The 72,089-nt window shown below is 41.7% G+C and overlaps 2 protein-coding genes and 4 long non-coding RNA genes across 9 annotated transcripts; 4 read left to right on the plus strand and 2 right to left on the minus strand.

Moving 5' to 3' along the window:
• The first annotated feature begins 613 nt into the window (after positions 1 to 613).
• Positions 614 to 45,492, plus strand: LOC127324056 (uncharacterized). 4 transcript variants are annotated; one of them, XR_011747434.1, is made up of 6 exons: positions 614 to 1,081; positions 43,684 to 43,847; positions 44,009 to 44,243; positions 44,317 to 44,402; positions 44,519 to 44,599; positions 44,986 to 45,492. It is a non-coding gene; the product is annotated as an uncharacterized lncRNA (long non-coding RNA). The 4 variants fall into 4 exon arrangements; XR_011747433.1 differs by lacking the exon at positions 614 to 1,081 and adding an exon at positions 42,722 to 42,823; XR_011747432.1 differs by lacking the exon at positions 614 to 1,081 and having other exon boundaries at positions 43,450 to 43,847; positions 44,986 to 45,490.
• LOC127324058 (uncharacterized) lies at positions 1,091 to 5,606 on the plus strand. The gene is made up of 5 exons (XR_007866093.2): positions 1,091 to 2,018; positions 2,216 to 3,244; positions 3,800 to 3,869; positions 5,127 to 5,249; positions 5,364 to 5,606. It is a non-coding gene; the product is annotated as an uncharacterized lncRNA (long non-coding RNA).
• LOC127324060 (uncharacterized) lies at positions 33,390 to 35,412 on the plus strand. Its single transcript, XR_007866096.2, has 2 exons — positions 33,390 to 33,690; positions 35,345 to 35,412. It is a non-coding gene; the product is annotated as an uncharacterized lncRNA (long non-coding RNA).
• On the minus strand, positions 33,890 to 35,340 carry LOC127324055 (uncharacterized). The gene is made up of 5 exons (XM_051352154.2): positions 35,046 to 35,340; positions 34,673 to 34,720; positions 34,362 to 34,577; positions 34,208 to 34,285; positions 33,890 to 34,137 (listed from the first exon to the last, which is right to left on the minus strand). The coding sequence occupies exons 2-5, from the start codon at positions 34,716 to 34,718 to the stop codon at positions 33,923 to 33,925; spliced, it is 555 nt and encodes a 184-aa protein (XP_051208114.1). The 5' UTR covers positions 34,719 to 34,720; positions 35,046 to 35,340; the 3' UTR covers positions 33,890 to 33,922.
• LOC127324053 (uncharacterized) lies at positions 42,548 to 43,187 on the minus strand. Its single transcript, XR_011747435.1, has 3 exons — positions 43,053 to 43,187; positions 42,716 to 42,946; positions 42,548 to 42,632 (listed from the first exon to the last, which is right to left on the minus strand). It is a non-coding gene; the product is annotated as an uncharacterized lncRNA (long non-coding RNA).
• Positions 45,493 to 46,106: 614 nt separating the features above from the next.
• On the plus strand, positions 46,107 to 54,694 carry LOC127324064 (UDP-sugar pyrophosphorylase). The gene is made up of 17 exons (XM_051352158.2): positions 46,107 to 46,366; positions 46,872 to 46,976; positions 47,197 to 47,313; positions 47,507 to 47,647; positions 48,298 to 48,394; positions 50,346 to 50,473; positions 50,572 to 50,643; positions 50,758 to 50,822; positions 51,005 to 51,065; positions 51,150 to 51,267; positions 51,548 to 51,672; positions 52,012 to 52,088; positions 52,554 to 52,659; positions 53,276 to 53,335; positions 53,731 to 53,811; positions 53,895 to 54,134; positions 54,219 to 54,694. The coding sequence occupies exons 1-17, from the start codon at positions 46,232 to 46,234 to the stop codon at positions 54,384 to 54,386; spliced, it is 1,896 nt and encodes a 631-aa protein (XP_051208118.1). The 5' UTR covers positions 46,107 to 46,231; the 3' UTR covers positions 54,387 to 54,694.
• Positions 54,695 to 72,089: the final 17,395 nt, after the last annotated feature.

Genomic DNA, 72,089 nt, shown 5'->3' on the forward strand with positions numbered 1-72,089 from the left:
TTCGATGTTTTGATGTTTTTAGGAGGTCCATCCACAATGACACAATCAGTAGGATCAAATGTTTGTTCTTCATCATCTTTCAAGTCTCGATTCCTTATATTATCATCATTCAAATGTGAATCCACCAAAATTACGGCTAATTTGTTTCTAAAATCGGTCATATTAACCTATTAATCAAGCAGTAACTAAAGTTAGTTTTCAAGTAATAATAATACAATATGGAATAAGTATCGCGATATGGAGCAAATATACCTGTTCAGGAATGTCGGATAAAATATCCCCGTGAAATATTCCATGAAATTTAACATCCATAGACCACACGATGACCTGCAAGATTACATATTTTTGATGACACAAAGTTTAATATATATTCAACAAGGACAATCATTTGTTGCAAAAAAATATTCAAAATCATCAATCGTAAAAGAAAATGTGAGGAGGCTATGACTGGGAAAAGGGCTGTCCACGACCGAAGGCTGACAAGCTCGAGACAAACGCGGGCGACTCCGATGTCGGCGCCACGCAACTCTCCTTGCCCACGGCCCACGGTCACTGTCCTTCGACGCTGAACAAATCCTACTTCAAGTATATTAAAAAAAAAGGAAAAAGAAGATCCCCCACTCACTCTCTTCCCTCCTGCTCCATGACCGGCCAAATCCCAGTACTCGCCGGCGACCAAATCCCCCCCGCTCCATGACCGGAAATCATGCGCCTCTGTCCCTCCTCCCTGCGTCAGCCGGTTCCAGCTTTCCCCCCTCTCCTTCTTTTGACCGACGCCTCCAAATCGGCCTCCAGCTGACGCGAACCCCCTCCATGGCTGGACCGATGTTGGCGCCGCCACGGTGCCGACACGCCACCGTTCCAAGCAAGATCGGCGGCTCGCGCTTCGCCTCCATGGCTGGTCCTGCCACTGCCGCCACGACCACCCTCTTTCCCTCCACTCGCTAGCCAGTGCTAGGCTCCGAGCCGCCGACGGAGAGGGAGGCGCGGCCGCGGCCACCACACGCGGGCTGGATGGGTCCGCACCGAACGGCCTCCTCCTCTCACGGGACACCTGCGAGGGTTGCCCTTGCAGCTCCAAGTACGTCATGCTCCTGGTCCATTCCCACCTCGCCCGCCCACTCCCCCTGTCTCATTTCTGCTTGATTCATTGATGTCCAATGCCACTGCCCCGCACCTTGAATTCTAAGCGCCATATGCTAGCTATCAAGTTTGATAAAATCGAGGAAGAGATGATATGTGCATGTAATTTGCTTATCTTTCCTATTGGTATAGCCCTTTTCAGCTAGTGTAGCTTGGGAATTGGTACAAGTATTATCCAGAGACAAGTTTGGTTCAGAATTTCAGACTACCCAAGTACAAAATGATACTTCGTTGCCAATTTTCAAATCACATACTGTATTCGGAGATCGTTAGTTTTACTTTCTCAGTTTGATTATGTGCAATACTACTACTTACATTCACTTAGGATAGCCTTAAAATTTTATAATATGATCAGCTTCGGGATGAGGCAATTTGTTTGTTCAATGGACTTCTGTTGATGTGTTTCTTTTGCGAGCATGACAAAGTGGTTAGTGCAGTGGATGATCTTCTATCACTGGTAGTTGATAATAATCTGGGGCACTACTTTGCCGCCACACAAGATTCTGATCTTCCTAATGTGCTATGTGTGCTTGTGTATTATGTATGGTCCAGTTCAGATTATATTAAAGTACATGAACGGTTCATTCTTTAATTTATGGTAATTTCACTGTAACTCTTTATTGTGGAATGAATATTGTAGGGGCATGAGCCAAAACTGATTGTGCTCAAGACTGGACCTGATGTTTGGTCGCTGTTGTTTTAACTCTTGTGCATAGGAACTAAATTAGAGACTTGGGGTTTTAATGGTGTTGATGTCATAAGGAAAAGTAAACAACAGGTGCGCTCAAGATTGAACTGTCAAGATCAGAGTATGATGCTTCCTATCAGACTTTGGGTGTTGGCTTCAACCAAAATTCCTATTCAGAAGTAGGCATGTAAGCCTACCTACCTTGTATCCTCTAAATAATTAGTATGTTTATAACTCTGCTCCATTGCAATTCAAATTACATATTTGATATTGAGGTTTCACTTAACGGTTCAAGATACTGTTAGAAATAATTCAGATTTCTTATTCTTATGAAACTCTAAAGAAGTTTAATGATGTTAGTAATTTTTTATCTATCTTATGTAGGAAAATCTCTTTTGAAGTACGAATAGGACAAAATCTCTCTCAGAATGCAATCGGACCAGATAGCTGGTGACAGTTACACCAAGCTTCTTGCATATGTGTATAACTTGCCAAATCAGGATTCCAAATCCTGAGTTGTCATGCACATAAATATTTCTGAAGATCGAAGCAACAAATCCTCTTGAATGATATGTATTCTTTCCCTATTACTTACTGGTGTTTTAACACAAAGTAATCATTATGTATAATTATACACATCATTGTCCCTGTAGAAAAAAATACATAGATAACCAATGTACATATTTATTTCTACATGATAGAACAGTATGTACTCATCATCAGATATGTATTGAGTTGTTGCATTGTAGCTAGCTTGGAATTAAAGTGATGGTATGGAAGTTATTTTGCCTATAACATGAAATGAAGTGTTATAAAGTTTCAAATTATATAAAATTACCTACTGCATTGAGGCAAATATGATTCAATAGATCATAGCTATGAAAAAACTAAACCTGGGTCCTTATCTAAATCCGATAATTTGTTTTCCTCTTGGAGAGAATGGACTTGGTAATATGTGGCCATTACGATTTAATTTTTTTAGGGAACTCGGGTATTTATGTTCTGGGATTCATGTGAAGAAATATAGGGTTTATGCACAGATTTAAATTCAAGTGGGAAACCTAAATATGTTGATTAAGATTAGCATATAGGTAAGTTAAACTATAGACTTGACATATGTACAGTAATCTTATTTGTACATCTCAAACAGGTTGGAAAGAGTACTAATGGCAGTTTGAAACAAACAAGATGTGCGGCTGCCATTTGTAGTTAAGGAACTACTTGGTCGTCTAAAATCCCTAGCATGAGCGCCGTGCTAGGCATTACAGAAAGGAGGTGCAAATTTCCAGCGCCATCGCATCAGCGCCTTACTTGGCACTGCAACAAGGAGGTGAGGATGTCCAGTGGCCGGCGACATGTGGGAAGGCCCATGGAAGCATCAGCCAGTATTGTCTGGTGCCCAATGATACATAGGTGATATCATCTCTGTTTTTTCCAATTGTGAATTCCTATCTAGAATGTTTTGCTTCTGACTTACAATTAGTAATAGTAAATGGATAATGAAAATGAATTTTATATCAATCGCAGTACAACCATTAATATGCTCTCCATTGCTTCTAAAGAATAAATAAAATTGACATGCCCTTATTGCATTCGGTATTTGCTTTTGAAGCTTCCAAAATGCTGAGAGGGTGTCACTATCGGCATGGTAATGCGGCCACAGGTCACGATTTCTAGCTCCATGGATGAGAGTAGGCAGTCCTAGGGATGGGATGGTAGCAACGTCGGCAGACAAAACAACCAACGTCTCTTTTTATGGATGCATAAGTAGCACACATGGTGGAATATGCAATATGGTGTTGAAAAAAAAACCGTTAACACTATGGCTTAGAACTCTTTTAGGATAGTATCACAAAGAACATGCAATGTGCTTTGGGGAGAATGGACATAGCAATTAAACTGCTTTTGTTCCTGCCATCTTATTTATATTTAAACACACTCCTCGTTTTTGATTGTTTGTTATTGTAGGTAAACATGATGGATGAGTAGTATGCTACTGATGAAGATGATTAAGTACGATGTCATCTACTGTCAGTTGGTAAGTGCATATGCACACTTTATTCTTTCTTACATGCGGACACATGATTCTTTGTAATGAGAATTAATGGGGCATATAAAAAAACAAACTTTTGATTGCGTTGAGTTCAGAGGTATACCCATCTGTTTGCAGACTTCTCGTAATACACTCTTCCCTTGGCCATGTTGTCACATTTAGGTCCGGCCATTTATCAGCTTTTAATTCGATGCTAAGCGATGCATATTTCAATAAATTTTGCAGTCCTTCCAGCTGTTGCACGAATAAAAGACAATATTAACATCACAACCAAAAAATACCGAAGGATAACAGAAAAGCATCTTATCAAAAGATAGGGTTGTGGGACTAATTGCTAACCATAGCAGCGAGGTCTTTGCGGCCCATTCCTCTGCCGAGCGAGTCGAGCACTTGGATTCTTCGTTTTCTGGTATTTATAACTGCTACGTACCAATGCATGTTGTTACTGTTCACTGGAATGTGTATCTGAAACTTTTTAGTTAGTTTAGTTCCGATATAGACAAACATTCGTCCTCCATACAATTTACTTGAGATGTAAGAAACTGAAACTAACCATATCATATTTCAAATAAGTGCTGACTCGGTCTAATAACCATGTTGGTGCTTCATCAAGCCCCTGACAGCTAAAACTCTTTATCGTCTTAGAGACGCATGCATTCTCTAAGAACACACTTCCACCTGACCTCACTTGTAGATGCTCTGTACCACGTATGCAATTTATGTACGCGTTTATTATCTACATTTCAAAAGCATACAATGGTTATAGGAGATATTAGAACTCATAATAAAATAGCAAATCCTTGTGACAAAACTATATATGCTTACTTCATCGCCAATGAATTCACCGGGAGTTAAAAGTGACAGTAATTCGGCCTTTTTAAGATATCCATCATCAATGCTCACTAAATATCTCTTGTCGCTTGGTTCGTTTCTGATTTTGTCAATCACAGACCAATCATCGCCGGTGCAGGCATAATCTGTCACAATGGAAGTAATAACATGTATTAGTAATGAAGATAATAAATATAGCAAAAGCAGGGTAGAGAAGGTTTTGTTATGTGCCTTCTGGAGAAACCACATAGTCTTGTGTCTTCTTAGGCTTGTTATGCCGTCGCATATGCTTCTCTATCTGCATGGGCGATGCAAACTCGTTCTCTATAGTTCCTGGCCCTTCCGTGCCGGATGTTGTTGCTAAGTGCTTGTCCTGAGCTGACAGCAGTTGTTGACTTGCTTTGTTGACAGATAATTCCTGGGAACAACATAAACAAAACTGAAACCAGGAAAAGGGTGTCGGATAATTACTGTGGAGATTTGGAATTATTGGGGAATTTTTAGGACCAAGAAACTCACATTTGTCAATTCGGAGTAAGTAGCCTCTTTGCCGGTTTTATTTTCTAGCTTGTTGGTCTCAGATTTGGTCAGCCCCTCTTCAATTTGCATATCTGTTTGGCCCTCTCTAAATATTTCTTCTTCTTCAAGTTCAAGATTCTCAGGTTTCGAAGTTGGTAATGCTTGCTCCTTTGCTCCATCGTTGATGGTTTCCTGTACATGCACACAAAACTCTTACATTAGTGGAGAACCAGGACTACTAAACAACCGAAGAGTGAAAAATCTTCCAGACATATAATGCCTTTTCTTGTATTGCCTTTTTTGACTCGGGGTTTGTATCATTGTATTTGGTTATCACTTCTTCCGTCTTCATATTATCTGTGTCCTCACCCATTGATCCCATGTCGATGTTTTCCTGAAAACCAAGCATATAGAACTTTTAATTACGAAACCTTGCAAAGTATTTAATTACGAAGCCTTGCAAACTATGAAGTTACAGAGATATATATCATTACCGCACTGATAGCATGGACAATAGCACCGAATCTGGGTGGAGATTGATCCGCAGAGGACATCGGGGATGTCGCCCCAGACATTGAGAATGATGCAACACGGCCAGATTCGTAGGGCGAGTGGACAATCTTGAGGTGGAGGAGGCCGGCGAGGTGGAGGAGACTGTGGATGCGGCGATTGTGGTAGGGAAGAGTATCGTGGTGATGGCTTCTGGCGGTTGCTGTAGAGTTGTAGTTGCCCACGTTGGTGGGAGTCTGGAGTCCCTTATCGATCGAGGTGGAGGTGGAGGAGAGTGGGGATGCGGCAATGGCTACAGCCAGATCGTGAGGCAACTGGGTTTTTTTTCCTCCTAGGGAATCGTACTTGTATAACAAACTGTCCATATCTCTAGCGTACACTATTTTTATTGCTCTATCCGGCTGATTTATCTCTGGCCCCTCGTTTTTATTTTTGCCTTTTTTTATACCCCACGGTAGTTGTAGACATTGCCTTTCTTATTTGCCTTTTCTTATACCCCATGTACACAAATGCCGTTATAATATATTAAATGATTAAATTGGGAATTCTACTTTTTTAGTTTATTGATCTCTCGGTTCCACATATATATTTATTTTTTTCCAAGGTTTTTGTAACACCCCAAATTTCAAAACAAAGATAAAATAAATTTCCTTTTTCCAAAAATGAGAACCAACAAAAACTTTTCTTAAATAGAGTGCTATGCATAGTGCTCATACCTATTACTTGTGTTTTTGCCATTATGAGTGTTATTATGCTTATGTGATAAACCCTAAAACCCTAAAGTGATCAAGTGAAGATCACAAACCAAATAAAATCAAAGAGAAAGAAATTAAATAAGAAAAACCCTAAACCCTAACCTTCTCAAAAATCATGTGGATCTATTTTGAGAAACCTAAAATAAAGAAAAAAGACATATATGGGCATGTAGCCCTAATGTGTAAATTTGGAAATCTATCTTTCTTACTTTTCTAAGTGGTGGTGAACCATTGCAAAACTTATTAAAACCTAAGCCTCATCCCTCTTGTCATCAATCTTGGAAAAATAAAATAAAAAGAAAAGATCTTAAGAAAAAGGCATATGCAAGCCTATGACTACTTTTTGGAAAATGATGAGCTTTGCTTTGTCTACCTTGAGTAGATGAATTGAAATACCTCAACACACTCAACAAAGCACCTATCAACCAATTCAAGTGAGAAACAAATTAAAATCCAACATATGCATAGAGGCATATGTGGCACTTAGCCAAATTATCAAATCTTGACCTAGCCACTTCCATTACCTCAAAATGGTTTGAACCTTTCACCTAACTCAATCTAACACCAAATAAACCTCACTCTTGTCAAAATGAAGCAAAGAAAAATCTCTACTACTTAAAAAGGACGAAGTTGTTCTGTTTCCTCCGGTCCAAACTTTCGTCAAGCATATTTTTTTAGACTGTTTTACCCTCCACCAAATCGCATAATACATACAGATACCGTACCGATTCATCTCTGTATCACAAGTGGCTGGTTTCGTCCCCATCGCATCCCAAATTCCCAATCCCCTCGATCCAATCTCGCTATTCCTATGCCATCGCCTACGCCTGCCTAGCACAAACCCCGCCGCCGCTGTTCCCCACCTACACCTTGCATATCTCCCGCCGCCAGGGTGCAGGCCGCCGCCGTTGTTCCCCACCTCCGCCTTGCATATCTCCCGCCTCGAGGGGCAGGCCGCCGCCGATGTTCCCCACCTCGCTTGCGTGCATCTTCCGACCTGCCATTGCGGCAACGATGAGGAGGAGGATGGAGACGAGGCGGCAACGTCCGTCCCTCCAGTGCTATCTGGCGCAGACGAGGGCAGCCTCCACCGCATGTCCCCGCCTCTCCATCTTCCCCGTCGACGGTGAGAGCTTTAGGATAGACATACACCGCTCCCTCCAGACGTGCCAGGCGACCCCCTCCTCATAGGGTTTCAACCATCTTGGTCTCTCACCTTTTTCTATTTGCAGGCACCACACCGAAATTTGATTTTGGGTTTCAACTTCGCTGGTGTGTTGTGATTTATGGATCCTAAGAGGTGCTTCAAGATCTGTGTTGCGGCTGTCAGGTTTCTTACGTGCGAGTTCATCCTCTTTTTTTCCTGTTCTCCAGTCAAATAGTGTTCAGATCCATTTTTTCATTTTTGAACTTGTGAAAATGTCATGACTGAATTACTCCGGTGTTCTTGTTACAGAGAGAGAAGTTGAGAAACTTTTATTGAGAACGTGCAGCCTGTCCATGAGCCTTTTGCAAGGCAGGCTGGGAGTGTCATGCCCTGCGTTGATTCACTTATATGCAGAATAAAGCCGAACGAGGAGGAGAAGGTATGCCATAATTTACAAAAGCCACTATTATATGCCACCATAAATATGCTGTGTTGAGGTATTGCATTTTAATTTCTCTCATTGAATGAAATGTTGCTCGTGTGAATCATCTGCTATCACTGTATCTGCCTTACTTTTGTACTGATATGACTGTAGATGGGTAACATGTCACATTGAGCTATTGCAGTTTGTGATATTCTAGATAAGATGGTGCCAGGGTAACAATATATTTGTTATTTCTTATGATGGTCTGTAGAAATTCTTTCCTTGCTTTAAAAAATAGGTCTGCATTGCTAACTGTCACACATTGTTTTTACCAGGATTTGGAGGCTTGGTTTTTTGGTGAAGCAGGAGATACTAAATTATTGAAGGCTCCACCCCGTCCCTATGAATAAATTTGTTGATATTTGGTATATATTCTCGAGTAATGGAGCTGGGTAAGGGACGGATGAAAGGGGCAATGATGCCGCCACTAGCTCGCTGTGTGGCCAAGAAGGACTGTGCACTTCGGCGCTTGCCAATGCTGCCGGCCATAGGCATCGCTGGTGGACTGAATCTATCCGTCTGAGTTCATCCTCTTTTTTATGTTTTGCATTCAAATAGTGTTCAGATCCCTGTTTCGTCAAGATGGTACCAGTGAGTAATCCTTTCTTGGTCAACAAAGGTGTCCATGGTGAGAATTTATATAAGGTTGGAGCTATGAGTGCCACGAGGCCCAGACGTCTCTAAATGAGCTGCACATGAGGTGCAGACATCTCTGAATGACCTGCAGATGGAGGTGCGGCCCATACATCTCTGAATGCAGCAAACTAAGTTGCCAATTCAAAATAATGGTGCTAGCCTATCTGCTTGTTTAGGCTTGTTGATTGCAGCATTTTCTGAAACTTTTGTTGGTCATGCAGCATTTGCAATGGAAGGGCAAGTGAAAATAAAGAGCTGTTCATGCCAACTGCTGAAAGATTTGAGTGAGAAATTTAAGAAAATTCAGCCTGAAGCCTTGGTTTGTTTTTTAACTACACAAGCACCTCCTCGTCCTCCTCCCCTCCGCCAGATATCTCCCCGGTGCAGTCGACTGTGATTATAGGGCGGGGCTATAGGAAGAGGTCGTGCGACTCGAGCTTGCAGTGGCTTACGAAGCGGCGGCCGGAGGCAGTGCCATGGTGCGAGATGGTGGCGACTAGCGACCGGCGTGCACCAGGGCCACGATTCGGCGACCAGGTCAGCTCACCGTAGCAGCAACCGGCGGCGGCCAGGACAGGGCGGCTTGGGGTGGCGGCCGCATCTCGCGTCGCAGGGATGGTAAGTCCTTTGGTTTATGCACTTGCCTTGACGTGCAACGGTCAAATTTTGGTCCACCTATCACTCAAGGTTTACTCCAACGTGTATGTAGTCCATCTGTCTTATTTGTGAACCCTTGATAATGCAATAATTAGTTGTGCTATAGTTGATAAAAATTCATGCGGGGAAAGTAAGTAACTATGTTAACTTTGCATTCAGAATATCAAGTGCATATTTAATGGAAATTGAAGACATTGGAAGATCTTGTTTTAGCGGCAGAGGATGGAGTATCTGAGAATATAGACAGTGAATTTTATTTGGAAAATATTTCTACTGATGCTGAGTTGCAGGAAAGAAAGTGCCTGTTTTGCTCACAAAATATTACCACAGGTACAATTATCCCTCCTCCAAAAGTGAATTACTTGGCTACCATTTATTGATCTCCGCCCTCCTCCCTCATGCTACATTGTAGCTTCAATGCTGTCAGCAGTATGGTGGAGCCTTGCGGGGTGGGGGAGTAGACAATGGTGGAGATCAGAGGGCGTGAGCTCACTGTGGTCGCCCAGATTTCAACAGCTTCGACAGATAGAGAAGGTAATCAATTCGTCACAGTTTACTTATTGTTTGCTCCTCCTCCGGTAACCTACACATGAGATAGCACAACCAAAAAAGACCCTTCCCATCCGATGAACGGTATCCTCCTCCACGACACCTCTCGCCCACAGCACACACAGCGCCTCTCCACCATCCACTAGGATTTCTTATCTTTCTATTCTTGGTTTCTTTTCTTTAGCTGGCAGAAATTGGACTGCTAAGTGATGGTTGTTTAGATCAAATTCTTTTGTTTGCATATAATGTCCGTTGTCAATGTGTAGTTGCTGCCAATTGAATGTATGAACACTAAATTTGACTACAACAGTTTCTGCTTTCTTTGTATGCAGGGTTTCAAAATTTTGACTACTTGATTCGCTGCAAGCACGATGCAGTATGTGGATTTTTACCTCAGGTACATCTTCCTTTCTCATAGAGTTAAGTCTAATCAATACAACTCAGAAGCAAAAAAAAGCAATTAGTTGCACCTCTAAATTATGAATCTCTGTTTGCTCGTCATTGCTTACACATTACCTGTATTATTTGCACAGAACATAAATATTAGGTATCAGTTAATCAACAAGAAAGCCTCTTACATGCTCTTTATAATATATGTTTGCCGGTCTATCAATAAGAAAGAGTAAGAATATGCCAGAAATATGTTCCAGTTATGTAAGGATATGTAGTGGTTTCTAAATTCAAGCATACATGGGAAATAGTCGTTGTGGAGGGGGCATAGCATCACAGAAGCATCGGCGAGGTACACGGTGGGTATGGAGATCACAATTGGGCTTGTCAGCTACCTGGAAGCCTAAATTTGTAAGGATGTTCAGAAGATATCAACAAACACAGTAGAATGGATCGGAATTACATGGTTCAATTCATTTGAAGCAAAATACAGACTGCAGCATTCATACTGAAGTTCAGAAGAGCTACGATGACATGGTATAGGTCTAGCTGTTATTAGACTCATTATTGTAAAATACAAATATATACATCTTGTGGCTGAATTAGGATGGCTAGCTGTAGAACATCGAGCTATGCAGTATATTGTTGCTTAAAGCATATGAATATGCAGAAAGACTGAGCACCACTGAAAATAGAGATTGTGGCCTAGCCAAGGGTACATCTTGTTGCATCGGTGGTGGAGCAGAGCATATCCATGTCAAAACCAAGTTTGTAGTATTATGAATCTACTTTGAGTGTCATAATTTATAGATGTTCCTTGTGCTTGAAACGGAAATTATACATTATTTGTAAGTAGACTTTTCCTAAGCATGCATTTTTCCTTGCCCTTGTTTACACCTCAACTTGAAAATACTGTCATTTGCTCCAGTTTGGGCATGCCTACATCCGGCAGCTTACACCAAAAACCAATAAGAATGTGCATTGAACTAATTTATGTTGTGCTGATTTAGTGATTTTGCAAAGTTTCGCTAATTATTTTTCTATCAAACATGTGCTTTAAAATATTGCATCGTTACAGGGTGTTCTCTATTGGTTGGCTGCTAGAATTTTGAATTTTCATGGCATGCAAGATGATGTGTTGCTGTTCACATCATTAGCCTTCTTGTCTACGTGTGATCTAAAATTTGTTCAGGGAAGTAATGAAAAGTAAATCTGACTATAACACAAATAGTCCATCGGTCAGATATATATGTAAATCATATTCCATACTATTCATTTTACTACATTGTTATTCATTCTTCAATACTTTCTCGGGTTATTACATGCTAAAAAGTTTAAACACAACGAGATGAGTCGTTCACCTTCTGGAGCTATTGAATGATAAAAACATCACTGCGGTATGTGTTCAGTATAAATGCAATTTGTATATAATCCAGGTTGGCAGATGGGTATGTGGTAATGCTATCAAAATTGGTTCTTGCTTGCTCGACAAACTGTTGGTGGATATGAGAAGGGGAAAAATAATTCCTTAAACATGGGAGGCCAAATAAGCAAAGCGTTTACATTCAAATCATTTTAACCAAATGCCACCTCTAATTTTTTGTGCTCAGTGGCAACGCGTGCTTAAGATGTTCCAATATTCAGATGCATTGTGTTTATGTACTCAATAGAAAGGAATGACAACATAAACGAAGTTTACTATGAATATCATAGTTTTGTTTGGACTAATCAGAAAATAACCATTCTTCCATTTATACATGTGTTTGCAGCACTCACGTTTTGTGAGACAATAATACATAAAAAGGTTATTCAGTTGATAGTTAAGATAACCCAAAACATAGGTGCGGGACTTACCGTGGAATGCTCAAGAAGAAGACCTGCAATTTGAAACCACACATAGGCACAACAATATTGCCTTGTTATTGCGTTTATGTTGTAGTAAATTATGATATCCCTGATTTATTTTGAACTTTCGTAGTAAACTATAAATTATATATATATGCATTGAGAAATGAAATTTTAATACCCGTAGCAACGCACGGGCATTTGTACTATAAAAGAATAAAAGTTGGAAATTCACAAAACCCTCACATATGGCTTATGCCATTTTTATAAATTTTGACCCTAGACCAAATTGGTCTTCACCATTAGTTGAACAATGTTACTAAACACTTATTACAACTTTTGGAATCAAAGAAACACAATTCAAATCAATTCCAAACTCAAATTTTGATCACATGTGATAATGGTCAAATCTGCCATTTTTAGTCTGATCATTATTTTGAGCCCTTGCAATTCAAATTTTTCAAACTAAACTTTGCCAACTCTTTGCACCTCATCCAAGACAACATCAAGGTGAACACTTTTTGTAAAGATCACCATGCCAAATTCCTCATAGATCAAATGCTATGCTCATCCAAAGTTGGAACATTTTATCTTATTCAACAATCTCACACTTAGCAATTTTTGCAATATTTTTAATTGGAAATTTCCACCACCACCTCTCATCTTCTCTGGTCATTTAGGACTTAACCAAACACACACAATTCAAGTCTTGCAACCATTTTGAACTCACTTAAATTTGGACAAATTTGCAAATTCCCAATTATGGCACTATTTGACACTATGTCAAATAGTGATCTACACTACCCTAACCTGCCCCAAATCCCTCCACATTGCTCCCTTGACTTCTCTCACCCTAGCCCATGCATAGTAACCCTAAGAGGGGGGCCAAAACCATCATGGCCATGGCCATGCCGGCCATGCCACACTTGGCACCCTCCCCTCTCTTCTTCTTCCTCCATGACCCTGGCCATGGTGCCTAAAACCTCCACCTCACCTCTCTATTGCATCCTAGACCAGCCCTTGTCAAGGAGGATGACATTCGCCGGAATCCGCGCGCCCAAATCTGCCGAGCATGCCGCTCGCGTCGCACAGCGTGCACGCCACGGCGAGCTCTGGCCACGTGCAACCCCAACGAGCCACGCCTTCCCCGGACCCCATTCCTCCGCCATCAGCTTCGCCGTAGCAGCGCCAACCTGTGTGACACGCGCCCGTGCTCTCCCGCCGCTTGTCGCCGACGACCAGCTCGCTGGATTCCCGTGATCTTGCCGCCAGCACCTCGCCTCTCGCGCGCGTACCAGACCGTCCCCCACCTCGCCCTCTAGCTCGATAGCACCACATGGACGCCGCCTACCTTGCGCCCACCTCGCCGACCCTATTCCTTCGCCGGAGCCGCCGCTATGCTGTCGCCTTCGCCGCCCACCTCACGGCCACCTTGCGCGCTATAAAAGGAGTCATCCCCGCGCCTGCATCTCCACACCAAACCTGCTCGCCTCCTTCTCCTCGATCTCTTCGACCCATTTCCCCTCTCCAATTCTCACCGGAGCTCGCCAATTGCTCCGTCGATCGCCGGAACCCGACGCAGAAGCCGCCGTCGATTGACGCCTCCCCGAGCGACGCCACTGGTACTAGCGCACTCCTCACCGTCGACAACACCGTCCTACACCGTCGCTGACCCTCGCCGGAGCTCCAGCTCGCCGCCGACCCCCTACCTCCGCCGCGGCAGCAAGCCCTTCTCCTCGACGGAGACGACGCGCCTCGACCGCACGATCTGCATCTAATCCAACCGCCCACATTCATCTGTACCGCTTCGGTAAGATAGAGTCGCTGACGCGCAGGCCCCATTGTCAGGCCCGCAGCGCTAGTTGGGCTGCCCCCTGGCTTTTCAAATCTTTCGGCCCGTTTAATTTCCCGCCGGCCCAATTTTCAAATCCTGTTAAATAAATTGGGTATAAATTTAAATACTGAACCTGTTTTAGAAATTGAATAGTTTCAAATCTACCCAACCAAATTTGATGAATTTTATGTTGTTGGAAAGCTAGAGAAAATATCTATCCAATTCCATTGGTCCCACCTCAAGATAAGTTGTAGAATTAATCTGATAAAAAGAATAAGGCAGGGACTTTTTCATATTCAAATAATTATTAAAAATCAACCAAAATAGATGTTAAGTTAATTCCAACTCCAATAGCTCACATTTGACTTACACTAATTGTTTATGCAAGAAAATGGTGTGGTCACTTTGCATGATCATGCCCTAGTTTAATTAAAGGACAATATGGCTAGTTTATTCAAGTGATATTGTCCAAAACTATTATGCAAATTATATGAAGTGCTTCACTTCATTTAAATCTTTTCCCAAATACTTTCATATGAAGTATTGACCCCTGGTCAAATACTCTCAAATGAAATGCTTGGTGAATTTAAATCATAATAGGCATTATTAAATGGTATGAGGTATCCTACCTCATTTAAATCAATTCCTCAAATAATGATGATGAATGGTTGACTTATGTCAACATGATTTCATGTATAATTGTTTGAGGAAATTAAATCTTAAGAAGATTCAATGAGAGGAAATTATTTCTCAAAAACTATATGGAAACTATCATTTACATATATAAGGAGAGAAGTTATTCTCTAACACTAAGTAAGAAACCCTAGATTAATTTTAAGTAGTAATGTTAAGTAATGATGCTAGATCATTTGGAGTGAGCCATTAAGGCTAATTAGGGCTACTTAAGTATTTTTTGGTGATTGTATCCTCGTATTCGTGTATAGACGCTAGTACCGGAGAATACCAGGAAGAGGAAGGATTCTACCCAGAAGAAGAAGAGCACTTTGACCACCTCAACCACCAAGGCAAGCTAACACCAATGCAAGCTAATATTCTTGCAAAGTGCAAAGCCCCTTTGGGGCAAGGCACCACGAATCTTACATTTTCTTACCATAAGCCTATCCCAAGTTTATACATTACAAGTTTTACTTGTTGTTTTTCAAGAGTTACTTTTATAGTTAACTTTGGTCAAAGTAAAGGAAGTTTACTAGAGTAGTAAAGTTAGGCTCAATCTAGCAAAGCAAGGTAGCACCCCTCATGGTTTAGAGCTAGTGCTAATGAATTAAAATTTGACTACTCTAGATGGGAACAATGTGACTGGAATTGAAATTTGAAACCTTGGAATGATGAAGCATTCCATTGAATGATTTTTGAAGGTGAATATGACCAAGAGAAGATAGCGATTTTTGATAAACATGATATTGGTTTGAATGCTATACCTTTCCAATAGTAAGTACCCCCACAATACCTGATTATGGGTAGGGCTTAACTGGAAGTTTATGCATCTTAATATGGGTTCCCTCTAAACACACATCATAGGGGTTATGCTTGAGGCTGCCTCCGTTGTTGAGAAAAGATGTGAATTGAGGTGAATTGTACGGCCAAGCCCTGTGCAGTTCCCAGGTTGACAGTTGGTCTTCACTGGGAGGCCAAGCTCATGGGGAGAGGTGCTCATACTAGGATTTGTAAGTGAAAGGTTATGGTTGATGATCCGCGTACTGTGTTACGATGATTAGGGGTAATCCCGACGGATGAAATCAAATGTTGTGGCACAAGTGTGCAACCTCTGCAGAGTGTAAATCTATTCGAATAGCCGCGTCCACGGTTACGGACGGTTGGAAAGGCCATATAGTTGCCGATGTCAAATATTTGAAATGTTGGTGAAATGAATTGTGAAATTGTGAATTGAATTGAAATCACCACTTGAATGGTGGGAATGACACCAATGTTCCCACTTGAGTTAGTTAGCACTTGAATAAGCTTTTCTCAAATACTTGTGAACTAAAATTGGCTTTATGCAAATAAACTAGAGCTTAGCAAACCTTACTAGAATGTCTAGCACTTACATTAGTATTAGTTTGCGAGTACTTGAAGTACTCACGGCTTTGTCCCTGGCTATTCAAATGGCCAGAGTATGAAGATGAATAAGGAGATGACCAGCAGGACGCCTACGACAACTAGAAGTCTTCCGACGTCAAGCGTTGGCCTGTGGACTAAAGAGTCCTTGTATCTTACGCTTCCGCTATGAACTTGTGTTTGTTCGTTGATCAATAGATCAACTATTCGTGTAATATGGATGATGTGATTCCTCTTGTAAGACATTATGGTTTGTAATGAATGATGACTGTGATACGTAACTATTATGCGTCGCAACAACAATATTCCTGGGATTGCGATGTATGACATAATAGGCATTCGGACTTAAAAATCCGGGTGTTGACAAGTTGGTATCAGAGCCATTGTTTGACCTTAGGAGACCCTAGTTAGAATGGACGTCTGCAAAACTTAGTTTCAAAATCAAGAAAGTGAATATTTGTGAAAAACTTATTCTCACTCTTATCCTTGAGATCTTTTTCAAAATGAGAATTTCAGGCTCTACTTTTTCCTTGAAGAATTACATAAAACTTTACACACTTGACCACTTCTTTAACTTACTCATCCTAATTGCTCACAGATGGAGTACAAATGGGAGTTCTATCAGCTCGGTCACGGAGGAAACCTGATGTTCGAGAAAGACTTGAAGCAACTAGTGGACTATCTAGGACGCCCGTATCCCGAGTTCTTTGGAACACCCCTCAACAATCACTCCGGAGGACCACCTCGGTGGGAAGTTTCTGCAGACCTACTGATGACCCACAAGTATAGGGGATCGCAACAGTCTTCGAGGGAAGTAAAACCCAATTTATTGATTCGACACAAGGGGAGACAAAGAACACTTGGAAGCCTTAACAGCGGAGTTGTCAATTCAGCTGCACCTGGAAACAGACTTGCTCGCAAGGGTTTATCGAGTAACAGTTTTATAGCAATAGCAGTAGTGAAATAACAGCAGCAGAGTAACAAAGACAACAGTAGTGATTTTAGTAAACAGCAGGATTAAAATACTGTAGGCACGGGGACGGATGAACGGGCGTTGCATGGATGAGAGAAACTCATGTAACAATCATAGCAGGGCATTTGCAGATAATAATAAAACGGTGTCCAAGTACCAAGCAATCAATAGGCATGTGTTCCATATATAGTCGTGCGTGCTCGCAATGAGAAACTTGCACAACATCTTTTGTCCTACCAGCCGGTGGCAGCCGGGCCTCAAGGGAAACTACTGGATATTAAGGTACTCCTTTTAATAAAGTACCGGAGCAAAGCATTAACACTCCGTGAACACATGTGATCCTCACATCGCTACCATTCCCTCCGGTTGTCCCGATTTACTGTCACTTCGGGGCCATCGGTTCCGGGACAAAGCGACATGTGTATACAACTTATAGGTAAGACCATAAACAATGAATATCATGATGAAACAATAACATGTTCAGATCTGAGATCATGGCACTCGGGCCCTAGTGACAAGCATTAAGCATAACAAGTTGCAACAATATCATCAAAGTACCAATTACGGACACTAGGCACTATGCCCTAACAATCTTATGCTATTACATGACCAATCTCATCCAATCCCTACCATCCCCTTCGGCCTACAGCGGGGGAATTACTCACACATGGATGGGGGAAACATGGCTGGTTGATGTAGAGGCGTTGGCGGTGATGGCGGTGATGATCTCCTCCAATTCCCCGTCCGGCGGAGTGCCGGAAACGGAGACTTCGGCTCCGCGACGGAGTTTCGCGATGTGGCGGCGTTACGGAGGGTTTCCCCGCGACTTCGACTCCTCTTCTGGCGTTTTTAGGTCGAGGCGAATAAGTAGTCCGAAGGAGGGCGTCGGAGGCCGGCCGAGGGGGCCACACCACAGGGCCGCGCGGGCCCCCCCTGGGCCGCGCCGCCCCATGGTGTGGGGCCCTCGGGCCTCCACTTCAATTGCCCTTACGCTCCGTTAGTTTCCTGGGAAAATAGGGCCTTCGCATAAATTCCGAGGTTTTTCCCGAAAGTTGGATTTACTGCACAAAAACGAGACACCAGAGCAGTTCTGCTGAAAACAGCGTTAGTCCGTGTTAGTTGCATCCAAAATACACAAATTAGAGGCAAAACAATAGCAAAAGTGTTCGGGAAAGTAGATACGTTTTGGACGTATCAACTCCCCCCAAGCTTAGCTTATTGCTTGTCCTCAAGCAATTCAGTTAACAACTGAGCGATAAAAGAACTTTCACGAACACATTTGCTCATATGATGTATATATTCTCATGCAATAGCTAATACTTAAGCAGTTCATAATGAGATACATGCAAATAAGATCATCTAACAGCTATGTCAATCATGGAGAGGTACCAACAATTAATAAGAAGCATCATGAATCATGTATATAAGCAGAATTGTAATGTTCATAAGAGAGCATGATAAAGTGGTATCTCGCTTGCCTGTATTTGGTTGGCAAAACATAAATGCCCGGGCACCTCTGGAGTTCATAGAAAGACTAGAAGTAGTGATTGTCAAAAGATAAATGCATCAAAGTTATACCACAATCAATCATATTTTGAGACAAGCATATTGTACTAAGAATGACAGTTGTGCTCTCAAAATAGTGCTCAAAGAAATAATGGAGACACAACATAAAAGTAAAAGATTGACCCTTCGCAGAGGGAAGCAGGGATTAACATGCGCTAGAGCTTTTCATTTTTATAAAGACAGGAGTAAAATTATTTTGAGAGGTGTTTGTTGTTGTCAACGAATGGTAATGGGTACACTAACTACCTTGCCAACCGGACTTTCAAGAGCGGCTCCCATGAATTATTGCATATTTATTTGGCACTCCTTCCAACCTTTCTTTCACAAACCATGGCTAACCGAATCCTCGGGTGCCTGCCAACAATCTCATACCATGAAGGAGTGCCCTTTTATTTTAGTTTTATTATGATGATGACACTCCCCCCAACCTTTGCTTACACAAGCCATGGCTAACCGAATCCTTCGGGTGCCGTCCAACAATCACAAACCATGGAGGAGTGTCTATTTAAGTTAATTAATTTGGGACTGGGAATCCCATTGCCAGCTCTTTTTGCAAAATTATTGGATAAGCGGATGTGCCACTAGTCCATATGAGAGTCCGTCAAAAGTAAATGACAAGGTTGAAAGCTAAACACCACATACTTCCTCATGAGCTATGAAACATAAACACAAATTGAGAAGCATTTTGAAGGTTTTAAAGGTAGCGCACGAGAATTTACTTGGAATGGTTTGAAATGCCATGCATAGGTATTTATGGTGGACACTCTGGAATAACTTGGTTTTCATGTGTTTGGAAGCACGAGCAGCGTTCCCGCTCAGTACAAGTGAAGGCTAGCAATAGACTAGGGAGCGACAAATCAAGAGAGCGATAGCTTGTCATAATCATGCTTGCGGCAAAATAAATTAACGGAGGCATAAAAGTGATACAAGAACTCTGAAGCAATATAGATCATCGAGGCTTAATTGACTTTTGTTCAGTCATATGCATGCGTGAGCATGTGCCAAGTCGATATAAATGAATTATTCAGAGGAGGATACCACAATGCCATACTTACTTATGAATAAAACAATGCAAACAAACATACATGACATGCTACTCATATTAATAGATTGGAGCTAAACATGAGAGATCATAAACTACTAGACTTTCTCAAATAACATATACCTCACATGAACCAACTAAGCATGCTCACATGGATGAGTATATGTACAAAAATGAAAACAAGTAGAGTTCATACCAGCCTCTCACCACAATCAGGTTGTCGTAGATCGTCATTATTGCCTTTTCACTTGTGCAGCTTGGATAATATGAAATGAAAACCACGCTCCAGCCACCGAAGACCATTGAACTCATAAAGAACTTTACAAACCAGAGAAGAACAGCAAATATTTTTGGTGTTTTCAAATTGCAAATAAGAACAAGAGGAAACAAACAAACAAAGCAAAATCTTTTTGGGTTTTCTTATAGCAAATTAGCAATAGCAAATAAAATGAAACAAATGCAAGAAACCAAAGCAAACAAATGGTGAAGAGAAACAACAGAAATATTTTTGGTCTTTTTGTGTTTTGGGAAGGAAAACAAAGCAAAACAAGAAATAGCAAACTAAAAGAAACACAGAAAAGCGAGATGGCAGAAATCTGCCAAAACCTGACAGCAGTACAGAAATCTATTTTTACAAAAATCTTACGTTGCTCAGATCGAAAAGTGTTCAACTAATGAAAGTTAGATAACAACCTGGGGAACCTGCACAAAAATTTGCAGCTTAAAATGACGCTCTGGCTATTTTTTACGATTTTTACAGTAACGTTCCAGAATCTGTTTTCAGGCAGCATTTCCCCAAATATCATCCTCCTCTCATTAGAAAACCACTCAAACGAACAAAACAAGTATGTACAAGTATCCAGCAACCATAATATGCAAAGAATGAGTGATGCCGGTATACCTCCCCCCAAGCTTAGGCTTTTGTCCTAAGTGGAGTTTAATCCCATCGATCCCATGAAGTAGTGTCTCCGTAATATGAAGATGGGTCGTATTCCGGGTATGTGCTAGAAGAAGCACCCGGATATGTGACGGTGTGGTCGTAGGAGGTCCCGACGTCCTCGGAGTCATGTTGCTGGTGGAAGTCTTTTATCTTCAAATGTTCATCCACCTCCTCCTTAGTGCACGACCATGACTGCCTGTCAATACTCAACAAACCAGGTTGGGGAAAAGGAATTTCCTTCTCATCCCCGTCAGAAAACAACATTCTATAGACCATATTATCTAAAGTAGAATCAGTAGTAACAAAATGATGACTCTTCATAGCAGTAATATCGAGTCTCCTAGGGGCCAATGGCACATCATTAGGATCAATAGGAAGATTAAGAAAAGTTAAAACACGCAGCGCAATAGTTCCTCCAAAAATAGGCCCCCTGGTAGTCAGGCGGCGAGCAATAAGAGCACCAAGGTGATAAGATGTATGACCAGTAAGTGCAATATTCAGGAAAGCAAGATGGTAGCTAGAGATATTACTAGTGTTCTCCCTACCAAGAATGCTAGTAGCAATGTAGTATGCAAAATATTTAATGGCGGGGAGTTGAATGTTCCTTATCTTGCCCCGCTGAATGGTGCGACAATCATCGTCGGTGATTCCACGGTAGAGCTCCAGCAAGTCCCGGGGGTTGTCATCAATCCTACTTGCTGTACCTACAGGGGCAATATCCAGGGCACAACAAAAATCCTTCAATGGCATAGTCACAGTATTACCATAAATCCTGAACGCAACTGTTGGCTCATAGTGTTTGTTGTTGAACTGGAAACTCTCGACGAAGATTTTGGTGAGCAAGTAGTATTGCTCCCTTTCATCGCCCATATAAGTGGTTAACCCTGCCCTGTTAACAAGGGTTAAGAAATCCTCCAGTATCCCTGCATTCCTTAGAAAATCATAACATGGAAAAGTAGAAGCATTAGGGGGACCGTTGTCCTCTTCAGGCGCGAAACTAGGCGCGAGGATGTCTTCATTGTATGATTGCCTAATCCGGGTGGCGGCCCTAGAAGGCCTCCCGGTGCTGGTTGTCCCCTTCTTGAACAACTCCCCAAAGCTAAACTTCTTCATAGCTTCTCTGAAATTTTCAACAAATGACATAAAAATTTGGTTTGGTGACATATAATTGAGGGAAACTACCATAGGAACTTGCTAGAGTACTAATCATGCATCAAAACTAGTTTCTACCACTCAGAACAAGCATGCAAGCTCACTAAACATGTTACCTACAGCAGCAAAATATTCAAGATATACTCAACCAAACGAAATTCTACTTGGATGGGTGGAGGAGTCACATACCGAAGAGCAAATGTGCCAAATTTCAGACAGAAATCTGGGCTGAGCAAAGAGATCGAAAAATCTGGAGCTCTGGAGCAAAAACGCGAGTGAGAGGAACTTGGTGTCGATTTTTTCGGGAGAGAGAAGAGTCTGGGAGGAAGAGATGGCAAAGTGGGGCAGAGGGGGACCCACACCACATGGTGGCGCGGCCACCTCCTTGGCCGCGCCGCCCTGTGGTCTGGCGCCCTCTGGTGCCCCACAGGTCATCCTCTGGTGCTCCCAGGTGCCTCGTGGAAAAATAGGACCAACGGTATAATTTTTGTGAATTTTTGAAAACTTTGAAAAACGCACATTTCTGGGTATTTAGTTTATTATTACTGGCCAGGAAATTTTTTTTTTGAAATCTTCGAATAACTCAAGAACTTTGCAAATTAAAAATGCTACAGCAACTAGAGCAAGTGGAGGAAGAAAGAGATGTTGTTTACCGCCTCTATGCATATAAAAAGTATTTGTTAACAAGGTTGATCAGGTCTTGCCACCAAATAAATTTTACATAGCATAAGAAGAAATAAACCTCAAATCAATCATGTTACCTTGAATTGTATTGATATGGATCCAATCACGAGAGTTTGATATTCTTCCTTAGGCTCATATATAGGACAATCAATAGTTCCCACTTTGATAGTTCTCACATTAGAAATAGTATTAACTCCACACGCTTTCTCGATCCTCTTGGGGAAATAAACGGTATGTTCCCTATCATCAACATTGAAAGTAACCTTTCCTTTGTTGCAATCAATAACAGCCCCTGCGGTGTTAAGAAAAGGTCTCCCAAGAATAATAGACATATTATCATCTTCAGGCATTTCCAACACAACAAAATCAGTTAATATCAAGCAGTTAGTAGTAACTTGAACAGGAACATTCTCACATATACCAACAGGAATAGCAGTAGATTTATCAGCCATTTGCAAAGATATATCAGTAGGTATCAACTTATCTAAGTAAAGTCTCTTGTAAAGAGAAAAAGGCATAACACTAACACCGGCTCCCAAGTCACATAGAGCAGTTTTAACATAATTATTCTTGATAGAACAAGGAATAGTAGGTATACAGGTCGCCCAACTTCTTTGGAATTTTGCCATTGAAAGAGTAATTAGCAAGCATAGTGGAAATTTCCTCATTGGGGATTTTCCTTTTGTTAGTAACAATATCTTTCATATACTTTGAATAAGGAGGCAATTTAATCGCATCAGTCAAAGGGATTTGCAAGAATAAAGGTTTCATCCAATCGCAAAATTTATTATAGTGTTCTTCTTCCTTTGATTTTAGTTTCTTAGCAGGAAAAGGCATTTGCTTTTGCACCCAAGGTTCTCTTTCATTACCATGTTTCTCAGCAATAAAGTCTTCTTTAGTGTACTTTTTATTTTTAGCATGCTTTTCGTGTTCTTCTTCAACCTCTTCTTTATCGAGTATCATTCTTAACATTATCATTATCATTATCATGTTCATTACCACTTTCAGTTTCAGCATCAGAAATAGAAATACTATTAGGATCATTAACAGATTCAGAGGATTCTACAACATTTTTATGTTTCTTCTTCTTTTTCTTCCTAGAATGAGCACTAGGTTCAATGCGTTGAGAATCTTGTTCAATTCTTTTGGGATGCCCTTCAGGATATAGAGGATCCTGGGTAGAGACACCACCTCTAGTTGTTACTTCATAAGCATGTTTCTCTTTAGAATTATTCCCTAACAAGTCATTTTGCACTTTAGTGAGTTGATCAATTTGAGTTTGAATCATTTGAAAATGTTTAACAAGCATCTTAACATCATTGGAGGTTCTCTCCACAATATCATGCAATTCACTAATAGCTTGAGAATTTTCCATTAAATGATTCTCTACTCTCATATTAAAATTTTCTTGCTTAACAATATAATTATCAAACTCATCTAAGCATTGTGCAGGAGGCTTTGAATACGGAATATCCTCCCTAGTAAAGCGTTGAAGGGAATTTACCTCAATCATGGATGAAGGGGGAATTATCTCACATATATCTTCAATAGGAGGTAGATTCTTCACATCTTCAGATTTAATACCTTTCTCCTTGAGAGACTTCTTGGCTTCCCTCATATCTTCATCATTCAATTCAATTAAACCCCTCTTCTTCAATATTGGAGTTGGAGTCGGTTCAGGCGTAATCCAATCATCATGATTCCGGCTTATTTTAGCCAATAATTCTTCAGCGTCGTCTGGAGTTCTTTTCCTGAAAACACAACCAGCACAACTATCCAGGTATGCCCTAGACTCAATGGTTAGTCCACTATAAAATATATCAAGTAAATCATGCTTTTCCAGATCATGCTCAGGTCGAGCTCTAATAAGAGAGCAGAATCTCGACCAAGCCTCAGGCAATTTCTCTTCGTCTCCCTGATTAAAATTATAAATTCTCTGCAAAGCAATATGTTGAGCACTAGCAGGAAAGTATTTGCGGAAGAAAACATCAAGCAATTCTTTCGGACTTCTAATAGAATTAGGTGGCAAATTATTATACCAAGTTTTAGCGTCATCCTTTAATGAGAATGGAAATATTTTAGCAACAAAGTAAGTACGCATCTTAACATCATCAGAAAACAAGCTACTAAGAGTAGATAACTCAGTCATGTGTTCAACGGCACTTTCTTTTTCAGTACCACAAAAGGGTGTTTTCTCAACAATAGCTATATGAGATAGATCAAGAGAAAAATCATAATCTTTATCCCTAATGTTTATAGGAGATGTGGCAAACTTAGGATCAGGAGACAGTTTATATCTAACGGCATGTTACGCAAGCAACTTTTTAATTTTTCTTACATCAGTAGTAGCATTGCATTTTTCAATAAAATCATCATTAAGCTCCACATAATCTTCCTCGGGATCATCACTAAAATAACCAAGTTCGGGTGAACTAACGGTGTAGTAGCATTAGGAGTTTCAGTATTTTCAATTTGTCTAGACCTAGCAATTGTAGCATCTAGAAAAGATCCCAATGAACCACTATCATCAAGCACAGCAGAAACATTATCAATATTATGAGAGTGTTCAGATTCAGCAGATGTACCCGCATGCGAAGCATGTGGCGGTGAAACAAGTTTATCAATCACAGATGGTGAATCAAGAGCAGCAGAGGTATTCAGAATTGTACCTTTTCTTGTAGTGGATGGTAATATGGCGATCTTAGTATCGCGAGGTTTACCCATGATGGAGAATTTGCAGCGAACAATAATAATCCAAGTGAACTTCCAAATAAAGCTATGCTCCCCGGCAACGGCGCCAGAAAATAGTCTTGATGACCCACAAGTATAGGGGATCGCAACAGTCTTCGAGGGAAGTAAAACCCAATTTATTGATTCGACACCTGGGGAGACAAAGAACACTTGGAAGCCTTAACGGCGGAGTTGTCAATTCAGCTGCACACTGAAACAGACTTGCTCGCAAGGGTTTATCGATAGTAACAGTTTTATAGCAATAGCGATGAGTGAAATAACAAAGACGTGAGTAACAAAGACAACGGTAGTGATTTTAGTAAACAGCAGGATTAAAATCGTAGGCACGGGGACGGATGAACGGGCGTTGCATGGATGAGAGAAACTCATGTAACAATCATAGCAGGGCATTTGCAGATAATAATAAAACGGTGTCCAAGTACCAAGCAATCAATAGGCATGTGTTCCATATATAGTCGTGCGTGCTCGCAATGAGAAACTTGCACAACATCTTTTGTCCTACCAGCCGGTGGCAGCCGGGCCTCAAGGGAAACCTCTTTTGGATATTAAGGTACTCCTTTTAATAAAGTACCGGAGCAAAGCATTAACACTCCGTGAACACATGTGATCCTCACATCGCTACCATTCCCTCCGGTTGTCCCGATTTCTGTCACTTCGGGGCCATCGGTTCCGGACAGCGACATGTGTATACAACTTATAGGTAAGACCATAAACAATGAATATCATGATGAAACAATAACATGTTCAGATCTGAGATCATGGCACTCGGGCCCTAGTGACAAGCATTAAGCATAACAAGTTGCAACAATATCATCAAAGTACCAATTACGGACACTAGGCACTATGCCCTAACAATCTTATGCTATTACATGACCAATCTCATCCAATCCCTACCATCCCCTTCGGCCTACAGCGGGGGAATTACTCACACATGGATGGGGGAAACATGGCTGGTTGATGTAGAGGCGTTGGCGGTGATGGCGGTGATGATCTCCTCCAATTCCCCGTCCCGGCGGAGTGCCAGAACGGAGACTTCTGGCTCCCGCGACGGAGTTTCGCGATGTGGCGGCGTTCTGGAGGGTTTCTGGCGACTTCGACTCCTCTTCTGGCGTTTTTAGGTCGAGGCGAATAAGTAGTCCGAAGGAGGGCATCGGAGGCCGGCCGAGGGGGCCACACCACAGGGCCGCGCGGGCCCCCCCTGGGCCGCGCCGCCCCATGGTGTGGGGCCCTCGGGCCTCCACTTCAATTGCCCTTCTGGCTCCGTTAGTTTCCTGGGAAAATAGGGCCTTCTGCATAAATTCCGAGGTTTTTCCCGAAAGTTGGATTTCTGCACAAAAACGAGACACCAGAGCAGTTCTGCTGAAAACAGCGTTAGTCCGTGTTAGTTGCATCCAAAATACACAAATTAGAGGCAAAACAATAGCAAAAGTGTTCGGGAAAGTAGATACGTTTTGGACGTATCACCTACGAAGAAAGCTTGGAGCCCCAATATGGGAAACCATATGGTTTTCTATAACGGGAAACACCTGGAAGGAAGGACTAGTCAGCGCGATGTAGGAAGCAATTTCCCGTCTGTGTGGACAAAATGAGAACAAGATCAAGAATACTCGTTTCATCTACTACCCAAGACATGACCCCATGGGAAGACCGATAACCATGCCCCCGCACACGGAGTTGAACCACTATGTAGCACACCTCGACTTCATGCTGTACAAGACCCGCAAATAGTTGGACAACGCCCTCGCCTCTCGCCAAGCCCATTACCCGTGACAACGAAGACTCCACCCCAAAGAGTAGTATCACTCCAGCACTTAAGTAGGTGTGAGTTGTATCAGGGTCCCCTTGTATCGTAGAGCGAATGAATGGTTCTTCAAACCAACGGTGTGCTAGATTTGTACTGTGTGATGATTGGTATGAATGAAAAAAGTGTTGTTGGTTTACCCCTCAACACTACTCAAGTTTTCAAGTTTTGAACTTTGTGAACTTTAATTCAAACAAACCGTAGAAATTTCCCTCTTATCTTATCATCCACTCCGATGTTCAGATGGCCCCACCAACTCGCAACGCCACCCAAGACGCCATGCTGCAGATGCTAGAGATGATGATGGCCGACCGAGAAGCCGAGAGAGCTGAACGCCAAGCCAACATTGCTGCACTGCAACAGCTCGCTCAGAACAACAACGGCCATGGAAACCACGACCACCCTGGGTCAAAACTGAAGAACTTTCAGAACACCAACCCACCTATCTTCAACAAGACCGAAGAGCCCCTCGATGCCGATGACTGGCTCCAGACGATGGAGAATAACTTGGAAGTAGCTGGAGAGGAAGCCAATGAGAAGGTCTTGTTTGCAACCCACTATCTTGCCGGACCAGCCCGCGCTTGGTGGACAGGCACTCGTGCCATGAACGGAGGTCAGTTCATGACTTGGGAGGATTTCAAGCTCAAGTTTAGCAAGTACCATGTGCCCCAAGGACTGATCAAGATGATGAGAGACGAGTTCCGCGAACTCAAGCAAGGCAGAATGTCCGTGGTAGAATACCGCGACAGATTCCTTACTCTGTCAAGGTACGCCCCGGACGAGACCGACACCAATGAGAAGCGGAAGGAAAGATTTCTGAACGGACTCCACGACGAGATGCAGACTGTACTGGTCAACATTCCCTTTGCTGACCTAGAAGCCCTGGTGGACTCCGCCATTCAGATGGAAGGGAAGCTTCACCAAGCCAACAAGAACCGCAAACGCCGGATGATGAACCAACATGGGTCCAGCAATACCCAGAAGTACCGCAACAACTCATCTGGAGGATATACTCCAAAATACAACAAGCCCCCTGCCCAGAATTACCGCCCAAACTACACCAACAACCATGGAGGACCCCCGAAGCCCGTAGGCAACAACAACAACAACAATCACATCAGCAACACCAACCCCAACAACAACAACAACGGGAACAACAACAACAACAACAACAACACTGGCCCTAGGACCGGAAGCAACGCCATCCCCGTCACCAACAAGGACAAGGCCACCATCACTTGTTATGAGTGTGGAGTGGTTGGGCATTACTCCAATGAGTGCCCCAAGAGACTTGCCAAGATTGCCGGCAACACCGCTGCACCTGCTCAGAACCAACGCCGCTTTGCCGCAAGAAAGAACCAGAACAACAACGGCCGCTTCTACAACATGACTGCCACAGAAGCTCAAGAAGCACCTCAGAACATGCCAAGTATGTCTTCCTGTTAAATCATATCGCCCAATCTCTCTTAGGAACCTAACTTTTCTTAAAATCTCGGGACGAGATTTGTTTAAGGGGGAAGGGTTTGTAACACCCCAAATTTCAAAACAAAGATAAAATAAATTTCCTTTTTCCAAAAATGAGAACCAACAAAAACTTTTCTTAAATAGAGTGCTATGCATAGTGCTCATACCTATTACTTGTGTTTTTGCCATGATGAGTGTTATTATGCTTATGTGATAAACCCTAAAACCCTAAAGTGATCAAATGAAGATCACAAACCAAATAAAATCAAAGAGAAAGAAATCAAATAAGAAAAACCCTAAACCCTAACCTTCTCAAAAATCATGTGGATCTATTTTGAGAAACCTAAAATAAAGAAAAAGACATATATGGGCATGTAGCCCTAATGTGTAAATTTGGAACTCTATCTTTCTTACTTTGCTAAGTGGTGGTGAACCATTGCAAAACTTATTAAAACCTAAGCCTCATCCCTCTTGTCATCAATCTTGTAAAAATAAAATAAAAAGAAAAGATCTTAAGAAAAAGGCATATGCTAGCCTATGACTACTTTTTGGAAAATGATGAGCTTTGCTTTGTCTACCTTGATTAGATGAATTGAAATACCTCAACACACTCAACAAAGCACCTATCAACCAATTCAAGTGAGAAACAAATTAAAATCCAACATATGCATAGAGGCATATGTGGCACTTAGCCAAATTATCAAATCTTGACCTAGCCACTTCCATTACCTCAAAATGGTTTGAACCTTTCATCTAACTCAATCTAACACCAAATAAACCTCACTCTTGTCAAAATGAAGCAAAGAAAAATAAAAGAATAAAAGTTGGAAATTCACAAAACCCTCACATATGGCTTATGCCATTTTTATAAATTTTGACCCTAGACCAAATTGGTCTTCACCATTAATTGAACAATGTTACTAAACACTTATTACAACTTTTGGAATCAAAGGAACACAATTCAAATCAATTCCAAACTCAAATTTTGATCACATGTGATAATGGTCAAATCTGCCATTTTTAGTCTGATCACTACTTTGAGCCCTTGCAATTCAAATTTTTCAAACTAAACTTTGCCAACTCTTTGCACCTCATCCAAGACAACATCAAGGTGAACACTTTTTGTAAAGATCACCATGCCAAATTCCTCATAGATCAAATGCTATGCTCATCCAAAGTTGGAACATTTTATCTTATTCAACAATCTCACACTTAGCAATTTTTGCAATATTTTGAATTGGAAATTTCCACCACCACCTCTCATCTTCTCTGGTCATTTAGGACTTAACCAAACACACACAATTCAATTCTTTCAACCATTTTGAACTCACTTAAATTTGGACAAATTTGCAAATTCCCAATTATGGCACTATTTGACACTATGTCAAATAGTGATCTACACTACCCTAACCTGCCCCAAATCCCTCCACATTGCTCCCTTGACTTCTCTCACCCTAGCCCATGCATAGTAACCCTAAGAGGGGGGCCAAAACCATCATGGCCATGGCCATGCCGGCCATGCCACACTTGGCACCCTCCCCTCTCTTCTTCTTCCTCCCTGACCCTGGCCATGGTGCCTAAAACCTCCACCTCACCTCTCTACTGCATCCTAGACCAGCCCTTGTCGAGGAGGACGACGACATTCGCCGGAATCCGCGCGCCCAAATCTGCCGAGCATGCCGCTCGCGTCGCACAGCGTGCACACCACGGCGAGCTCTGGCCACGTGCAACCCCGACGAGCCACGCCTTCCCCGGACCCCATTCCTCCACCATCAGCTTCGCCGTAGCAGCGCCAACCCGTGTGACACACGCCCGTGCTCTCGCGCCGCTTGTCGCCGACGACCAGCTCGCCGGTTTCCCGTGATCTTGCCGCCAGCACCTCGCCTCTCGCGCGCGTACCAGACCGTCCCCCACCTCGCCCTCTAGCTCGATAGCACCACATGGACGCCGCCTACCTTGCGCCCACCTCGCCGACCCTATTCCTTTGCCGGAGCCGCCGCTATGCTGTCGCCTTCGCCGCCCACCTCACGGCCACCTTGCGCGCTATAAAAGGAGTCATCCCCGCGCCTGCATCTGCACACCAAACCTGCTCGCCTCCTTCTCCTCGATCTCTTCGACCCATTTCCCCTCTCCAATTCTCACTGGAGCTCGCCAATTGCTCCATCGATCGCCGGAACCCGACGCAGAAGCCGCCATCGATTGACGCCTCCCCGAGCGACGCCACTGGTACCAGCGCACTCCTCATCGTCGACAACGCCATCCTGCACCGTCGCTGACCCTCGCCGGAGCTCCAGCTCGCCGCCGACCCCCTACCTCCGCCGCGGCAGCAAGCCCTTCTCCTCGACGGAGACGACGCGCCTCGACCACACGATCTGCATCTAATCCAACCGCCCACGTTCATCTGTACCGCTTCGGTAAGATAGAGTCGCTGACGGGCGGGCCCCATTGTCAGCTGGCCCGCAGCGCTAGTTGGGCTGCCCCCTGGCTTTTCAAATCTTTCGGCCCGTTTAATTTCCCGCCGGCCCAATTTTCAAATCCTGTTAAATAAATTGGGTATAAATTTAAATACTGAACCTGTTTTAGAAATTGAATAGTTTCAAATCTATCCAACCAAATTTGATGAATTTTATGTTGTTGGAAAGCTAGAGAAAAGATATACCAATGCCATTGGTCCCACCTCAAGATAAGTTGTAGAATTAATCTGATAAAAAGAATAAGGCAGGGACTTTTTCATATTCAAATAATTATTAAAAATCAACCAAAATAGATGTTAAGTTAATTCCAACTCCAATAGCTCACATTTGACTTACACTAATTGTTTATGCAAGAAAATGATGTGGTCACTTTGCATGATCATGCCCTAGTTTAATTAAAAGACAATATGGCTAGTTTATTCAAGTGATATTGTCCAAAACTATTATGCAAATTATATGAAGTGCTTCACTTCATTTAAATCTTGTCCCAAATACTTTCATACGAAGTATTGACCCCTGGTCAAATACTCTCAAATGAAATGCTCGGTGAATTTAAATCATAATAGGCATTATTAAATGGTATGAGGTATCCTACCTCATTTAAATCAATTCCTCAAATAATGATGATGAATGGTTGACTTATGTCAACATGATTTCATGTATAATTGTTTGAGGAAATTAAATCTTAAGAAGATTCAATGAGAGGAAATTATTTCTCAAAAACTATATGGAAACTATCATTTACATATATAAGGAGAGAAGTTATTCTCTAACACTAAGTAAGAAACCCTAGATTAATTTTAAGTAGCAATGTTAAGTAATGATGCTAGATCATTTGGAGTGAGCCATTAAGGCTAATTAGGGCTACTTAAGTATTGTTTGGTGATTGTATCCTCGTATTCGTGTATAGACGCTAGTACCGGAGAATACAAGGAAGAGGAAGGATTCTACCCAGAAGAAGAAGAGCACTTTGACCACCTCAACCACCAAGGCAAGCTAACACCAATGCAAGCTAATATTCTTGCAAAGTGCAAAGCCCCTTTGGGGCAAGGCACCATGAATCTTACCTTTTCTTACCATAAGCCTATCCCAAGTTTATACATTACAAGTTTTACTTGTTGTTTTCCAAGAGTTACTTTTATAGTTAACTTTGGTCAAAGTAAAGGAAGTTTACTAGAGTAGTAAAGTAAGGCTCAATCTAGCAAAGCAAGGTAGCACCCCTCATGGTTTAGAGCTAGTGCTAATGAATTAAAATTTGACTACTCTAGATGGGAACAATGTGACTGGAATTGAAATTTGAAACCTTGGAATGATGAAGCATTCCATTGAATGATTTTTGAAGGTGAATATGACCAAGAGAAGATAGTGATTTTTGATAAACATGATATTGGTTTGAATGCGATACCTTTCCAATAGTAAGTACCCCCACAATACCTGATTATGGGTAGGGCTTAACTGGAAGTTTATGCATCTTAGTATGGGTTCCCTCTAAACACACATCATAGGGGTTATGCTTGAGGCTGCCTCCGTTGTTGAGAAAAGATGTGAATTGAGGTGAATTGTACGGCCAAGCCCTGTGCAGTTCCCAGGTTGACAGTTGGTCTTCACTGGGAGGCTAAGCTCATAGGGAGAGGTGCTCATACTAGGATTTGTAAGTGAAAGGTTATGGTTGATGATCCGCGTACTGTGTTACGATGATTCGGGGTAATCCCGACGGATGAAATCAAATATTGTGGCACAAGTGTGCAACCTCTGCAGAGTGTAAATCTATTCGAATAGCCGCGTCCACGGTTACGGACGGTTAGAAAGGCCATACAGTTGCCGATGTCAAATATTTGAAATGTTGGTGAAATGAATTGTGAAGTTGTGAATTGAATTGAAATCACCACTTGAATGGTGGGAATGACACCAATGTTCCCACTTGAGTTAGTTAGCACTTGAATAAGCTTTTCTCAAATACTTGTGAACTAAAATTGGCTTTATGCAAATAAACTAGAGCTTAGCAAACCTTACTAGAATGTCTAGCACTTACATTAGTATTAGTTTGCGAGTACTTGAAGTACTCACGGCTTTGTCCCTGGCTATTCAAATGGCCAGAGTATGAAGATGAACAAGGAGATGATCAGCAGGACGCCTACGACAACTAGGAGTCTTCCGACGTCAAGCGTTGGCCTGTGGACTAAAGAGTCCTTGTATCTTACGCTTCCGCTATGAACTTGTGTTTGTTCGTTGATCAATAGATCAACTATTCGTGTAATATGGATGATGTGATTCCTCTTGTAAGACATTATGGTTTGTAATGAATGATGACTGTGATACGTAACTATTATGCCTCGCAACAACAATATTCCTAGGATTGCGATGTATGACATAATAGGCATTCGGACTTAAAAATCCGGGTGTTGACAGTTTTTGACGGTAAATATCAATTTATTTATGTCTTTGATTTCCTATTTGGTTAGAGATTTGTTTTGGCATCACGAATTGCACCCGTTGGAGAAGGAAATGAATATGAAGTTTCATGTAATGGCTGGTTTGTCTACATTGGATTGTCAGGTATAAAGTTTCATGTTTTTTAAGTTACCATATCTACTTTTCGAAAGCATTATCATATCTACTATTGCATCATATTAAGGGAAAGTGGTATTTCGATGTTACATGATTTTAAATTTGAGGAGTTTTGATATCATGGACTAAACGGACCAGTCAGCATTCGGCCTGAATTGGTATGCACACTTGTCTACCTACTTTGTTTGTTTCTTGATACTTCATACCCTTTTATTACGGACAGTCCAATTATTACATTACAAAACAAAATCACTACGTGTTGGTACAAAACAGTTGGCTCCAAACCAACCTGATAGCACAGTACCAACTTCTGAATATAACAAAGGATAGAAATAACTCGCTTAAAACACCATCCCTTTCTAAAGAATTATTGATTCTGGACATACATGCCTAATCAACTTCATTGTACTTGTCAACTTTATCTGGCGATGTCCCGGGTGTACTGCGCTTCAGATAGTTGTACATGTATTTGATCGAAGAAGCTTCAGCAGGTAGATGAACTGTGTTGTACTCGTTGGCTGGATTTTGAGCATCCCTCCTAAGAAGTACAACATTTTTTACCGCTTCACCGTAAGCTGAATCATTATGAATTCGTTTGCGCACACCTACAACATGACTAATTAGGACATACAGTTATCGAGACTGGTGAAATAGTAATAGAAAAACTATAGTCACCTTCAAGCATGTCAAACTGATGACATGGTAAGCACCGATGAAATGTGATTGTTGTTGCTGTTGTACTTAAAAGGCTTCCTATTTATGAAAACATCGAGTAAGTACAAGTGAGAAATGGATTTGGTATATAGCACTTATTATAGTTCAGACTTACTCGACGCTTGGTCAACCTCCATAAAGGTTGCCATTAGGAATGAATAATGCCTTTCCCCAAAAAATAGTTGTTCTCTATGGCTGTCAGCTAGTTCATCTAAAAACCGGAGGAACACAGTACGATCATTGGAGTCCACCACTGCTAATTCCCTCATGCCTAGAGGGAAATATGTGTCGTGGTCAATTGGGCCAACATGCATGATAACTCCCGCGATATCTACATGATAAGATTTGTTAGTACATAAAACATGAAGCTAGCACCTAGTCGATATAATGTAGTCATGTATGCAGATTTTGTGTACACAAGAATACCGGTGATTGATCCATTTGGTAAACTGAAGACGTCATACTCATCCATATCTGCTCATTTAGAAAAGTGTGTATAATTATTAATAAAAACAATTATACCTATTCAATTTAGGAGGAAATAAGGAACCAAATAGACTTCAAAAGCTGGTCGCATATACTATTATTTTTCATGATTCTGGTGTGGTAAAAAAGGAAAAACGTAGCACAATATAATGGTAGCATGAGGACAATTGCTATACAGATCTAGGAATTTGTGTAATGGCCAGAAAAGACAATATTCAGAATGAAATTCCTTGTTACTTATAAAAAGATACTTGCTACCTTGATTTGATCTATCAACAAAATCACAAAGTACCATTAGAAATATATGTCATACCTAGAGCTTCTAATCAGATCCTCTTCTTTTTCCTATTAGCAGCCTCAGCTTTTCTCCTTCTGTTTGTCTTGTCAGAAAGAATGTTCTCACGACTCCCTTAAATAGACCCACAGAGGCATGCATGAGCAACAGCTAAACAAGCTGTAACTAACTCTGACTTGGCCAAGTCACACGGTTAGAATTATATGTTGAGTCTGTCTGACCGCTTCTAACGTGTGGCTAAATGTGACATTTATTTTTAGGTATGTTAATTAACTTTGCCATTTATTTGAGATTTTGTAACCTGCCACACCATGCAGGGAAGGCTTTCTCCAGAGAAGAGGGGACGGCTGGTCTTAGTTTTGAATATTGCTAGCACGATTGCTTACAGGTTGGAGCTCACATTCTTTGGTTACTCCGCTTCTGAAATCGAATATTCTGACATTTCGTTTGGACGGCAATCCTCGAAATAGAAAAATCCGATTAATCCGGTCCGAGTAAAATGATGGTATCCGTATGTTTAATAATATATACCTCTGGTACAAAAACAAGATAATACAAAAATAAATTGGAAACTCTATCCATAAGACTAACACTCAGTTTCTCACTACTTTATAACATTTTAATTAGTGTCAAGCGGTAATAACAACCCAACACACCGAGAATAGTGAAAAGCAATAAAATGGACATGTGACATAGGAGTTTTGAATGTAGGAGAAAAGAAATTTGATAGGGATGAACTTTAACAAGCTGATGCTCTTATTTTTGGCAGATACCAAACCTTTGTTTCTGGATGGGCGAGTTGTATTCACAAAGCAAGCAGAACCTGTAAGGCCACTCAAGGATCCAAATCTGATATGGCTATCATTGCACACAAAGGTTATATTTAGGTACAAGAAATTCATGAAAAGCAGATCCAATGTTTGTGGGAGGTTGTTGTTTATAGTCTTGGAAATATATTGGGTGTTGAAAAAACGACAGAAAGGTAAATTATTGCCACAATTTCTGTATATCTTGAAAGGTGTTATCTCTTGTACCACATGTTATTTGACTGTTGTATGCTCCTAGTTTTCTGTCTGTTCATTACATGACATTAGTGTGATCTGCACTGCGGAGATATAAATATGCTTTTCAATTTGCATAACTACAAGCCAAAACAGATGAAAAGGGAGCAGTTTCAGAAAAAAGAGAGTAGGCTTCAGACAAATTTAGAACATCGAAAATAGCCAGGCCAATGAGACAACGAACATGCTTCCATTAACAAGATAGGCTGCTCGTATAAGCAAGCACTAAAGAATTTACAAAACCTGGTAATTCCTAAAAAAATACCGAGACGTTGGATTCATCATCCAGGACGGTACGACAGTAAGTTAGTTCATCGGCGACATTGCGTACTCACATTCCAGTGAACCGGAAATATAGTTTTTTAGTGCAACATAGATTACATAGAGTGCTTTACTGCAGATAGGACACATTCCAGGTAGTCGTCGGCCCATGGTTTAGGCAATACGAACTGCGGTGAAACGAACGAAGTCTCAACAGTAGGGTGATGTTTCCTAGTCATGGCTCTCACCATTGTTGTGGCTGCTGATTCTTGGGCATGGTTATAGAGAGTGTGGCGTTGGACTTAATCTTGCCTGTTCCAGAAGTATGCACCAATCAGGAGCAGTTTTGCAGACCAAGCAAACAAGTATCAAATTTGTATGATTATTAAAGGGAATATCTTGTACAATTGGTACACACTCTTCTTATACGTAGCACACTTCTGTGAGTTCCACATAGCACATAAGATAATTTGTTTGGAACCTTTTTACCTTCTCCAATGGGTGCAGAATCTTCTTACAGGCAGCACACTTCTCCTGGGATCTGTAGAACAAAGAAAATTAGTGACTCAACTTTGTGTAAATGCAGATGTATCTAGATGCATTTTATAGTTATAGATACCTCCGGATCTACAAAAAGTTATCATCAGTATTCTATTGATGGCAGCTATGTAAGGAGGCTTGGTACATTTGAAAAAAATGTTGACTGTAATGCATGAGCGTTAGCTCCTAGAATTTCCCAAGAACATTTATATGCTGCTGGGAACTTACTTGCAGGAAAAAGGTAGAGGAGATGAGCTAGGTAGGCAGCCTGATATTAGCCAGTAGTCCACATATTGGCTGAGCCCGCTTTTTTTGCTTTGTTTTTGTCTTTTATGTTCTCTGTCAGCTAGTCCCTCTCTAGTTTGTAACTATACTTATACTTTCGCTTAGTTGGCAGAACACATGCCGTTTTTCCTCAAAATAAAATCTAAGTTGTCCCATAACAGGGCAGATCAATAAAAGATCTCAACTGGTAACTTTCATAAGCAAAATAGAGTTTAAAGTTTGTACAAACACCTTTTCTTTCTATACCACCCCAAAACTATTACCTTATAAATCCTAGCAGATGAAACTCGAGAAAACTATGAAATTTACCATGTTAAGTTCAGTTAGCTAGCGAATTGTACAATGGTGCACCGGCATTCATGTAGCAAAATAGAGTTTAAAGTTTGTCATAGAACTGCTGAAGCTGCTGCATAACATGAATATTCATAGATCCGACCAAGAGAAATAGAAGTATATAAGAAGATTAAATAAGAAAAAAAGACTAGCCTAAGGGATGAACAAACCTGTTCTATCCCTCCAATACATCCCTGTACACAATGTTCTTTGTGCTTTTTCCAGTTGGGTCTATGTCTATATTTGGCTTGGCCAAAATCCGAGTGGTCTGCCTTGACACACCCCTTGAAAGTGCAACATAAAGCTGGCCATGGGAGAATACAGGCTCTGGGAGGTAAATACCAACGGTCGGAATGGTTTGCCCCTGGGCTTTGTTGATGGTCATTGCAAAACTCAAGCGGACGGGGAACTGTTTCCTCTTAAACTTGAAAGGAAGTGAAATATCCTCCGAGGGCGACAAAGGGATCCTCAGTATGAACACTCTATTTCTAGCATGTTGTCCACCGACAATCTCGGCGTCGATTGCGTTATCCTGAAATGCTCTAATCATCAGTCTTGTTCCATTGCACAACCCATTGTGCGGATCGAGATTCCGGAGTAGAATGACGGGACAATTGATTTTGAGTTTCAAATCATGCGGGGGCAGGCCATTTGGAGTGAGTGAGTTGAGATAGTCTAGTGGGTAGTTATTGCGTGCATCATTCTCGACAGAGTCAAAGCTATAATATACCTTTGCCTGGCCAGGAAATCGGTCAATCATCTTTTTATTCAGATTGTCCACATGATCATTCTTCGTTGAAAGAATGGCACGTGTACTCATGTAGGGTCCAGATGTGGCGTTCTCATGAAGCGATGGGAACACATCTTCAATAAGCTTGTTCACTGGTTCATCGGTAGGAGTGAAAGGAATAACAATGTCATCTGGAAGACGCACATAGTCACCACCGATTGTCTCTTCCGTTCCATTGCCTATTCTCAGTAGGTACTCAGAGAACCACTGATCGGTCTGTGCCCTCATATTGCGCGTGAGGCGTATCTTTCTAATCTTATCCCATAAATAAGACCTCTGTAGCGTAGCATCAGTGATTTGAGCTCTTGTCCCACGTGTTACAACGGGGAGGACCTGCCTAAAATCTCCTCCAAACACCACGACTTTGCCCCCAAAAGGTAAATCAGATCCCATGATGTCAGCGTCTCAATAGTTTGCCGCTTCGTCATGGCAACTTCGTCCCAGATTATTAAAGATGCCCTACGGAGCAGCTTTGCGGTACCACTCTGCTTGGTGAAATTGCATGTGCTGCTGTCAGTGAGCCTAATCGGAATTTTAAACCTGGAATGGGCGGTGCGCCCACCAGGCATGATCGATGCCGCTATGCTAGATGTAGCTGTAGCAATAGCTATTTGACCTAGGGAACGGACCTTTGCAAGGATTGCTTTGTATAGATATGTCTTCCCCGTGCCACCCGGACCATCAACAAAGAAAATCTGGCTCCTTTTGTTGAGAACATGAGAGAGGATTTCATCAAATCCAGCACGCTGCTCTTTGTTAAGAGATGTAAACATGTTTCTGTTTTCTTTGTCAAAAGTAACCGACAACTTCTCTTGTATCTCTCTGGAATCTCCATTCGAACACTCATCATCCTGCAGATCCAAATCCGGGAGTCCATAACTGGTAATATCTTTTCCCATGGAATGCACCAGATCCCTAATGTCTCTAAGGACCATCTGCTCTAGTGCGGCCTGGTTGGGCTGGTTACGACGGTAGTCCTCAGACATTGACTGAAGGTGCTTCTCCCACAGTGATCGGATCTGGGTGACCTCGCAGAACACCAGAATAGTTGCAAAAATCCTTCTTAGAGCATACGGCATTTGGAAAGTAGCTGCCTCGGTCAAGCAATCATCAATTGACTTGTCGGTCTCTATGAGACCTCTTCGCTCACATGATTCTCTGAAAGTCAAGCAAGGCCTGCCATTTACACTTTTCATATCCTCAAATGATGTTGCACCTCTCACATGATTCATGAGCACTCTAAGGAAGTACCTCTCACCTTCAGCAGGATGCGCATAGACAATTCTTCCAATCTGCCCCCGCCCCTTTAATTTTCTTTTCTGCCACTTCTTCTCACCCTTGATCCACCGGTAGAATTCTGGGAACTCTTTGTATAAGAAGTTCCTCGCAAAAGGATCCACCAGGTTCATCTTGAAAAAGTCAGTGAGCATGGTACTGGAAGAAGAGGGCCGGTTGATGATGTCATCAAGATTATCGCCATCTCTGAATGTGACAGGCTGCATATCTTCCAAATGAAGTTGCAGTTGGAGAACAGAGGGAGAGACACCGAACATTGGGAAACTGCAAATCCTTGTGATAGACTCCTGTGGCCCCACGAACCTAGCATCCCTATATTGTTTAATCTCATTGATTACTTGACCATCATCCTCCACCGCTGGATCGACAGAGAATGAGGCACGATCATGTCCTTTATAGATGTACTTGAATAAATACTTCACTGCCTTGATGCTAGAGCAAGCTTCAACATTGATGTGACAATTATACCGCATAAGCAGACCAGGGTTGTATGGGACAACCCATCTATTATCCAGCTCTGCTCTTCTGACCTTCAGTTGATGACCATCGTGCCTCCTCCTATAGATAGGATATGAGTCCTTTCCTTGTTGTGTGGCATCACAAAACTGCCGAGGATAGCGGAACCGACATTGACCATCTATCATGCAGGGACAATTTTTCCTAAGAGCACCACATGGTCCATGGAGCATATGTTTGACCACCAGAGCATGCAATACAGGGTACTTGTCCTTGTTAGGAAGTTCTGCTGATATCACCTTGTCGTATCCGTCTGGGTTTGTTAGCTTGCTATCCGAGCTCATGATTAGAAGCATGTGCTCGTGTGGTAGCCCCCTCTTTTGAAACTCGGTAACATGGACATATGCAACAACCTCACCAAAGTACTGTTTTTTTTATCAAGAGATCCTTCATACTTCGCAATTTGGCGCTGTATACTCTCGCCACAAGGTCTGGACGGTCTTGTGGTGTCTGCCCGGGTTCAAGTCTGGATGTAATCTCCTCCCCGTGCGGGTTGCAAGTCATTGTGATAAAGTAATCAGGCTTTCCGAACCGTTGGACTATCGCCATCGCATCAAGGAATCTTCGCTGCATGTCTCTATCACCTCCTGGAAAAGTCCTCGGAAGCACGATTCTCTTACCAACCCGGCAACCACTTGTCTCTCCAGCATCCATGACATCAACTACACCCTTAAGAAAATAAATCAATCAAAACATCATTTAGCACGGATTTTTTAAATGTGTAAGGGGCGATGCGTGTGTAATATAAAATGGAAACTGAAACAACATGATACCTGGTATAGATCAGCACGAATGCGCTTTTGATTCTTAGGATCAGAGAAGAAATCAAGTCTCATAGTCTCCATCTTGATGTACATGTCGACTGCCCATTGCTGGAACCCACGTATAATGTTAAAAAGTCCTTTTCTGACTTGTAGCTTGAAGCAGTAGTACTCCCTTGCGCTGACAAATTTTCTGGACCCTCCGGTTGCATCATCATCGTGGTCCTCTTCATCATCTAGAACATGGATAAAGAAATGATTGATTGCTGATCTCCAGAAAGAAAGAATAAAATGTGAAACAAGTTGAAAGCATGGGGATAATTACCTGCTATCTCATCTGTGTTTTGTTCCACATGTACATTTGAACTCCGATCTATACCTTGCAAGTCCTCACGCTCGATGTCATCGTCGTTGTCCTCTTGACCGACTTTAGGTGGTGTCTCGTATGGTATCCAGCGGTTCCATCCCGTCTCCCCTCTCGGGAAAAATAATGGATACGCCAAAGGATCATAGCAACCATAGTAAGCTCTAATATATATAGGACGGTCCCCTTTGCCATAGAGGACAACTTGCCTATCAAAAGTGTTTTGTGGGTCACTCCCTTCAACCCACATCGCTGCAACCTGGGAAGCTGTGGGGGCATTGTACCTTCGCTGGTCCAGCCTTATATTTGTGTTAAGGGATATCCTATATTCTTCTAGGTTCGGAACGGATCCAATGCTCTTAAAGGTTTGCACATATGGGTTGTCCTCTAGTATCTCCAGAATCTTTCGTATGATATTGATATCTAGGTCTGGAGAGCGCTTGACTCTATGTTCCAAGGTTTCATCTGTATCATAGAAGTATACCTGGAGATGTCTAGGTCCTTGACCACCATGCACCAGATCGTCCATCTTATAATACATTGCCCCTTGTGCTACAAATGTATACACACCGGTTCTCGCTGCATTGCTGACCGTCTTATCAAGGGTGACTCCAAGCCTTGTAAAGGAGAAATGGGTGTTGAAATATCGGATGTGCTTTCTAAAATATTTTGCATTAGCATCAACCTGACTTGTAAACAACCGACGCAACTCGTCAGGAACTTCAGGGGTAGCTATCTTGACCTTTCCTTTTCTGCAACAGAAAGCGGGACCCTCATATTGCAGCCTCATTGCTCCGCAATGTATGCAATCTTTTACTGGCTTCAACACATGATGCTTGTTTGGTATATTGTGGTACACGAAGTCATAAGGATCGACAATCTCATTCGCCTTACTGGGAGGAAGAACACTTGTGTCTCGCCACGATTCGAACACGTCGCCTGCCAAGATATAACAAGCTGAACAAACTGGATCTGAGCGAATTAAATATAATACGTACGAATAAGTTAGGAACAAATTTACCTGTACCACTAAAAAGCCTGCACTCCTCGTCATCATCATGTATTGTTTGTTCCTCTTGTATGTTATCTATGTGCAAAACATGTAAATTTTACTATCTGTGTGCAAACCATGTTAATTATACTTTCACATTTCATACTGGTAGCATTTGTATATATGAAGGCTTTATGTGCAGCCAACACTAAATATTCCATTTTAACCTCAGTTATATATATATCTGTATAAGCTAATCATAATTGCAGAAACTGAAAATTCAAAATGAATGTTAATTCAGACAGGAACTCAAATAGTGATAGACAATTTACCTTGTGTATCAGTTGCTGGCTCCGTTGGCTCATATATTCCATGTGGATCCGACTCCTCATCATGGTTGATGTCATCTAAAAATGTATACAAATTGGTTTTTTACCACACAGTTTAGCGTCAGTTATAGGTATATGATTACTAAGTTTGTTGAAGTTACATGCAGGGCTGTTGGTGTGTGATAGTTGAACTTGATTGGAAGGTGTACATGGTGATCTTTGGCTTGAACCGCTGGACTCCCTCACAATGCCAGATTGGTCTGATAAGGGTAAGGAACTTCGTTTCCCCATCTTGTAAGCACGATTTCTCTGCAAGACAACATCTTTCTCCTCCGATGTCAGTCCCGAGTATGATTCCCTTTTACGCCGACGTTCCTTTTCAGAAAATGCTTCTGAAATAAATAATAAATGAAAATCATACTGTGAATGTCAAGTCCAAAGTATACATCCTGAAGTCGGCAGAAATTAATCCGTATTGCCAGGTTAGTTTTGGTATACCTCTCATTTCGACGGAGGGACCATAGATATAAGAAGTGGGGGTAACCTGCATTCCATTGGTCCCTGCCAGGTTTCCAATGTGAGGCACATCCGTCGACTGTCGTTGGTAAGTCGACTGTCGTTGGTAAGTCATATTCGTATGCAACCAGTCATTGCTATGATGTTCGTCGACAGCATTCCCACTGCATTGCGTGCCTTGCAGTTGGTTCATCCCGTATTGATCCGGTAGAACCTGGCTAATACCTACAAAGATGCACAAACGCTTGTGCTGACATGCACTTGCACATGAAAGGTACATATGCTGACATGCACTTGCAGATCCTAAAAAGTTCAATAGGCAGAGGGATAAAGAGTGGTATGTAAAAATAAACATGTAAGTAATCTAAAGAATAAACATTTTGTGCTAATGAACGATTTTTCAGGCCGACATCAAATTTTATATGCACATGTGATCTAAAGAATAGATGCACCTTATCATACTAAATTTGTAGGTGGAATAGCCACACACATGATCTGGAATTTTTTACTTTTTTCAATGTGTATGAAACTGCGGCTATGAAACATACAGTTGAGTTATTTTATGTCATTGCATTGTTCTCTAAAATTATTTTATGGCTGCTGCTCATGGTAGTAATGCTGATGGGCCATATACCATGCCGACAAAGATGTTGTTTTTGTGTGAGGACATGATCACCGGCCTCAAAGATTCAAGATGAGCGAGGCGGTGAGGGTTGGCAATCAAATTCATCAGATTACACGTGTGCACCGTTGCTGACATGCAGTTGCACATGAGAGGTACATATGTGATCATATTTTACCAGGTGAAGTAGACGATGGGGTACATGTCTCTGCTGCTTTCTTCTGTGCGCGAGCCATACGAAGTTTCATCAGATATGCTGCTTTCTTCTCGTGGGATAGACTTGCATACCAACTGACTTTTTTTCGTACGACATTAGGTTGATCTGGTTGAGCTTCGTTAGTACCATGACTTCCAGCCATGCTCCCCACATCTGGCATCATGAATATATATAGTTGGATCTTGAACATTAGAGAAGACAAATGCATAATCTGTGATTAGGAAAGTTGAACAAGACAGTAGGATCTCAAAGTGTTCTTACAACGTAAATTCTGTGTGGCAGATGATTCAGTTACTTCGTCATTGACGCCATCAGATGCAACTTTATTCTGGAGGTGAGACATACATTTTTTTTATGTTCTTGTGCTTTCATGTCATCGAATATTTTGACATCCAAATTTTGGCCAGACCGTTTATTCCTCCCATCCATATGTACTCCATGTTGATGATGATCAATGATTGCTGAGGCACCAACTGCACCTAGTGAACCAGAGGTAAGTACATAAAAATAAACTGTAGGAAAAAAGGGTTCAACATTTGTACCATCTATCTGGGTGTTGCTTATGTTACTGACAGCAGTACATTGGACTTTTTGTGATGGCCCATCCAGTGTGCATGCTTCTTGGTCATGGTCAAGAGTAGTCATGTTTGAATACTTCTTCTGTTGGCGGACTATACGGCGCTTTTCGAGGTATTTTTCTTTATCCTCATCAGAAAGGCGGGCATACCAGCCGTGACCAGGGTTTTTTTTTGTTGCCCATGTTGATTACATGTTAGAGTTGCACCCTCATCCAAAGGGATGTTTGTTAGGTCTTTGAACGGGGAGCGATTCGCTGATCGTTGCTCCGAGGCTGATGCATTATTATTCTTCATCTCGGGAAGCTGTAACTGAAGCAGCACCATTGTTAGCAAAAAGAGTACATAAAGTACAGTGTATACTTGTAACAGAATAGTAACAATTGATAACACAAAGATTGAGTATTTTAGAAACCCACAATGGTTAGACGAAACACCTATTTTTTTGGTAATCGCATGAATATATATATCACCTAATCCGTAGTCCGCTGTTTTGTGTAGGATGCAGGTGAAGTCGCGCCGGCGACTTGCTGACCCTGAGAGGGAGACACGATCCCAGGTTACAGGTGTGGGGGTGGCGCAGTCGCAGAGAGAGGAAGAGAGCCTCGACAAGGTTTAAGCAGGGGTAGCCGGCGGTGATGAGCCGTTGTGCAGGAGCCCCGGCGGTGATGAGTGATTGTGCAGGATCCAGCCTGTGTGCTGCAGCACACACGCCGGAGAACGGCGGCTATTTCGCGAAGGTCGACAGCCGCGGCAAGGCGTGAGCAGGGGTAGCCGGCCGTGTTGCCGGTGTGCCAGAGGCAACACGTGTGTAAGCAGCAGCGATCGCGGGAGAAGGTTAGTTTTTTCCGAAGGTGGAGATGGAGTTGTGAACTGCTGCCCACGCGTGGGAGAACGGGAGTTATGTTTTTTTTTTTGCTGGAATAATCGATAGCTTTTGTTGAGAGATCGTTTGGTGGAGATGTTTAGCGCTTAACATTGGAGCCTCGTGGGGTGTTGGATGTATTGTTTGAACAGCTGATATAGGTTGGATCTCGTGCTCTCTCTCTTTTTATATTAGTGGAGATGAGTGTCAGGGGCATCTTGCGGAGGTTGATCATGAGGTGCCTGCAGATTTTTCTGATTTCCTCGCCATGCACGCAGACATGCGGAAATCTTCATAGGTAACTTCAAAATAATCTTGTTGACCATACGTGAATGGTCAAATGATTATCAGGAAATGCCGCGACACCAGCGCCACATATTATATTTATTTAGTTGTTTCATTGTTTATTGTATTTTAATTTAAAAATAATTTTGGTAAACATATTTATTTGTGTGCTATGTTTAATAAATGGTTGTATTTTCGAAAACCGTATCAAAAAGAATTTTGGATACCGCGAGAAACATGTCCCAAACTCTCAATTTGACGTCGTTTGGGGTGGCTTTGGGGACGAGGTCTCCACGACCTCGGCCATCGTTGACCTGCACTCCACCGCGTTCAGGGAGCACGACATGGCCATGGCAGTATCGACTCATCAGGCCAGTCGAGCTCTGGGACAAAACTGCACGATTCTGACAGCCTAGCCCCACGCCCCCACGTGCCCGTCCCTTTCCGTCCAAACGAGCATCTGACTCATCAATCTCCCTATTGAAGTCGCCATCCTTCCCACGGAACCGCCGACGCCACCGTTCGCCCCGTGACAACGGCAAGACAAGCCACAGACCACCGCATCTCCGTCCTACTCAGGGTCCTCCTCCTCGCGCGATGGCTTCCGGCGCCGTCGACGCGGCGGCTGAGGCCGTCGCCGCGCTCGGGATCTCCGCCGGCGGCAACGACGGCGAGTGGGCCCAGCCGTCTCCCGCGCTGCGGCGGAACCTGCGCCTCCTCTCCCACGACCAGGTAACCGAACCCCGCCGCTACTTCTTCTTGCACTCCTAGCGCTACTGCTACCAGTAGCCATATGCGGTTGCCATATCATCTTCCCGCTCTCGAACCCCCCGTTGCAAATCCAGTGCCTTTTGGTACTTTACAGCAGTTCACACCATGTAACCGCAAGATGCTGATAGTGGAGTTCGCACTATCTGAATCTGATGCACACAATAATTTAACGCTGGTACGGCCAACTACTGCCTCGGCTTAGTTCCCTCACGTGGTGATGCTGATTGCCTTGCCTTGCCTTGCCCGGCCCACCCTCACCTGCTGCAAAGTTAACACAGCCTCCTAGAAAGAAATGCGATTCTGTCCCTACTGTACTCTCATCCTGCTACATTCTGAACATTGGCTTCACCGAGCATACGTTTACGCTCTTTGATTTGTGTTTACAAGCGGCAGTTGATTCATGGAATGACGATGGATTTTGTTTGAGCTTGCGTTTTCTGCAATACCTGTTGCCCGGTGGTTGCAGGTCGAACTTGCCAAGATGCTGCTGAATGAAGGCCAGGGGCACCTGTTTGAGCACTGGCCGGAACCGGGTGTCGATGATGACAAGAAGAAGAGCTTCTTTGACCAGGTTTGTCTTTGCTGTATCCATGGAATATTTCAGTACCAGTGTCACATGGATTCATAGTTCGTTGCACTGAGACCCTACCAGAAGATACAGCTACTCTATTGTGACAAGTTCTAATACGAGAGGACCTTGTCTCTACTAGATTTCTATTGGAAGTTAACAAGTTTCATAAGCATAAAAATTTAAGATTGTTTCTTTTCCTGCTAAAGTTTCCACTGTACAGGTCTGTCGGCTACATTCGAGCTATCCTGGTGGTCTCGCATCATACATCCGGAATGCCAAAAAGCTTTTAGTGGATTCCAAGGCAGGGCAAAATCCATATGATGGTTTCACGCCTTCTGTAAGTCCATTGCCATGCGCCCTTTTTCACGAATTTGTTGGGCTGTCTTCATATCCGCTTTCTTGTGTTGTATATGATCTCAATTCTCGATTCCAGATTCTTGATTGCTTCTTCTTTTTTCTGCTCAGAACCATTGTGTACTGATATGCCTCCTCCTGTATTATCTGAAAGAAATGCATCGTTGTATTTTCAGGTTCCCTCAGGGGAAGTATTGACCTTTGGTGATGAGAACTTCCTGTCGTTGGAAGCAGCTGGGGTAAAAGAAGCACGCAATGCTGCATTCGTTCTTGTAGCTGGTGGGCTTGGTGAAAGACTTGGTTACAAAGGAATTAAGGTAATGTGGCTTGAGTTCCTAATGTAAAACTTATAGCCAAGAATTGGAAAGATTGTCATGTGACTGTATTACAGTTGAAGTTTTTCATTTATAATTTACCATGGGAGCAGGCAGGCATCCATTAATTAGAATACTAAGGAAGCGCTTAATTTTGGAATGCTAAGGAAGTGGATGCTCTAAGTAGATCTAGTGTTTTGCTGTCATGCAGCTGCAGTATTGATAGCTTTATTAGAATACTTCCACTTTCACACCCTATGTTTATGCTATAGTTTTTCTTCTTCTGCATTTGCTGGTTAGCACTACCGCACATCGTGCCAGACATAGAACATAAAACACTGCTCAGAGCAAAATTTACGGATGTACAATGAACAATAAGAAATACTGAAATCCATCTTCACAAACCAATAAGGTGCACAGACTTTTAATTAGGATAGGATTAAGAACGCTTGAGTATCACTAGCTTTGGCCTTTGGAGCCCATTATCAACTTTTAAGACTATCGTACAGATAATTTCATTGGTCTTATTGCTTGGTAGCAACATCTAAATCATTCCCTGTGGACATATATGGTTTTTGTTGAATGATCTTGACTTCAAGCAAAGCTTATGAAAGTACCATCTCACTGATTTTATTAGTTATTTCATTGCACAGGTAGCACTCCCCAGGGAAACAACCACTGGGAAATGTTATCTTCAACATTACATAGACTCTATCCTGGCTTTACAAGAGGCCAGCTGCAAACTGGAAGGTACGTAGACTATGGTACATGTTAGAGTACGTCATGGGCCTGGGCCCGTTAGTCTTATGGTTTGCTTAGGGGTCAAGTAAGCCTTGCTTGGGAGTCAAGTAAACCTCTCTATATATGGAGAGGAGATGTATCAATCTAATCAAGCAAGAATTAAGAAGGAAATCCCTTCCCTCTTGCCCGGCCGTGGGCAAAAGGCCCCCGGCTGGCCTTCTCGTGCCATCCCTCTAGCAGCACCATAACATTTGGTATCAGCTTTCCCGGGTTCGATCATGTCCAGCCCTCCACCGAGTTCTTCCCACCCACCGCCGCCGCACTCCGACGTCCCCGCCGTTCTCTCCCCGGCGGAGATCACCGCAGCCCTCCGCGATCTCACCACTGCTGTCCAGGAGATCCGCCTCTTCCTGGCCGGTCCCTACGGGCCGCCGCTGCCGGCGGCGCTGCTGCCGTGGCAGCCGACGCTGCTGCCGTCGTCGCCGCCACCCGACGCCGGGCTGCTGCAGTCCCCGCTGCCGCTATCCACCATCTCCGGGCCGAGCCCTACCTCGGCGCCGGGGGTCCCTATTCTCCAGCAGCCGGCCGCCTTCTTCCCCACCGGGACGCTACAACAGCAACGCCTGCTGCCGCCACCGACGCTGTCCCTGCCTTTCGGCGGTGTGGGAGCGACCTTGGCCCCAGGCTCTACATCGACACCGCCCGGGATGCCCTTCCACCAGGTCTGTTTCCCTCCGTCGCCGTCACCGCTTCTGCCTTGGATCGCTATCCGCCACGTGTCGGCGGCGGTGAGGCTGCAGGCTGCTGCGCGCGGCCTCCTAGTGCGTCGGCGTGTGCGGGAGATGCGTGATCTGCAGCTGCAGCTCCTCCAAGTTGCGCTTCGTTGCGCAACGGACCTCGATCTCGTCCGCTGCGTCGGCGATCTTGGGCGTGCGGTTTCCCCCACGGGCGGCGGACATGTTGTTTTTCCCGCGGACAGCGACCTCAAAGTCTGCGCCATTGACAGTCATCCGGCGGGGAGAAGGCATGGTGTCACCGACAGGAGCGCACCGCGTAGCACCACCGCCGCCCGCCGCCGCCCGCCGCGCGGGCTCCTTTTGTCCCGCTGGTTTCCATGGGATCCAGGTGGCTGTACAGGTGCACGTCCAACGGGCGAATGGTGTCCACTTTATTTTCAGGGGTCAACAATAAAGCGAAATCCCTTCCCTCTTGCCCGGCCGTGGGCAAAAGGCCCCCGGCCGGCCTTCTCGTGCCATCCCTCTAGCAGCACCATAACAGTACATGTGCAATCTATTAGTCACTTGCTAGAATTTTTATGATTTCTGTCATCGTTGATTATTTTCTCACTGATACTTTTTGTGTATTTCCTATGATACTTTTCGTTGTTCATTGTTTTTAGTACCAAATGTTTTGTAACTTGTTAATAATATTTTGATTTTCGCGGTAGGCACTGGCTTGCTTTAGTTGAAATTTTTCTTGAAACAAACCACCAGTTTTTACAACAATGATGTTGGAAGTATTTCTCTGCTATGTTTCCTGTTGGTTGGTGTGACTGGCCTGAATGAGCTAACCTGAGGTTGTAGAAGTAACTTGAATGGCTGTTGTTATCATGTAAAGATATGTTGACATTGAAATACATATCACCGAATGCAACTTTGTATTTATACAACTAATTTGTACTTAAACTAGACCAAGATGTACTTAGGCCAAGTTAAAGAACTGAATAAGATAAGATAAGTTAACTGTTAAACCAGGCTTCCTTGGTATCTGATTTCTAATTCTATCTGCACACTGATAATATAGAATTGCACCTCTCCTTTTCCCAACCTTATAGAACTTCAGAGAACATGTTGGATAAAGAAACATAAAATTTTGCGTTTGTTGTAAATGGCTCATCTGGCATGATTTTAAAATTCTGACATTGCGTTAACTGATTAATATTCATTCTTTGAGTGTGCAGGGGGATGTGATACGAAGATCCCATTTGTTATTATGACTTCGGATGATACAAATGCACTGACCATCAAGCTTTTGGAATCAAACTCCTATTTTGGAATGGAACCATCACAAGTCAAAATTCTAAAGCAGGTGGCTGTCTATTTTGTTTTTTATACTATGTGCTTCTTAGGGGCAAAAAACATATACAGCTGTTACTATTGGTGCTGATTGATTCTTATTTGTTTCAGGAAAAAGTGGCATGTCTAGCGGACAATGATGCAAGGCTTGCATTAGATCCAAATGACAAGTACAAGATCCAGGTGCTAACTTGTTAGAATGATTATTAATACTGGGGTTTAAAGTGTGTGCCGTCTTATTGTTATTTTTGTCTTCTTGAGTTTGCACTTGTCTTAATTCTGTTTCGTGATTGGCAGACAAAGCCACATGGGCATGGAGATGTTCATTCTCTTCTTTATTCAAGTGGTTTACTTGAGCAATGGTATGCCTGTTGATTCAAGAGGTGTTTCTCATTCAAGAAACTTTCTCAATCAGAAAAGTTGGCTTGTTTGAAGAAAAATAACTGTTAACTGAAATATTAGTAAAGCATAATCAATCAAAGATCAACCACGTACACGCAGATTTTATGAACATTGTTTTCTGATACTTCACTTTTTTTTACAGGAAGAGTAAAGGGCGGAAATGGGTTCTCTTTTTCCAGGACACAAATGGGTTGCTCTTCAATGTTTGTACAATGCCCTTTTTGACTGTATTTTGATTGGGAAAACACTTAGGGAACTGGAAACTTAGTTCTACCATCTTTTTGTAGGCAATACCATCAGCGTTAGGTGTCAGTGCTACAAAGGGATACAATGTTAATTCTCTCGCAGTTCCTCGAAAGGCAAAGGAAGCCATTGGTGGAATAACCAAACTTACTCATGTTGATGGTAAATTTGCTATTTTCACCTCATTTCATGTGAGCTTTCCTGATAGGTGGACAATAATGTTACGAATCAAATAGTGATTCTAGAGTAGACCAGTATGGTGGAAATCAATAAAAATTCCATCGTTGCTCAAACATATTTATGCTATCACCATTGTTCAGCTTGTTCTGCACTGTCCATTTAATCTACGATTATGACAGAAGAATGCATTTTCACACGTTTTTTTCACTTATGTTCAACTATTTGTTCTGTCAAATTGACTTGGATTTGTTCTTATGTGTAGGTAGAACAATGGTGATCAATGTTGAGTACAATCAACTTGATCCACTCCTTCGCGCAACTGGGCATCCTGATGGAGATGCAAATAGTGAAACAGGCTACTCACCATACCCTGGAAATATAAACCAGGTAACAGTTATGTTAAAACACTTGAGATTTGTCTTCCTAATGATTTTTTTTGCTTCATTAGGTCTTAAATACTGAAAATATGGCGGTTAACCTGTTAATTAAGATCATTAGTGTGATCTTTTAGTGTAGTATCAACACCACAATGACATACATGTAAAAAAAAACACTACAGTCAGATACCATAGGTGTTGCTGTCATAAATTTTAGTATAACTGGATTAACATTTTACATGTTCTCCATTGTTCTGAAAATGAACAACACTCTCTTGTGAGCTTTTGTATGCATAATATCTTGGAGCTTCCTTTTTTTATGCTGACTTTATATGCTGCCCTTTTGCAGTTGATACTGGAGCTTGGGCCGTACATTGAGGAGCTCAAGAAAACACATGGTGCCATTTCTGAATTTGTAAATCCAAAGTAATTATTCAGCCCATTTGCTCCAAGGACTTTATATTTACAATGCTAATTATTGCAACAAGTATCTATCCACTTTCAGTTCAGTTTTTGAGGGTTGTTTCTGTCAGTGGTCATTTAAGGTTGCAGAATGAACTTGCTCCTGGTTTTGCTCTTCCTCTTTTTAACCTAATTCATTAGTGTTTATATTTTTTTGCATTATGCAGCACTTGCTGTTAAAAATTCCTCTCTTTGATATCATTCATCGGTGTACATAAAGTTATCTTATCTGCCTGATAACATGTGTTTTCATACTATCTTCTTAGTTGCATCATTGATTTAAGAGTTCACAACTTATCTCAGAAGTACTATTTTTAATAATATCGAAGTCTGTTCATATATCCTGATGTGATATTGTCAGTTTTGTTGACCAGAACTCGGAGTACTTTATTCTAATTTTATTCTACTTTCATCATTTTCTCAATTTAGGTATACTGACTCTACCAAGACAGCATTCAAATCCTCCACTCGTCTTGAGTGCATGATGCAAGACTATCCAAAAACACTACCTCCAACTGCGAAAGTTGGTTTTACGGTAAGGAACATCTTACAGCTGAGGCCTCCCTTAAAAGAATGCTTTTTCTTTTTCTTAGCTGACCGACTATAACTTTTTTATTATATATCTTGCACAAGAAGCATGTCGCTGCTTCCCAGTACTTCCTTCACATTTGGTCTTTCCAAATCCTACTATGTTGGACATGGTGAATCTGAATCTAATCTGTCATAAGTAATGCTGGTGTATGTAATTAGGTATGCAGTCAACACGTACATATCAGATCTGCAGACTCAAATTGGTGAACTTTGTATGCCACATAGATGAGAGGGGGTTCGGATTATCTGTGTTAGCTGTAGTCTCTTCACAGAAGTTAGTATTACATCTGTATGATCTATGTTGAGACCATCTTGTTTCGTACCGTAGAGTTGTATACCTTCCCTACGGAAAGAACAGTAAACCACCCACCTCCAGCTGCTCATACAGCTGATTTTGTTTTCTTACAGGGATGGCATCATAACTGTACATGGTCCTTACATTGATCCTATTAGTAATTTGGTATATATGAGTCAGATGCAAAAGAAGAAGTTCTCTCTTGAGTGATTAGGTTTCATGTCCTTACTGTTCTGTTCTCATTCCTTGCCCTTTTTCAATGTAGGTGATGGATACTTGGCTTGCATATGCTCCTGTAAAGAACAATCCTGAAGATGCAGCTAAAGTATGATTTCTTCCCTTTACACTGAATTTTATATATTTTGCATCACATATACGTCTAAACATGCATATGAAGCATTTATGATTGGTAGGAAGAGGGCTTGATCTGAATTTATGGTCGTATTGAAGAATTGTGATCCAAGTTAAAGTATGTATCCTGATAGCCATGTTAGTTGTCAGTACTGACTTTGCCTTATTGTGACACGCCGAGAACTAAAGATCCTCTTCACTCTTATGATGCCATTTGTATTTCATATGCACATTGATGTCATTATCCTCGATTTATTTTTTGCACTAGGTTACTATTATACACATATTATGCAAGAGCCATACTTCAGTTTCTAAGCTGTTGGCTTTGGTATTTCCTTATTTGAGAAGTCTACAATACACCTGTTGTAGGTTCCAAAAGGCAATCCTTTTCACAGTGCAACCTCAGGAGAGATGGCAATCTACAGGGCAAACAGCCTTATTTTAAGAAAGGTGATGACACTAGCAGGCACTTAATCCTTGTCAACTTGCTTGCGTTCCAGCTCAACAATCTTCTTTCTCCCCTTCTTTTCCAGGCTGGTGCACAAATATATGACCCCGTAATCAGCACTTTCAACGGTCAAGAGGTGGAGGTTTGGCCACGCATAACCTGGAGCCCGAGGTGGGGTCTGACATTGAAGGACGTCAAGCAAAAGGTGAATGGAAACTCTTCAGTATCCCAGAGATCAGTTTTGGTAATCAATGGGCAGAACGTGATCATCGACGGTCTTTCCTTGGACGGCGCTCTTATTGTCAACTCCGTCGATGAAGCAGAGGTAACATGAAACACCGGTAACTGAGAAAAGTAGCAAATTTCTGTGGTTACTGTCATCTTTACGGTGAATTCGTTGTTACCGCAGGTCAAAGTCACCGGTCACATAGAAAACAAGGGCTGGCCTATCCGGCACATCGACTATAAGGACACCTTGGAGAAGGAAGAGACCAGGATCCGCGGATTCAAGTTTGAGAAGGTTGAGCAGCTGGAGGTGAACTATACCGAGCCTGGGAAGCATTGCTTGAGTTCATGAACAACCATAACGGGTTTACACATGATCCCTGCCAATTTCCAGCTGGGAATAGTACAGTTGTGGGTACCATACCTTGTCCTCCTAATATTGGGCGGCGTTTACTGTGTGATAATAGCAATAAGCTGAAACCATTCTTTGAACTTGCAAGGGTAATAAGGAGCAGGGCTGCTTCACCAACCAGGCAGTCACCAGCTCACTATTCCTAATGTGAATTTGTAACTAGTGGCCATTTACTTGTCTCTGTAAAGTAAAGGAAGTTAACAGTTTTTTGCATATGGTTGGTATCTGATCCTGATTTATTATTTTTTTGTACTTGACACTTTGCACAGAAAATAAAGATTGGTAGGTGCTTTTGCGTTCAATAATGGAGGCTCTCTTCGCGACTCGTGGAACTGTCTTAATAATACTGCTGAAATTGATTTGAAAAATAAAAGGCGAGACCAATAGCATAGAGGGAACAAATAAATTCGGTATTCATCATTGGCATACATCAAGTTTTGTGCAGTGTGTAGCTGATGAGTGGGAGCAGCACTTCACTCAGGCAGGTTTAATGGCTACGACTACACGCAGTAGGACGACCCAGGCTAGAGTGACGATGAGCCATCTTGTTCGCTTCGTTGGGGTCTTGGAATGTTCGGTTTCAAGGTTGACGAACAGTAGTCTTTTCCTGTTAATTCCCCGTTGGCACTTGTGTAATTGTGTTGGACGCTATGATCTCAGCAGGACATTCACTACATCATGGTAGAGATTTGGGGGCACATGCCCTTAAATGTGTAAAATGTGCCATCAAAATTATTAAGGGTACATAAAAATGTGTCGAATTTACTTGCTACTCGGAAAGTATTAAGGGCACTTAAAAAATGTGCCCTCATAGATATACCTTTTAGGGCACATTTTCAAATGCTCCGATAACATTTGAGGGCATAATTTTTACATGCCCCAAAAACTTTAGAGGGCACATCTAAATTGTGCCCCGAAAAGTTTAGAGGGCATATTTTAGACATGCCCTAAAAAAATTAGAGGGCACATCCAAAATGTGTCCCGAAAAGTTTAGACGACACATCTAAATTGTGCCCCGAAAACTTTAGAGGGCACATTTTGGATGTGTCCCGTAAACTTCACATCCAAAATGTGCTACAAAAAGTTTAGAGGGCACATCCAAAATTCAGTTTACAATAATCACAATTCACATATCCTATAGCTCACACAACCTTAGTACACATATAACATTTCAAAATTCAGTTCAAACTTTAAAAAATCATTCCAGATATAGCGTTACTCACATAAACAATTAATACAGCTGAATATAGGACACATGTGTACAAAATCCAGAATGGCCAAACAAGGAACAAAATATCTATACCTAGACGACCACCTTGCAGTTTGTGCAGTCATGGTGTGCAAGGGGGGTTTCAACGAAATATGACACATAGTGAGTAAAAAATATCAGGATACATAACCAATGACCAGTGGACAATCAGCGATTTTTGGGTCATCCCGACTAGTATACTGGGCATACAGTTTCATAAAGCGCTTCCCCCACTCTCTGCAAAATATAGAAAGAGAGAAAATACTGAAAAGCATTAATACCATGTAGAAATACAAATCATGCTAACATAAAAATGGCACATCCATTGCTAGTCTGATTACTCATATCCCATTATCAATAGTAGGTTTTTTTACAACTAATGGGAAAATATGGAAGTCAAAAGTAACGTCAAGAGAAAAAAATTAGGACACAGACTGGAGTGAGCACAAACCTCAGGGTTGATATCTCCGACCTTCTCGTTCTTGTTGACGGCACAGAACAATATAATGGTACAGTTTCCATTAGAAAAATATAAAAAGTTTGTTATCAACGAGTGGTCAGATGTAGACTGATTTGACTACATGTTTTCAGCATCATGCATCTGGAAATGAAGCTAGCAACGCTTATCATGAAACAAATTTGTATCAGACTAAAGTCCAGTTTCCTCTATAAATGAGTACCATTATGCTTGAAAGAATTGAGATAATCTTAATATAAATGAGTAACAAAATCACTTCCTGACCTGTGGCAACTAGATAGGTATTCTTTCTATTGCTCACAATGATATAATCCAGACCGTTCCAAGAAAGAAGAAAAAGAATACGTATATGCTTCGTTCAGGAAATCAGAAAACTCAGGTATTTAGGTATTCCTATCCATTACAGAAAACTCACAAATTCTGATTGGTATCCAGTGGAGACCCGGTTTGAAAGTAAATTGGGATGCTGGAAATGCAAATTACTATCCTATGGGGATAGACTTGTCCTTATCAATTCAGTTTTAACAAGCTTACCTATGTTTATGTTGTCCTTTCTAGAGATACCTGTTTGGGTAAGGAAAAGACTCAATTTTTATAGGTCTAGATTTTTTTGGCAATCTGATGAAAATAAGAGAAAATATAGACTAGCAAAATGGAATATTGTCTGCCGATCCAAAGATCAAGGGGACTTAGGTATTGAGGTTCTCGAACTCAAAAATAGATGTTTATTGAGAAAGTGGCTTTATAAACTTCTTAACGAGGACGGGGTGTGGAAAGAATTGGTACATAATAAATACATAAGACAAAGGACCTTATCTAAGGTGAAAGCTAAGCCTACAGACTCTCCTTTCTGGAAGGGATTGATGGGGGTTAAGGACGACTTCTTTAGTAGAGGTTTTTTCAAAGTTGGTAATGGAGCAACTACTCGTTTTTGGGAAGATACTTGGTTAGGAAAAATACCACTAGCCCATCAATATCCATCTTTATATTATATTGTGCATCACAAGAATGTAACGGTAGCTCATGTGTTAGCTCAAACACCTCTGAATATCAGTTTCAGAAGGTTGTTGGTGGGTAATAAATGGACTTTGTGGTTACAGTTATGCCAAAAACTTATGATGGTTAATCTAAATGGAGAGAATGATCGATTTGTTTGGAGTTTGACAACCAATGGCTTGTTTACGGTGAAATCTATGTATGAGGATCTTATGAATGACCACACACCTTTTTTGAGAAAATACCTATGGAAAGTTAAAGTTCCTCTTTAGATAAAAATATTTATGTGGTTTCTGAGTAATAAGGTTTTGCTTACTAAAGATAATTTAGCTAAACTTTGGTGGAATGGGTGTACGAAATATGTTTTTTATGGAGAGCAGGAGACTATTGAACACCTGAAAGGACACGGATGTCGCCTAGAGGGGGGGGGTGAATAGGCGATTTAAAACTTTTACGAGATGGGCTTAACTAATGCGGAATAAAACTAGCGTTTACTTTGTCAAGCCCAAAGCATATATACTATGGTTCACCTATGTGCACCAACAACTTATTCTAAGCAAGAGTTCACCTATGTGCACCAACAACTTATGCTAAGCAATACAAGCAAGTATGTGATAGCAAGATATATATAACTTCAAGCACGATGGCTATCACAAGGTAAGGTGCATAAGTAAAGAGCTCGGGTATAGAGATAACCGAGGCACGCGGGAGACGATGATTTATCCCGGAGTTCACACTCTTGCGAGTGCTAATCTCCGGTGGAGAGGTGCGGTTGCTTAGTGCTCCCGAACGCCACAAGAGGCTCACCTTGAGGTGTGGTTGCTCGATGCACACCAACGCCACAAAGGCCTCACCCCAAGATGCGGTACTCACACCACACACCGAACGCCACGAAGGCGCCTCACCTAAATCTCCGGTGACCCTCGCCACAAAGGCCTAGGTCACGGTTCCACTAAGGGATTTCCTTCGAGGCGGAAACCGGGCCTTACACAAAGATTGGGGCACACATCCACAACTTAATTGGAGGCTCCCAACAAATCGCCACAAAGGCCTAGAATCCGTCTAGGGTTCCAAGAACCCAAGAGTAACAACTTCCTTGCTTTCACCTCCACGAATCACCGTGGAGAACTCAAACCGATGCACCAAATGCAATGGCAAGAACACCACAAAGATGCTCAAGTCCTTCTCTCTCAAATTCCAACAAAGCTACAAAAGCTATTGGGGGAATAAGAGAGGAAGAACAAAGGAATTCACAAAGAACACCAAGATCAAGATCTAGAGAGTTCCACTCACAAAGAGATGGATTTGATTGGTAGAAATGTAGATCTAGATCTCCTCTCTCTTTTCCCTCAAATGGGGGCAAGAATCATGGAGGGATTGAGAGATAGAGCAAGCTTCTCTAGTTCAACAATGGAGGAGAGAGAGAGTGAGAGAAGCACAGCCCAAGGAGGAAGAAGGGGGTATTTATACCCCCAAGAAAAATCGAGCCGTTTGGGCAAAAACAGGGGCGGATATTCCGGCCCAAGTTGGGGCCGGATTATCAGGGCCGGATAATCCGGCCTCGGGGACAAAACCTGGACAAAATCCGGCCAAAAATCCGGCCCCTATCCGTAGCTGCTTTTCTTCCGGTCCTTAGACGATTTGGGGGGCCGGATATTTCGAAATCTCCGGCCCGGATAATCCGGCCCGGATATTTCCAAAATATCCGGCCTAAGAAAACTGCAGAAACACCAAAACTAAAACGGGCATAACTTTTGCATCCGGACTCCGATTTCGATGATCTTGGGCTCGTTGAAATCACAACAACGAGCTCTACAACAATATGCATAGAAACATCATAGTCCAGCAAAGGAGGATAGAAACAAATGAAGAAAGGTTTGACCTATCTCAAAAAGACATACCGGTAAAACCTCCAATCTTGAAAATGCAACAAGTTGCCCATGGAAAAACCATTCTCAATGAACTAGAGCTTGTCATGAGAATAAGCACAAGCTCTAAAACATCACATGGATAAGATCCAAATAAAACCAAGAAAGATGATGAACCAAACTCGAAAACGCAACAAGTGATCTATGCGAAATCCGTTTCGATGAACTAGAGCTTGTCATGAGAATAAGCACAAGCTCTAAAACATCACATGGATAAGGTCCAAATAACAACCAAGAAAGATGATGAACCAAACTCGAAAACGCAACAAGTGATCTATGCGAAATCCGTTTCGATGAACTAGAAGCTTGTCATGAGAATAAGCACAAGCTCTAAAACATCACATGGATAAGGTCCAAATAACAACCAAGAAAGATGATGCAAGGATGCAAAGGTTTGAGCTCTCTCCGAACGATACGATCGAGTTACTCACTCGAGAGCCCTCTTGATAGTACGGCAACTAAACTATAAACCGGTCTCCAACTACACTATGAGACCGGTGAGAAACAAACCCTATCAAGAGCAAACCTTATACTTGCGCATTCCACTTGAGCTCGATGACGACGATCTTGACCTCAACAAGATGGAACGCCTTTCTTGCTTGTGCTTGCTTGACGAAGTCTGGGGGATGGCTCCCCATAATCCACCATGGGAGAGCTTCTTCTTGGTAGCATCTTCACATATCCATGATCACCATATGGAAGGCAAGACTCAAGCAAAGGATCTCTTCGAGATGGCTCATCTTGAACTTGCACTTCATTTCTTCATTCTTCATCATGTTGATGTCTTGAAGTAGCTTGAGGGCTCACTTCATCTTCATCTTCAAGACATACTTGACACTTGATATCCTTCATCAATTTCTTCTTATTGCAACCTTGAAGCCAACATATGGTTCAAGAATTGCCTATGGACAACTCCTACAAATATAACTCAATGCAAACATTAGTCCATAGGGATTGTCATTAATTACCAAAACCACACATGGGGGCTCCATGCACTTTCAATCTCCCCATTTTGGTAATTGATGACAATCTCTTTGAGAGGGTTTATATAAGGAATTTAAGTAACAAATAAGTTGAATATATAGAGCAAACTCCCCCATAATATATGCATGTGTGAATGATCTTGACTTTCATTGCATATATTGGCATTCAAAGCCTAGTGGAGTTTCCTCTAAATATTCAACTATGCAAAGCAACAAGATGCAATGCAATAAAGGCACATGCTTAAGCACAAAGCAAAGACATAACCAAATTCCTTAAACCCTCCAAACTTCTCCCCCATTGGCACCAATTGCCGAAATGGGTGAAAAATTTAGAAGGCTAATATAGTGAGAGTTCCTCCATAGCGTGTGCATTTCTCATAATTTGAGTGGAATCAAATGCACATATCCAATTACGAATATTCGGAAGGAATCACACCATAGATAGGATCAACAATTGCAAAAAGATAACAAAGTCAAGACGCTTCAACAAATGAAGCAAGCAACCAAATGAACCACAAAGAAGATATCAAAAAGAAAGATAGATATTATGATAAGATCAAGAAGATTGCTCTAAATAATATGAGGAAGCTCCCCAAGGTTTGTGCACAAAACTATACAATTTGTATTGGAGTATAAAGTGCACAAACATGGAATCATCACTCCCATAATATCATTCAAAAACAAAATATACCAAGTGAATCAAACTCTAATGATCACCACAAGATAGTGCTCTAAATCAAATGAGGAAGCTCCCCAAGGTACATGCATAAATTAAAATGTTGTCTTTGAATACAATATGCATAACATGGAATCCTCACTCCTCATTACCATTTAAAACACAAACATTTGGAATAGATCATAGATAGAGAAATAAGCTTAACACTTGCAACAAACAAATAGTTGAGCAATAAGTAAGAGGCACCATAATAAAAGGCTCAACCAAGAGGATATGTGAAAGGCATGATAAAGCATATTATAAGACTATTATATGGATGAGCAAAAAGCATCATCATAGTCTTCAATGAATTATATTTCTTAGCATGACCAATCAACATGCAACAAATAAATAAGATATCAAATGGAGATGTATCATCTCTTATGTGTATAAGTTTCTCTAAGTGGACAATATCACAAAGATATTTATCCACAAAGAAACATGCACACACCAAATAGATACACAAGAAAAATAGCATGATATCCAAGACGAAGTCATGCAATATACCAATAAGATTTTTGCTTAATAGCATGGCCAAAGGCTCAATATTATCTTATTGTACATTCATGAACTTCAACCACAAACAACTAAAATACATCACAAATATCAACAAGGGATAGAAGATAGTTGGGATGCATTTGAGAAAGGCAACAAGTATCACAAACGGGGATACCAAAAGAAGTAACTAAATTTGCACTTTCATCTATATTGCACATGTGAGAGCCTTGAGGAATTGATATGCAACAAAATTGCTAGATAGGCATAGTTGGGATGGATGAATCATGAGCATGATTTAAAATACTTCCCAACAAATGCACTCATCTCAAATTACTCACATTCACAATAAAGAGGTTTCATTAAGACTTTTGCAAGAAGCACAACATTTGCAAATCAAGAGATTCATGCCAAGATGCAACCATAAGGTTGGATACAAGAAAAGTATGCATGAGAAGATACTTGTTACCAAGATAGCATTGGTGTGGATGTAGTAGATATGTGTTCGTTGATCATCCTAGCTTGCCTCACGTTACCATTGAGTCACCACTTCTTTCCAAGAGTGAGACAAGCATTCAATGCATATCCATTGTACCTAACACAAAGGTAAGTACAAAATGGTCCCCAAACTAATTGGGTCCGAAGTAGTTAGACACACTACAACATATAGGACAAACTCCACAATTCTATGTGCATATAGATATGAAATTGAATTTCATGCACATCTTAGCCAAATTAGGATTTGATGGAGTTTACCCTATATATTGGATCAAAGAAAGTGACACATGCCATAAGATATACATATATTAAATATGCATGCACAATACTTTCAAGAACCAAAGGAAGATACAATTTGGACAAAACACCAAATAAACCAAGAGACAATGGTTGTCCAAATTATATCAAAGAATCAAATCAACACAAGATTGACTCCAAAGACTTATCTCATTATAAGAAGCTAATTAAACCTAAGCACAAAGGAATGAGATAACCAACTCCCAAGAGAGCAAGGTTCCAACAAATAAACCAAACCCTCGACACTTTTTATGATGGCACACAGTACCAAAAAGAAAATTTATGACTCCCAAAACCAAATTTTTGATAAAGATCAAGAGAAGTTTATATAACAAATATAGGAGAGCTCCCCCAAGATTAGTGCATTATCTAGGATTTAGAATATGGATACAAAATGCACACAACTAGGATCATCACACTACCTATATCTACAAAAAAAGCTAAGAAAGTTTGAATAGAAAAAAGAACACATGGGAGTCAAAGCACAACAAATTCATGGCAATAAATAAGGCAATTTAAACACAAGATCCATAAGATGCAAGGAAGACACATGGGAGTCAAAGCACAACAAATTCATGGCAATAAATAAGGCAATTTAAACACAAGAGCCAATGTAGATATGATCAATAAATATCTACCTCATAATTGATTACCAATTGTCCTAGGACAAGAGGTATTAGGAAATATTTCCCGGTGGTAGTTTGTAAGTATACATAAGATCATATTTACAACGAACAAAGCATATGGTAAAAGATAAGAGTTAACCATCATGCAAAGAAAGTTTCTTGATAGCTTCATTTAGTCATACCAACATGCAAGGCAATTAATAGTATTCATACCAACATGCAAAGCAATTAATAGTATTCATACCAACATGCAAAGCAATTAATAGTATTCATACCAACATGCAAAGCAATTAATAGTATGACTTGAAGCACATGGTTTTCCAAAAATGTATTGAGGGACACGTTGTGAAAAACCATGCCAAGAAAAACTTACACAAATAAGATCCACAAAGATATTAGCAATGAAGCCATTTAAGCAAATTGGAGCTTGTTTGAGCAAACATGCCACATAGGAGAGATAATCTACAATATCAATTCTATGTGACACAACCTCAAATGTTCACATTTCCTAGGCTTGTAATATGCACAAAGCTTATTACTCCCCCATAATGTGATAAGGAATTTATTTTCACAAGAGGCAAATAAGATCCAACTAGAGATATTAATGAACATTAGAATTTGAATTTCTCATGAAGATGACATACCACATAGAGACTAGATAATCTTGCAATATCAATTCTAAGTGATATTCCTCATGTACACACATTGTTAGGATTGTGAAATTCCTAAAGGCATATCACTCCCCCAAAATGTTATAGTCCAATAATCTCTCATAAGAGCCATATAAGATACAACAAGATGCAAAGAGGCTCCAACACAAGCACAAATACATGGTGTGCAACCTAACATACATAGCCTTGATTTCTCAAGAAAAACACGTAGGATGCACAACATATACAAACACATGTTAGGAACAAAACTAACACATGCAAAGGGGCGAGTAACTTTCAATATAAATGAGTTGAGCACATGTTACCGCAAGGAGGAACATTGGGTGTATGATAGAAGTAAGATAACCAAAAGACTTGGCTTGAGATAGTATAAATGATGAAGATCCCTTAACTCTTCATGATGTAGCCAAGTCTCCAATGCCCTCCAACAAGCACCTATTGATCAAGTTTTGGATTGTTGGTCCCCAACTAAGTTGGGTCCTAAGAGGTTAGTCACAATAGGCTTGGCAACCCAAATGGTTCTTTTCTTGACACCACTTTGAGCACCAACATATTTGGCAAACACATTGCCACCCTCATCCTTACAAAGAGAATAAACATCATCAATGGAGATAGAGTTGGATGAGGTACCAATAGTGCAAAAAGAGGAGATGTGGCCCTTCTCACGGCATATGTAGCAAGTTCTTTTCTTCTCCTTCTTCTCACTAGATTTCTCCACAATGGGAGCATTGGCTTGATTCTTCTTGGGAAGTGGAATTTCTTCAACTTGAGGTTGAATATGAGTTTGAGCTTGAGGCCGCTTCCCTTTTTGCTTCTTCTTCAAAGGGCAAGATCTAACATGGTGCCCTTCAATTTTGCACTTGAAGCAAACAATCTTGGCCGGGTCTTTGACTTGTACTTGGCCCTTCTTGTTGTTGTTGTTCTTGGACTTGTTCTTGTTGTTGGATTTGAATCCAAGTCCACTCTTGTCATTGGGGGATTGTTGCACACTTAACATCGTGTCAAGTTTGCATTTCCCTTCATGACTCTTTACCAAGTCGGTCTTCAAAGAAGTGACTTGGGCCTTGAGCTCTTTGATTTCCTCTACATGGTTAGTAACAACACAAGTACTAGAGGAAGTAGAACCTTCATTGTTAGAGCAACAAGGCAAGGAAGATAATTCATCACAAGATTTAGCAATACTATGAGTGGATGAATTACTAGGACTAGCACATGGCAATATAGCATTTTGGGTAGTAGTGCTAGTATCCACATGAGGCTCACAAGGTGTTGCCTTCGATATGATAGTCTCATGAGCTAACTTTAGCCTATCATGGGAGGCTAGAAGATCCTCATGGGAGCTAGAAAGCTTTCCATGATTTTCTTCCAATTTCCCATAATTGCTAGTTAGCAATTCAAGTTGAGCCCTTAGCTCAACATTCTCCTTCAAGATAGATGCTTCACAAGAAGTAGAGTTAGTAGCACAAGCATCATCACAAGACATATTAAGAAGAGAAGGTAACATAGCATGCTCTTTTAAATATGAAGCTTGTAGTTGCTCATATGACTTGGTGAGGATAGAGTGTTCGCTCTCCAAGGCCTTGTGGGCCTTGTCTAGATCATCTAGATCCTTAACAAGTTTATCATGGCCAACACCAACTTTGAACTTTTCATTTTTAAGCAATTTTAATTTAGCTTTAGCATGGTCTCTTTCTTTAGTGAGTTTAGCCAATATTTCATTTTGAGACACCTCAAGGGTTTGAAGTTGCTCCTCAAGAGAGGCTACGGTCTCTTGTTCTTCTTCAAGATCATTCTTTAAAGATGCTACATCATCGGCATACTCTCGTTCAAGAGCACCCTTTTTATCAATGGTGTTCTCATGCATCCAAATAAGTTTTTGGCTCTCAATAGCGGTAGTCAAGATTTCAAAGAAGTGAGAGCTAGCAATTTTATCTTTGTAAAGAACCTTGAATACACTCTCACCTTTATCGCGTAGAGAGACAACCCAATCCTCTTCTTCATATTCATCCTCATTCTTATCACCACGAGACATATTAGGTTCCATGGTAGGAGGTACCGTGGAACCCTTGGCCATAAGGCATATATGAGGACCGTGAAATAAAGATGAGGAGTTACTTGAGGCTCCTTTCAAGATCTTGTCTTGACCAATAGAATCTTTGGTTTCCTCTACATTGTTAGACACACAACAACTAGAGGAAATAGAATCATTTTTATCATGGCCACAAGACAATGCAAGCATATCATCATTAGATTTTTTCAAGCAACTTACACATGATATGCAAGGACTATCAACACAAGAATGTAAATCATTTCTAGTGCTAGATGTGTTTAAGTCCAAAGATGAACCATTGCAATGAGATATAGATGAAGGATCATCAATAGTAAGCTCAATACCAACATTGCAATTTCCATCACCACTCACCATATCATTACCTTGTGTCTTGAAACACTTTGGTGAAGTGGATGAAGATGAGAACTCATCACGGCCGGAAGTGGAAGCAATACAATCATCCTCAATGATATTGGACACATCATATTTATCTCGAAGTTTTGTCCATAATTCATGAGCGCTCCCAAAAGGCATGATTGAAGAAGTAACTACATTGCTCACAACAATGGAAAACACATGAGAAGCAAGAGCATCGATAAAAGATTTTTTCTTCTCATAATAAGATAAATTTTGGGGATCCTTAGGAGAAGAAAAACCCATGTCAAGAAATCGCTTCATGTTCGGGAAATACCGCAAAATATTAAGCACATAAATTTTCCATAGATCATAATTTGTGCCATCAAATATAAACAAGTTATTGTGATCTAATCCCTAACCGACATCTTTACTCTCAAGGCGGTGAAGCCTAAGAATGAGAGACCTTGCTCTGATACCAATTGAAAGGACACGGATGTCGCCTAGAGGGGGGGGTGAATAGGCGATTTAAAACTTTTACGAGATGGGCTTAACTAATGCGGAATAAAACTAGCGTTTACTTTGTCAAGCCCAAAGCATATATACTATGGTTCACCTATGTGCACCAACAACTTATTCTAAGCAAGAGTTCACCTATGTGCACCAACAACTTATGCTAAGCAATACAAGCAAGTATGTGATAGCAAGATATATATAACTTCAAGCACGATGGCTATCACAAGGTAAGGTGCATAAGTAAAGAGCTCGGGTATAGAGATAAGCGAGGCACGCGGGAGACGATGATTTATCCCGGAGTTCACACTCTTGCGAGTGCTAATCTCCGGTGGAGAGGTGCGGTTGCTTAGTGCTCCCGAACGCCACAAGAGGCTCACCTTGAGGTGTGGTTGCTCGATGCACACCAACGCCACAAAGGCCTCACCCCAAGATGCGGTACTCACACCACACACCGAACGCCACGAAGGCGCCTCACCTAAATCTCCGGTGACCCTCGCCACAAAGGCCTAGGTCACGGTTCCACTAAGGGATTTCCTTCGAGGCGGAAACCGGGCCTTACACAAAGATTGGGGCACACATCCACAACTTAATTGGAGGCTCCCAACAAATCGCCACAAAGGCCTAGAATCCGTCTAGGGTTCCAAGAACCCAAGAGTAACAACTTCCTTGCTTTCACCTCCACGAATCACCGTGGAGAACTCAAACCGATGCACCAAATGCAATGGCAAGAACACCACAAAGATGCTCAAGTCCTTCTCTCTCAAATTCCAACAAAGCTACAAAAGCTATTGGGGGAATAAGAGAGGAAGAACAAAGGAATTCACAAAGAACACCAAGATCAAGATCTAGAGAGTTCCACTCACAAAGAGATGGATTTGATTGGTAGAAATGTAGATCTAGATCTCCTCTCTCTTTTCCCTCAAATGGGGGCAAGAATCATGGAGGGATTGAGAGATAGAGCAAGCTTCTCTAGTTCAACAATGGAGGAGAGAGAGTGAGAGAAGCACAGCCCAAGGAGGAAGAAGGGGGGTATTTATACCCCCAAGAAAATCGAGCCGTTTGGGCAAAAACGGGCGGATATTCCGGCCCAAGTTGGGGCCGGATTATCCGGGGCCGGATTATCCGGCCTCAGGGACAAAACCTGGACAAAATCCGGCCAAAAATCCGGCCCCTATCCAGAGCTGCTTTTCTTCCGGTCCTTAGACGATTTCAGGGGGCGGATATTTCCGAAATATCCGGCCCGGATAATCCGGCCCGGATATTTCCAAAATATCCGGCCTAAGAAAACTGCGTAAACACCAAAACTAAAACGGGCATAACTTTTGCATCCGGACTCCGATTTCGATGATCTTGGGCTCGTTGAAATCACAACAACGAGCTCTACAACAATATGCATAGAAACATCATAGTCCAGCAAAGGAGGATAGAAACAAATGAAGAAAGGTTTGACCTATCTCAAAAAGACAAACAGGTAAAACCTCCAATCTTGAAAATGCAACAAGTTGCCCATGGAAAAACCATTCTCAATGAACTAGAGCTTGTCATGAGAATAAGCACAAGCTCTAAAACATCACATGGATAAGATCCAAATAAAACCAAGAAAGATGATGAACCAAACTCGAAAACGCAACAAGTGATCTATGCGAAATCCGTTTTCGATGAACTAGAGCTTGTCATGAGAATAAGCACAAGCTCTAAAACATCACATGGATAAGGTCCAAATAACAACCAAGAAAGATGATGAACCAAACTCGAAAACGCAACAAGTGATCTATGCGAAATCCGTTTTCGATGAACTAGAGCTTGTCATGAGAATAAGCACAAGCTCTAAAACATCACATGGATAAGGTCCAAATAACAACCAAGAAAGATGATGCAAGGATGCAAAGGTTTGAGCTCTCTCCGAACGATACGATCGAGTTACTCACTCGAGAGCCCTCTTGATAGTACGGCAACTAAACTATAAACCGGTCTCCAACTACACTATGAGACCGGTGAGAAACAAACCCTATCAAGAGCAAACCTTATACTTGCGCATTCCACTTGAGCTCGATGACGACGATCTTGACCTCAACAAGATGGAACGCCTTTCTTGCTTGTGCTTGCTTGACGAAGTCTTGTGGATTGCTCCCCCATAATCCACCATGGGAGAGCTTCTTCTTCGGCGCATCTTCACATATCCATGATCACCATATGGAAGGCAAGACTCAAGCAAAGGATCTCTTCGAGATGGCTCATCTTGAACTTGCACTTCATTTCTTCATTCTTCATCATGTTGATGTCTTGAAGTAGCTTGAGGGCTCACTTCATCTTCATCTTCAAGACATACTTGACACTTGATATCCTTCATCAATTTCTTCTTATTGCAACCTTGAAGCCAACATATGGTTCAAGAATTGCCTATGGACAACTCCTACAAATATAACTCAATGCAAACATTAGTCCATAGGGATTGTCATTAATTACCAAAACCACACATGGGGGCTCCATGCACTTTCAACACCTCTTCATAACTTGCGCTTTAGGTAAACTACTTTGGCGCACGGTTAATTTCACATATGATCTTCCACCTCCAACCAATATTACGAATATGTTTGGTAATTGGTTAAATGGAGTTGATAGACAATCTAAGGCATTCATCCGTATTGGGGTTTCTGCCTTATGTTGGTCTATATGGAGAGCGAGCAATGATATTATTTTTAACAAAAACAATCTTTCCACTTTTTGCAGGTTATCCATATGATGTCACATTGGGTTCAGCTGTGGGCTATGCTGTCACCGGAGGGGCAGCGGGATGCTATGGCTACTGGTTGCACACGGCTTCAAATGGTCGCTCATGATATCTTGTGCCAGGCTGGCTGGCGACAAAATAGGCGGCTACGTTGATGTGTAGTCATTTTTTGCTTTGTTTCTTTCGCTGGTTGATTCTTGCATCAATTCTGGGTGATGCTTGAGATGTTTTAAACTCTATACTACTTGTTTTAAAAATCTTAATAAAAGGCCGTGTGCATCATCATGATGCAGAAGCCGGGGTTTTAATCCCCATTTTGAAAAAAATATGCTTCATTCATGTAGTTGCATATTTGTGGTGGATAATATTATAGAGAAAAGGTATCAGACTTAAAGATGCATTATGCTATAGCTATAGTCTATGCTAGCAACTGAATTATAAGAATCCAAATTTTCCTTCTTGTAGGCTTTGAAATATAATCAATAAAACTACTAGAAAACAAAACTCAGAGCCTCTTACAGATGGCTCTCATCCATATGACAAATATCCTAGACAGTATGATGTTCATGGAAGAGCGTAATCATTTTTTTTTGCAGGTATGGAACAGCGTAATCATAGGTAACCAGATTTTCTATAGAACAGCTCAGCACCTGAGCTGCTGCTGAATTGGTTCTGCAGATGAGCAACAGAAATATCAATTCAATGAGAACTATAAAAGCTGATCTCATCTTGATGCATATTAAAGCTTGCGTCAACAACCAAAACAATTGTCACTTTTCATTCAAAAGCAACACTACAGAACATCTGAGGTTCATCCAATATCTACCAGAGCACCAACATCAGACAAATACAAGAGACAGATTGTTCAAAGATATACATACGACACAATTGTACAGACAATATAGTAAAACGGAACTGAAAAGGCCAGCTGACAACATAACATTGAGTGGACTAACCCGAGAGCACTGCGATAAACCTGCATCGTGCAAAACAACTACATTTTCAGTAGGTGCTAACAACTTTATCGGCTTTAGGTCCCAACAAGACACTACTCTCTGAACACTGGTTTCATTTATGATAGAAATGGAACCGGAGAGGATGTCTCCCTGTGAATCTAAAACAAGACACTACTCTGCAAGACACAGAATGAGTGTATTGGCTTTAGGTTTCAACAAAAGCAACATGCCAGCTCCAAAGATGTCCATCTAAATTGTCAAAATTACAGAAATACGTCTATCTCAGGAGCTGCGTATTAATACCTTATGATGATTGATACGTCTCAAACGTATCCATAATTTCTTATGTTCCATGCTAGTTTTATGACAATACTCACATGTTTTATACACACTTTACATCATTTATACGCATTTTCCGGCACTAACCTATTAACGAGATGCCAAAGCGCCAGTTCCTGTTTTGTGCTGTTTTTGGTTTCAGAAATCCTACACAGGAAATATTTTCGGAATTGGACGAAATTAACGCCCAGGGTCTTATTTTCCACGGAGCTTCCAGAAGACCGAAGGGGATACGAAGTGGGGCCACGAGGTGGCGACACCATAAGGCGGCGTGGCCAAGGAGGGGCCCACGCCGCCCTATGGTGTGGGCCCCTCGAGCGGCCCCCGACTCTGCCCTTCCGCCTACTTAAACTCTCCGTCGCGAAAACCCTATTACCGAGAGCCACGATACGGAAAAAGTTCCAGAGACGCCGCCGCCGCCAATCCCATCTCGCGGGATTCAGAAGATCGCCTCCGGCACCCTGCCGGAGAGGGGAATCATCACCGGAGGGTTCTACATCACCATGCCCGCCTCCGGACTGATGCGTGAGTAGTTCATCCTTGGACTATGGGTCCATAGCAGTAGCTAGATGGTTGTCTTCTCCTCATTGTGCTATCATGTTTAGATCTTGTGAGCTGCCTATCATGATCAATCTCATCTATTTGTAATGCTACATGTTGTGTTTGTTGGGATCCGATGAATATTGAATACTATGTCAAGTTGATTATCAATCTATCATATATGTGTTGTTTATGTTCTTGCATGCTCTCCGTTGCTAGTAGAGGCTCTGGCCAAGTTGATACTTGTAACTCCAAGAGGGAGTATTTATGCTCGATAGTGGGTTCATGCCTCCATTGAATCTGGGACAGTGACAAAAAGTTCTAAGGTTGTGGATGTGCTGTTGCCACTAGGGATAAAATATCAATGCTTTGTCTAAGGATATTTGTGTTGATTACATTACGCACCATACTTAATGCAATTGTCTGTTGTTTGCAACTTAATACTGGAAGGGGTGCGGATGCTAACCCGAAGGTGGACTTTTTAGGCATAGATGCATGCTGGATAGCGGTCTATGTACTTTGTCGTAATGCCCTGATTAAATCTCATAGTAATCATCATGATATGTATGCATCTCTATTTGTCAATTGCCCAACTATAATTTGTTCACCCAACATGCTATTTCTTATTGGAGAGACACCACTAGTGAACTGTGGACCCCGGTCCATTCTTTTACATCTAAAATACAATCAACTGCAATCTCTGTTCTCTGTAATTTTCTACAAGCAAACATCATTCTCCACACCATACGTTTAATCCTTTGTTTACAGCAAGCCGATGAGATTGACAACCTCACTGTTAAGTTGGGGCAAAATATTTTGGTTGTGTTGTGCAGGTTCCACGTTGGCGCCGAAATCCCTGGTGTTGCACCGCACTACACTCCTCCGCCAACAACCTTCACGTGGCCTTCATCTCCTACTGGTTCGATAACCTTGGTTTCATACTGAGGGAAAACTTGCTGCTGTACGCATCACACCTTCCTCTTGGGGTTCCCAACGGACGTGTGCTTCACACGTTATCAAGCTCTTTTTCTGGCGCCGTTGCCGGGGAGATCAAGACACGCTGCAAGGGGAGTCTCTCACATCCAATCTCTTTACTTTGTTTATTGTCTTGCTTTACTTTCTGTTTTGTTTGCTTTCTTTATATCAAAAACACAAAAAAAATTAGTTGCTTGCATTATTTCATTTGTCTTGTTTGCTTTCTCTATATCAAAAACACAAAAA

The sequence above is a fragment of the Lolium perenne genome, chromosome 6, assembly GCF_019359855.2.
Source record: "Lolium perenne isolate Kyuss_39 chromosome 6, Kyuss_2.0, whole genome shotgun sequence".
NCBI lineage: Eukaryota > Viridiplantae > Streptophyta > Magnoliopsida > Poales > Poaceae > Lolium > Lolium perenne.

What these genes read in the sequence shown, in the direction of transcription:
- LOC127324064 (XM_051352158.2), top strand. Translation starts at nt 46,232, where the DNA reads ATGGCTTCCGGCGCCGTCGACGCGGCGGCTGAGGCCGTCGCCGCGCTC. An exon ending in AAGTCAAAATTCTAAAGCAG is followed by an intron (nt 50,474 to 50,571) that starts GTGGCTGTCTAT and finishes TATTTGTTTCAG; the next exon opens with GAAAAAGTGGCATGTCTAGC. An exon ending in AGTGGTTTACTTGAGCAATG is followed by an intron (nt 50,823 to 51,004) that starts GTATGCCTGTTG and finishes TTTTTTTTACAG; the next exon opens with GAAGAGTAAAGGGCGGAAAT.
- LOC127324055 (XM_051352154.2), bottom strand. Translation starts at nt 34,718, where the DNA reads ATGGATGAGTATGACGTCTTCAGTTTACCAAATGGATCAATCACCG. An exon ending in ACCAAATGGATCAATCACCG is followed by an intron (nt 34,578 to 34,672) that starts GTATTCTTGTGT and finishes CTTATCATGTAG; the next exon opens with ATATCGCGGGAGTTATCATG. An exon ending in GGAGGTTGACCAAGCGTCGA is followed by an intron (nt 34,286 to 34,361) that starts GTAAGTCTGAAC and finishes TTTCATAAATAG; the next exon opens with GAAGCCTTTTAAGTACAACA.